General features: G+C 45.3%; 3 protein-coding genes and 2 pseudogenes across 3 annotated transcripts; 1 reads left to right on the top strand and 4 right to left on the bottom strand.

Moving 5' to 3' along the window:
• Window positions 1-8,917: 8,917 nt before the first annotated feature.
• Window positions 8,918-10,187, bottom strand: LOC136500182 (BTB/POZ and MATH domain-containing protein 1-like). The gene is made up of 2 exons (XM_066495561.1): window positions 10,160-10,187; window positions 8,918-9,684 (listed from the first exon to the last, which is right to left on the bottom strand). The coding sequence occupies exons 1-2, from the start codon at window positions 10,185-10,187 to the stop codon at window positions 8,918-8,920; spliced, it is 795 nt and encodes a 264-aa protein (XP_066351658.1).
• Window positions 10,188-16,184: 5,997 nt separating this feature from the next.
• Window positions 16,185-18,035, bottom strand: LOC136501329 (BTB/POZ and MATH domain-containing protein 1-like; annotated as a pseudogene).
• Window positions 18,036-25,198: 7,163 nt separating this feature from the next.
• LOC136500181 (BTB/POZ and MATH domain-containing protein 1-like) lies at window positions 25,199-47,124 on the bottom strand (annotated as a pseudogene).
• A 4,406-nt stretch (window positions 47,125-51,530) lies between these two features.
• LOC136500180 (type II inositol polyphosphate 5-phosphatase 15-like) lies at window positions 51,531-55,002 on the top strand. Its single transcript, XM_066495559.1, has 9 exons — window positions 51,531-51,566; window positions 51,633-51,757; window positions 51,885-51,969; window positions 52,441-52,594; window positions 52,691-52,728; window positions 52,823-53,090; window positions 53,229-53,352; window positions 53,495-53,855; window positions 54,613-55,002. Exons 1-9 carry the CDS (start codon window positions 51,531-51,533, stop codon window positions 55,000-55,002), a joined length of 1,581 nt encoding a protein of 526 aa, XP_066351656.1.
• Window positions 55,003-58,284: 3,282 nt separating this feature from the next.
• Window positions 58,285-61,168, bottom strand: LOC136500628 (cytochrome b561 and DOMON domain-containing protein At4g12980-like). The gene is made up of 3 exons (XM_066496027.1): window positions 60,417-61,168; window positions 58,892-59,146; window positions 58,285-58,779 (listed from the first exon to the last, which is right to left on the bottom strand). The coding sequence occupies exons 1-3, from the start codon at window positions 61,038-61,040 to the stop codon at window positions 58,477-58,479; spliced, it is 1,182 nt and encodes a 393-aa protein (XP_066352124.1). The 5' UTR covers window positions 61,041-61,168; the 3' UTR covers window positions 58,285-58,476.
• Between the last annotated feature and the right edge of the window lie 10,611 nt (window positions 61,169-71,779).

Below are 71,779 nucleotides of genomic sequence, written 5' to 3'. Positions count from 1 at the left end.
AAAATACTGTAGTGATAGTTATTTTTTCTTTTTTTTGTTATATGAGAGTGTGTGTGTATATATATATACACCAAGTGATCGCCTGACTTCTCCAAACTCGGTCGCAACAAATCTCCTCGCCCAGTCTTCTTCAACGTACTAACTTCCACCATATAAGAAGCAATGGCGCCTTCACAAATGAATCTCGCTGCCGTCCTCCTAGTCGTCGTCGTCCTCCTACAACCCATCGTCATGGCAGCTCGTGGTATGTACGCGTGCAAATGCATGAACTACATGTTGCAAGTGGTGATGTCATTTGATTAATCTTCTGCTAAAAGTTGTTTGATCGCCTTCGACATTTGTTGCATAAATGTCCATGCCTGGATCTGAACCATGCAGAGTCGGCGTCCGTCGGGGAACCTGCCAGCGGCTGGCACTTGAGCGGCAATTATGAAGGGGTATGCATTTTTTTCATAGATGACCACACCTGCAATAGTGTATGCATACACGAAAGCAGCGACAACGATCAAGGCTATTGTGACCTTTTCCAATGCTGGTGCCACGGCAGATGCACCTCTGAGACCGAGGCTGTTGCTAGCGCTCCGATCTGGCAATGATACAGTGATCCCCGCCTGTGATTCCTATCCTTCCTGGCCCTCGTCTAATAATAATATATAACATTATATACTCGGTGTACCTACCGGCTGCATACTTATGTTCTGTCGTGGACTTGCGGGTCAAAATGAATTTATATTTTCTTGTACAAATATTGTTTACCATCAAAATTGGCATGTCAGAAAAAAACGGAGCACCTCTCCAAATGCAGATTGGATTTCTCCATTGCATAACTCATGTCGAGCCATCAAAATGCATATATAGATTGCTAATTATGAAACCTGTACCAAGGGGAAAACCGGATATTCCGGTTTTTATTTTTAGAATCAGATCTGAGCCTATTCTGAGCGCATCTCTTGATGTATTTGAATTCTTCACGAGGCAAGACCTTCCAAACCTAAAAGTACTAAGGGCCACGGTCGATTGAGGGTATCCAATCAATCAAAATCACATCTACATTATCATTTTACCTTCTCCTTTGCTCTACTCTCCCAAACCCTAAATTTTTAGCGGTGATCTCTAACAGAAGGGACAGTAGTGTCATTTAGGTCACTGGAAAACGAACACAGGCCCATACAAGGAACTTTCAAGTTTTTAGGGCCACGAACGAATTGAGTGACTTTCATAGGGCCTCACAGGTAATTTTCTCATTTCTTATTTCAAAATCTATAAACTTAGAACACATATTTGGAACACTAAACAACTTCAAATAAAAAAAATTTCAACTACAAATTTTTAGATTGAATTGAGAACTATAACTTTCATATACACCATGTCAATATCTGAGATTGTTGAAATTTTTTTTTCAAATTTTAAAATATGCACACTTACAACAATATTTTAGGACCCTAAACAGTTTCAATTCAAAAACTTTTCAACTACAAATTTATAGATCCTATCGAGGGCTATAATTTTAATATCGAGGTCAATGTTGAGACCCTAGAATAGGTAGTGCCAATTCTTGTTCTCCTGCTGCTGATGTTGCTGGATGTCGGTGAGGCGGTCTCCCACTTCTGCTTGCCACTAGGAGTGCTGGTGAAGCATGTTTTGGATGTTGTGCTGTGTCTCTTCTATGGTCATCAACCTGGTGGCGAGGCGGGCATGTTGCATCTCCTGGTCGTGGTAGCCCATAGGCCGATCATGATAGCCACGAGCAAAAAATAAAAATAAACAGACCGGGTTTAGAGCTGTTTGGACCTGGATTACACCCGAAGCTAAGTTCGTAGACCTAGAATTGGCATTTTAAAAATAGAGGGACCTTTCACTTGATACAGTGTCAATTCTAAATCAAGCAATTGATGGAATCAAAAGAGGGAACAAAAGTAAGTGAGAAATTACTTTTCATTCGGAATTCTTTATTCATTTGAGTGGCACCCTTGCCAAGTTGAAGAACCGCCCGTGAATTTTCCTCCTCTCCATGTGTAGATACAAGCCACTATCCAAGAGGCCGCAGATCCTAAAATCCGTTTTCCTTCCTCTGAATCTAAAATATAAGCTACTTACACTACGTAAAATATGAGTTGTAGGGGTGATCAATGGGTATTTGTAGGGGCGGTTAGGCCAGCCGCCCCTACCAAAGGGTGGCTACAAATATGATTTGTAGGTGGCTACAAATCAATTTTCAGAAATCACGAAAAAAGGGGCATAAAAATAGCAAATTTTTATTTTAATCCGAGGAGGTCCCCACCGGCAGCCACACCACCCACTCTATGGTTGTAGCATATTTTCAATATTGTGTCGGGCGGGATTCGAACACGCAATCTCTCTCTTGCGCGCAAACTCCTCTACCACTGCAACTCACGATCACTTGTATCTAAAATCCATTTCGGTTCCCCATATATTATACAAAACTGAGCATAAATTGACTGTTTGAGGCCCTAAACTAATTCAAATGAAAAAGTTGTCAACTATAAAGTTTTATAACTTTTGAGATCTACAACTTTTATTTTGATAGTTTCTCCATCCGAGGTCACTTATAAAATTTGAATTTCAAATTTGAGAAATTCAAACATAGTTTTTCATGACAAGATGATTTCAAATGAGAAAGTTATCAACTACAAAGTTTCATAACTTTTCAAGATCTACAACTTTCATTTTTACTGTTTCTCCATCCGATGTCGTTTAAAAAATTCAAATTTCAATTTTTTGAAAATTCAAACATAGTTTTCCCTGACAACATGATTTCAAATGAAAAAGTTATCAACTACAAAGTTTCGTAACTTTTCGAGATCTATAACTTTCATTTTGGTTGTTTCTCCATCCAAAGTCGTTTACAAAATTTAATTTTTAGTGTTTAATTTTTAATACTCGACGTCTATTTGTAGGGACGGTTCAATATTGAGCCACCCCTACAAATCCTATTTGTAGAGGCGGCTGGATATAGAGCCGCCCCTATAAATCGGGCCATCTGTAGGGGCGGCTGATAACACCGGCCACCCCTACAAATTCATTTGTAAGGGCGGCTCATTTGACAATCATTTGTAGAGGAGACTCAATATAGAACCGCCCCTACAAAGAAAGGGAGGCGTTGCCATAAATCATTTTTATAGTAGTGGTAGGATATATACTCCGTAGGTGTAACGGCCTGCTTGACCGCGACAGCCATGCATGCATGAGCGCCTGCTTTTGACGTAATCCATGTTCACAAGTCAACGAGCAGACGAATGCAGAGCCGGCTCTATATATATGCCAAGCCAAAAGGCAATCCGACCAAACGCTCAGACTTCAGAACCACAAAAGCACAGCGCCAAGCAATTCAGTATCAGGTTCACAGTATCCTGCGGTTGGCTGGTTCGTGAAGAAGTACTGCTGGCTGGTTTGTGTGAGAGAAAAATACTTTTCCGATTGAAAATTTACGATCATATACGACAAGCACAAGCCAAACGAACAGGCTGAATGTGGGAACTGGGAAATGGTTAAGAAGGTCGTTAGAAAACAGCTGAGGTAGATCTCATACATAACAAAATCGACCCTAATAAGGTCCGAAACAAAAAAAAAGTTGAGTCTGTCTACACCGTTATCGTTGGCCCCGTAGCATCAAATGGTAACCAGTTTTCAGAATGTTGTGCAAGGACACTGGACGCACCATGCACTAACCTAGCAACCAGTTTTCTACGCGCGCGTCTTAGCGTTCAACATTCCAATTTGAATTTTTTGAAAGAAAAAGAGAAGACAAATTCATGCATGCATGCATGCCAGCATGTCCCAGACGCGGAATCATCCGAATCCTACGTGCACATACAGGTACGACAGAAGCAACCTAGATACGGAGTAGTGTAGCACAGTGTCACGGAGAGTTGTCAGGACCGACGCCCAACCGGTTGTGCCCGATGGTCAACAGGAAGCATCGGCATCAAGCTCAGTTGGAGTACTCGACAGTAACGCGTTTGGGCTAGACTGGGTGAACGACAGTAACGCGTTAGTGTGTGAGTTGCTTTCTTATATGCTGAGTACTCTATCTGGAGAGGGCATGAATATTGTAAACAACTATTCCCCAAACTAAATACTAAGATTCGTCTTGCTACCGGCCCCTGCTTTGCTGCCTCCACTTTGCTCCGATTCTTTCACTAATAGAGAGTAGACATTCGGTTTAAAGCTTTAGTCCCGACCATTTTTGGGCCTGGGACTAAAGAAAGGATTAGTCCCGGTTGGAGCTACAAACCGAGACTAAAGTCCGCTGCCTAACGGCTAGAGACGCAGCTTTTACAGGAGGGGAGCAGGAGGGGACCTTTAGTCCCGGTTGGTGGCTCAAACCGGGACTAAAGGTCACCCTCAAGTCCCGGTTGGAGCTATCAGCTGTGACTAAACCTTTAATCCGGTTGTTGGCTCTAACCGGAACAGAATTGTACCTGTAGTCCGGGTTTATACGACAAACCGGGACTACATGTCCTGGGCTATATACTTTCTTCTTCCTCCTCCCCTAACCCGAGCCATTTCAAGCTCTTTGCCTACTCTTTGTTCTTGCTCGTGGAAGGAGTTTATGCTTGCGAGATTGGTGAAGACTTCATTCCTCCATCCATTCTTCAGTTCTAAAGGTTACCAACTTCATCCTCCAATGTTTCATCACTAGCATGGCTCATTTTTTTATCTAGAAATAGAGAAATCTGTAGTTTTTTAGATTGGGAATGATGGTGGATTTTATATATATATATATACCACTTGAGCTCGAAATCACTCGATAGTTTGAATATGAAGATGAAGGAAGCTTATAGTAGTTCATCAAAACTAGTATGCACCTTTTATTGCCTCATTTCATGGTCTAGAAATAGAGAATTTTTTTATTTTCTACATTGGGAATAATGGTGGATATTTTTTATTTATATGCCATTTGAGCTCAAAATCACTTGATAGTTTGCATATGTAGATGAAGGAATCTCATAGTAGCTCGTCAAAACTAGTATGCACCTTTCATTACCTCATTTCATGGTTTAGAAATAGAAAAATAAAAGGTTTTTTTAGTATATAGCTCATTTAGTTTCATGGTTCACAAAATGAGAAATTTATAATAGTTGATAAAATTGAGTATAGAGAGTCGTAGATGGCGACTGCTTCTGGATCCTCGGCCTCGCATGGGGTCCCTAAGCGACTGAGGCCGGACCTCCCTCTTATTGCATGCGGCAAGTGTGGGCAGAAGACTATGAGGGAGTACAGGGTGAAGAAGATGGGTCCCAACCAAGGACGCATCTTCTACACGTGTTCAGATCGCGAAGGGTGTAATTTTTTTATCACGTTTTGTAGCCATTTTTTGTGATGATTTTGATTAAAGTTCTTGATTTGTTGTTGTAATTTCAGTGGGATGACACCGGATCATGTGACGGTTGGTACTAGGAGAAAGAGTATGTTGAGCACGTCCAAAAATCTCTTGCAAAGGCGACTGAGGCGACTAATAAGAGTGCACCTTTGTATGATGAGACAGTGAACCAGCAGAAGAATGATCTATTGGTTTTAGTTGGAATTGATCGTGAAATCCTTATTCTGTTGAAGTGCATTATAGGTTCAGTTTGTTTAGTGCTATTTGGTAATAGCAATCAGGACTAAAGGTCCACTTTCAGTCCCGGTTGCTAGAACCGGGACTAAGGGGGTGTGGGGGGTATGACCTAGATACCCACGGCAGACCATATGGGCTGCACCCCCAGGGGTAGCCCAGCCCACAAGACGAAGCCTTGCGGAGCACGGTGCTGCTCGGCGCACCCCGCAAGATACCGAAAAAATATTCTGAAGATACTATGAGATCTGTTAGGATACGTATGATCCCATGATTCCTGTAATCTGTTATTACTTTCTGGTTATCTCCTAGATCTAACCGAGTTGTAACCCTACCCCCCCAGACTATATAAGGCGGGCAGGGACCCTCTCAAAACACACGCAATATCATATGATAGCTAATACAATCCAACAGACCACAGGAGTAGGGTATTACGTCGCGCTGATGGCCCGAACCTGTCTAACTCTTATGTCTCTGTTGCCTTCTTGTTCTCGATTACACGCATCTCTATCGATCAATCTACCTTCGTGGTATACCCCTCGAAGGTCTATCGATGATATTATATCGATAGTTGGCGCGCCAGGTAAGGGTGTGCATGCTGTTTCCATGTCGAATAAGATGGTACTTTTCGCAGGCTCTTCATCCCTCCCATAGCCTGGCCAGGTCTTCATGGTCGGATCGATCTCCTAGATCATCAATGCTGACGGAGTCAGAGAGCTCATCAAGCCGATGCGGATCGATACTGCGCCGATCACCCCAACACCTGCGACTGTAGATCCGATCTCAGAACCGCCTCCGAAGTCGTCTTCATCGACAATTCGCCGCCCGCTCCCCCGCTACCCGAGGAGGCAAATCAACAACGACGATCTGATCGCATCCATCGATCGGGTTGGCCAGAAGCTCACCGATTGCCTCTCCATCGTGGAATCGGCTCTGACCAGTCTGGTTCAGCGCCAACCACCCTCTGATTTAGATCTATCGGAGGCTGATCAGGAAACGCCAAGGGTTACGGCCATGCCCTTCGAGCTCTCCAGCGTCGCCGCCACCTACCAAGATGCCCTAAGGGGCAAATTCGCCGACTAGGTTATAGATATCCATCCTCTCGCTGACCAGATCGTCGACCAACCCTTGCCGACTGTTAACATGCTACACGTCGACCAACGCCCCGAAGCATCCTTCCAAACCATCGTGGAGGAAAATCCAGACTCCGAGTCCCAAGGCTCTACGGAGACTGTCGCCGAAACCACTGCCGTACAACCTCCTTTCTCTCCCTTCTGTGGAGGCAGAATTTTCAATGTCAGCGTCGACAGCCCCCCACGGGATGGGGAAACCGAGGAGGACTGCGCTACTCGCGTCAACAGGAACATCAACCGTGCGCAGCACCGAGCAAATGAGGCTACCCTTGTGCTAGCCGAGGCTGCTTGCAATGATCGGCTCGACTCGCAAGGAAGGCCACACCCACTCCAACGCAACCTCAACGACGAATTTGTTCATGTTGTCAGCCACAACGTCTACAAGACCCCAAGCGCCAACTTGACCGTGGCTGCCAATGAGCTCGTCCGGCTCCCGCAAACACCGGAGGTCGCCATTGTTGCCGCCATGTTTAAAGCCGTGCACTACCAGGTCAACGAGATCTGCCAGGATCAGAGACCTTCCTACTCGACGAGCTCGATTCGCCGATCCGCCACGCCAAGATCTAATCGCCGCCCCAGCCGAAGTCATTTTGCCGACCAGCACCACCACGATTGCTTGCTTCTTGTACAATGCTCGCTCAGCCTCATCTGATTATCCTTGTCCGTTTTCCTCGGCAGATCGGGTACGGTGGTGGATCCAAGCAACGCATGGTACTAGTACCATAGCATCCCCCGTCGTCAGTCCGTCAATACAAGCGCGCAAGCGCCCAGCAGGAAGCAGATGGATGGACCTCTCTGATCTGGCACCCACCAGTGGTCGGCGCTATCGATCGTTGCAAACTTGCAAACAGGCAAAGACAATCCGCCTGACGACGACGCTGATGCATATACCGTCGAGCCTGACCGCGCCTGCTGATGCCAATTGCCAAACCCGCGCGCGCACGGCGACCGGGTATACGTACACGTCGAGGCCGCCCATGGAGGATCCCATCCTGTCCGCGCCCGAATCAGATTATTCTCCTAGTGTTGCCGCCCGAGTTGGACTATACTCCGTACTACTCTATATATTCACCTGTCATTTGCTGCATCATCATGATCGATTCTCTCGCTCCGTCCTTCATCTTCTCTTGGGAGGAAGACCAGGGGACAGGGACACCGTGCAGCATCGAGAGCAGGCATCGCCGTTAACTCTATATAATTTTTAGAATTGCTTTCTTCCAGCACTCTTAGCAGCTGATCCGATGGATCTGATGTTGGGTAGTGATATTTTTTTTGTTTTTTTTTTTGTTAAGAGTATATATATGCTCACTCTTAGTCAAGTGTTTTCCAGACTTCTCCACACTCGATCGCAACAAATCTGCTCGCTCAGTCTTCTTCAACGTACTGACTTCCACCATATAAGAAGCAATGGCGCCTTCACGGATGAATCTCTCTGCCGTCCTCCTAGTCGTCGTCCTCCTACTACCCGTCATCATGGCAGCTCGTGGTATGTATGCGTGCACATGCATAAACTACATGTTGCAAGCGGCGATGTCATTTGGTTAATCTTTTGCTAAAAGTTGTTTGATGCGCCTTCGACATTTGTTGCATAAATGTCCGTGCCTGGATCTGAACCATGCAGAGTCGGCGTCCTCCTGCGCCGAACACCTGAGCGGCAATTATGAAGGGGTATGCATTGGATTGATAGACGACGACACCTGCAATAGTGTATGCATAGGCGAACGCAGCGACAACTTTCAAGGCTTCTGTAACCTTTTACAATGTTGGTGCAAAGGCAGATGCACCTCTAAGACTGAAGCTATTGCTAGCGCTCCCATCCGGCAATGATACAGTGATCCTCGCCTGAACAATAATACGATCCTTTCTAGCCCTCGTCTAATAATAATATATAACATTTATATACTCGGTGTACCTACCGGCTACTACCTTATGTTGTGTCGTGGACTTGCGGGATATAGATGAAAATCAGTTTTATGATATACATGTAGTGTATTCCAGAGTGCTTGTAATATGATGGTGTACCCAGCTATAATTAGTCTAATATAATTCTTCTTTCGTCTCAAATAAATAAGTTAATTAATCAAAACTAGTCTTCCACTCTTCCACCAATAGAGAGGCGTTTACCTAGCTACTAAGTTTTTTTTTTTCTGAAATTTCTCCTCTGCCAATCCTTATTATAGAGGTTGTGATGATACATAGGAAATGCCTAAGTATCGAAAAGTAAAGCTTCGAGTTGTGCAACCAAAAAGTTGAGCATAATCATGCTCACTTTAACTACGCTAGAGTCAAAGTATTTCGATCCCTTCTTCTCCTGTAAAACACGCTCGTCTTTCTCCTCACTGCGCGCTTTGATCTCATCAACGAGTGACGAGAAGCTCTGAATCAGCTGTAGGTACCCCTCCGTCAAGACCACCTTCTTGAAGTTCTTGTCGTCGACGAAGAACTCGAGGAACTTGTTCTTCAGCTCCGAGCAGCCGTGCACCTCGGCGCAGATCAGGATGGCACCGACCTTGTCCACCGACAGCATGTCACGCAGCCTCTGCGCATACACGACCTTGAGCATGTCCACCGAGTAGCGGTCCGCCGCGGCGAGCAGCTCCAGGAAGAAGTCCTCTGACGGCGAGCGCTCGCCGTCGACCTCCGCGGGCAGCGTGTCGGTGTACATGAACCGCAGCATGGCACCGAACGTCTCGGGCTCGATGTCGCGCAGCGTGACGGTGGGCGTGGTGGCCTCCGCCATAGAGTCGAGCAGACCCGCCCTGAGCACGGGCGATCGCGCCGCGAGCACGGCTCGGTGCGCACGGAACGTCTCGCCGCCGACTGCGAACGCGACGTCCGAGCCGTCGCCGCTCTCCAGCAGGTGGCCGAGGCTGGTCGCGACGTCGGGCGGCGGCGGACCGGTCGCCGGGGTGGCGTCGTGCAGGACGATGACCCCGCACACGAACGTCACACGGCCGTCGGGCGACGACGACTCTGTTAGTTTGAATAAGTTTAGACTTTCATCTTTATGTAATCTCGTTGGAACATTTGTTTTACATTTCCAGTAGTTTGTAATAGGCGTAGAACTGCAGGTGGACTGGAGCTGTGCCTAAGTCCACGCTGCGGCCGCCAAGTGTATCGCCCCTGCCACGACGTCGTGCTGCGCATGCCCACGGTTCACTGATCCGAAAATGGTGGATCATGGAGCGGGTCGTGTGGCGGGGTGGCCAGGCTTCAAGCCTATGTAAATCAATGAAAAAGTCCGAGAAAAGCTGCGGCAGTTGGCAGCGCCATTCGTGTTTTTCTGTGTCCAGTTCTCGCGTGCGTTCACGGAGGTTCTAGTCGCCGCGCTCACCGCGCTCATCCGAGCCGTCGCCGCGTCGTCGCCGAGGCAGCTCGCCGGAGCTCGGCCCCAACATCTGGTATCGGAGCCGCCGGTTGATGCACTATGGTGGGTCGATAAGCCCACCGCGTGAGCCCACGAAGAAGAAGTACATCGTTCCCCGCCGCCAGCCGAAGAAGGAGATGGGCGACAGTCAGAACTCCGGCGCCAACCGCGTCAAGGAGAGTTCGTTGATCTAGCCAATGTTGACTCGCTCGAACTACATGGAGTGGGCAATGTTGATGCAGATCAACTATGAGGCGCTCGAGATTTGGGATGTGATTGATCCCGGTACCAATCCGAAGCGCGCTCACGATCGCCAGGCCATGGGCGCCCTGATGAGATCCGTTCCCAACGAGATGTGGGGGACACTGGGCGCCAAGAAGACGGTGAAGGAGGCGTGGGAGACGGTGAAGTCCATGAGGGTGGGAGCAGATCGCGTGAAGGAGATCAGCGTCCAGAAACTCCTCCGCGAATTCGAGAATATCAAGTTCAAGGAGGGAGAAGCAGTGGAGGACTTCGGCATGCGCATCACCAACCTCGTCGCCACTCTGAAATCACTCGGTGAGAACATTGACGATTCCCGTGTTGTCAAGAAATTTCTTCGTGTACTCCCGTCCCGGTTCAATCAAGTAGCAGTGTCAATAGAAATTATCTGTGACATGAAAGAGTTGTCTGTGGAAGAACTTGTGGGACGGTTGCGTGCAGCTGAGGATAGAATTGGTGACAAAGTCGATCAGCTTGCTGACAAGATAGGGAAGTTGTTGCTCACAGAGGAGGAATGGCTAGAGAGGCACAAGAATCAGAATCGATCTCAGTCATCGGGATCATCATTCAAGAAGGAATGGAGTGGAGGGAGCAGTTCTGGCAAGGGCAAGGCCGTGGCCAGGCAGGAGCCATCCAAGGGTAGTGTCAAGCTCACCTCTGAAGGCACACCACGCCGGAAGGGTAGATGCCGGAATTGTGGCATTTACGGTCATTGGGCAGAAGATTGTAAGCGCCCAAAGAAACAAAGAAAAGAGGAGAAGAAGGAGGAGGCAAACCTGGCCAGAGCTGATGTTGAAGGGGGCACACTGCTCCTAGCAACAGTCTATGATATCAGTCCAAGGCAGCCTCAAGTAGTTCATCTCCAGGAGAAGAAGGTAGTTCCTGTTGAATGTGAGGATGATGTGTGGCATCTTGACACAGGAGCTAGCAATCACATGACAGGCATGATATCTGTACTGTCAAACATTGATCAGACAGTACATGGATCTGTCAGGTTTGGTGATGGATCCACAGTTAGTATAGAGGGTATTGGCTCCATGGTCATGACAGGGAAAAATGGAGAGCATAAAGTACTGACAAATGTCTACTATATTCCAAAGTTGCAGAGTAACATTATCAGCCTTGGGCAATTGGAAGAAGCAGGCTGCAAAGTGGTGCTAGAAGATGGTTGGTTGCAGATTTTTGACAGAGTTGATCAGGGGAGGAAAAGAATTGTAAACACCCCAAGAACCAGCAACAGACTATACAAACTGTAGATCAAGCCAACTACTCCGGTAAGCATGATGCTAAGTGTAACTGACACAGCATGGCTGTGGCATTCAAGGTTGGGTCATCTGAACTTCAAGGCTCTCAGGGAGTTGGGAAGAAAAGACATGGTGAAGGGAATACCAGTGGTGGAGCAAGTCTGTGAGGGATGCACCTTAGGGAAACAACATAGAGCACCATTCCCAAGGGCATCATCTTATAGGGCTCAGAAAGGTTTGGAACTGTTTCACACAGATCTTTGTGGACAGATCACTCCTACAACACTAGGTGGTAAGGCCTATTTCATGTTAGTGGTGGATGACCATAGTAGATATATGTGGATTGAATTACTCAGATCTAAAGATGAGGCTTTGGCATGTCTGAAGAAAGTGAAAGCAAGAGCTGAAAATGAGAAGGAAGGCAAGCTGAAAGCTGTCAGAACAGATCAAGGTGGAGAGTTCAACTCAAAGCAATTCACTGTTTTCTGCAATGAGTTTGGGATCAAACATTACACCACAACTCCATATACACCCCAGCAGAATGGAGAGTGGAGAGGAGGAATCAGACTGTGGTGGAGATGGCAAGATGCATGTTGAAGAGCAGAGCTATACCATCTCAGTTTCAGGGGGAAGCAGTCACCACAACAGTGTATGTCCTAAATAGATCTCCTACCAAGAGTCTAGAAGGAGTCACTCCTTATGAAGCATGGCATGGCAAGAAACCCAGGGTTGATCATCTAAGAGTATTTGGGTGTGTTGGGCATGTGAAGAACAATGGCCCTGGTGTGAAAAAGTTAAGTGACAGATCTGTCAAGATGGTATGTTGGGATATGCAGAAGGCACAAAAGGTTACAAGATGTATGATCCTATGGCCAAGAGGGTTCACCTCAGTTGAGATGTAATATTTGAAGAAAATAGAGGCTGGGACTGGAACACAGACAGTGACATTCAGAACAGGCCTGAATTTTTTATTACTGAAACTGAAAGTACTGTAGAAGAACCGACAACAGGCACTGAATCAAACAGCTTTTAGGCTGGGGCAACAGAACCTGCATCTCCACCATCTGACCAGCTAATTCCAGCATTTGGGAGCCCTCAAAACTCAAATCCACATGTTGGATCAAGCTCTCATGGACCCCATGGACATGGTGTTCAGTGGGTCACACCACCAGAAGGACACAACCCTACAGAAGAAGATGAGCTAACACCAAGGTTCAGAACTCTGTCAAACTTGTTTGATACAACAGAAGAAGTTCAGAACTATGAATATAGTGGTTTATGTCTTCTTGCTGCTGATGAGCCAGCCACAGTGGAAGAAGCTCTTGGGGAGGAGTGTTGGAAGGCTGCTATGGAAGCTGAAATGCAATCCATAGAAGAAAACAAGACCTGGATGCTCACTGATTTACCCAAAAATCAAAAGGCCATTGGGCTGAAATGGGTATTCAAGGTTAAAAGAGATCCAGAGGGAAGAATCATCAAACACAAAGCAAGGCTTGTTGCAAAAGGCTATGCACAGAAAGAGGGGGTGGATTATGAAGAAGTGTTTGCACCTGTGGCTAGAATGGAAACAGTCAAAGTGCTGTTGGCATTAGCAGCACATGGCAATTGGGAGATTCACCACATTGATGTAAAATCAGCTTTCCTGAATGGAACACTCCATGAAGAAGTTTATGTCAAGCAACCTCCTGGGTTTGTTGACAAGAATTGTGCAAGCAAAGTTCTGAAACTCAACAAGGCCCTGTATGGTTTGAAACAGGCCCCCAGGGCTTGGAATGCCAAGCTCAATCAAGAACTGATCAGTTTGGGTTTTGTGAGAAGTAAGGTGGAGCATGCTGTTTATAAAAGAGGTGAAAATGACTCTCTGCTGTTAGTTGGAGTGTATGTTGATGACTTGATCATTTGTGGTCCCAACAGTAAGAACATTACTGCATTCAAGGAGCAAATGAAAAGGCTGTTCAGCATGAGTGATCTTGGTCTACTCAGTTACTACCTGGGACTGGAAGTAAATCAGGAAGGCCCAACAATAACCATCTGTCAAAGTGCCTATGCAAAGAAGATTGTTGAGCAGTGCCAGATGACAGGATGTAATCCAGTTGACACTCCCATGGAACAGCGTGTCAGACCTATGACAGCAAAACCTGGAACTGAAAGGAATGTGACTCAGTACAGGAGCATTATTGGAAGCTTGAGATATCTTGTCAACTCAAGACCTGACATAGCTTTTGCAGTGGGGGTTACAAGCAGGTTTATGGAGGCACCAGACAAGGAGCATTGGGCCATGGTGAAGAGAATTGTCAGGTACATTGCTGGGACAATTCACCTTGGACTCACATACAAGAAGAATGACAGTTCAGACTTGTCCTTGCTGGGTTTTACAGACAATGATCACTCAGGTGACTTAGTTCATCGAAGAAGTACATCTGGAGTGGTCTTCTACATTGGCTCCAATCTAGTGACCTGGACCTCACAGAAACAGAAGGTGGTGACCTTATCTTCATGTGAGGCAGAATATGTTGCAGCTGCAGCAGGAGCATGTCAGGGTGTGTGGCTGTGTATGCTTCTGACAGATCTCACTGGAACAGAGATTCAGAAGTTCAGATTACTTGTTGATAACATGTCAGCTATTGAGTTGAGCAAGAACCCTGTACATCATGATAGGAGCAAGCACATTGACACACGTTTCCACTTCATCAGGGAATGTGTTGAAAATGGTGTGGGCAGTGTGGAGCATGTTCGGACTGAAGATCAGCTGGCAGATATCCTGACGAAGACATTGGGAAGGGTCAGATTTGTCGAGCTCAGATCAAGGCTGGGAATGGTTCGAGTCCAACAAGATTAAGGGGGTGAATTGTTAGTTTGAATAAGTTTAGACTTTCATCTTTATGTAATCTCGTTGGAACATTTGTTTTACATTTCCAGTAGTTTGTAATAGGCGTAGAACTGCAGGTGGATTGGAGCTGTGCCTAAGTCCACGCTACGGCCGCCAAGTGTATCGCCCCCGCCACGACGTCGTGCTGCGCATGCCCACGGTTCACTGATCCGAAAATAGTGGATCGTGGAGCGGGTCGTGTGGCGGGGTGGCCAGGCTTCAAGCCTATGTAAATCAATGAAAAAGTCCGAGAAAAGCTGCGGCAGTTGGCAGCGCCATTCGTGTTTTTCTGTGTCCAGTTCTTGCGTGCGTTCACGGAGGTTCTAGTCGCCGCGCTCACCGCGCTCATCCGAGCCGTCGCCGCGTCGTCGCCGGGGCAGCTCGCCGGAGCTCGGCCCCAACAGACTCGAGCTCCAGGTCCCTCCACCTCGCGAAGTGGATCCACCCCCACGCGCTGAAGCCCTCCAGCGGGTACACGTGCACGCACCGGTTCTGGTGCACCGGCGACGCCGCGCCGTCGCCATGCAGGAGGAAGGCGTCGAAGACGGCCGTCACGTTGGTGGCTGACTGGGTGACGAGCTCCAGGAACAGTGACAGGTAGTCGCCCCTGTCGTCTTTGTTATTGCCTCGCGGGTAGCACCTGATCCGCCAGAGGTAGCCGCCGGCGGAGAAGTTTTGGGAGTAGATGACGTCGCCGAAGGGGAGGTTCTTGGCTTGCGAGTAGTCGAGCTTGAGCTCGAGAAATCCGGAGCCCAACATCTTTTTGCCAAATTTGCGTACGCAGCATTGGGTTTGTTGCACGAAGAGAATATATATTACTCCAACCTGGGATCCAACTTCCCGTGAACGACGTTTCGGATTTAGAACCTGTTGGATGTGATGAACTCGGAGTCTCTCTCGGACGCCGCCGAGGAGCAGCGTTCTGAACACCGGCGCGGTGACCACGGCCCGGTGCGCGCGGAACGTCTCGGCGCCGACCGGGAACGCTGCCAAAACACCATCCCTGCAATCTGCATGCATACGCCTCAGCACAAACAGCATTGTGCACAGCGCCCAATCTTCCTCTCTCTCTCTCTCTCTCTGTTTTTTTTTTTTTTTTTTGCTCTTGAATTGTAATGGAAAAAAAACTCCTCTTCATTTTCAGAACTTCAACAGGTGGTGGACGCCATTTTTTAGGGGCACTTACATTCCTTTTCTTATGTTCTGATCTGAGCCGATGGAATTCAGAGATTAAAGAACTCACTTTGTGACCAATCTCATCGCAAGATTTCATTTTTTTTCTCCAGGATTAGCCTTGTTATATATAACTTACAACCCACCTAGAGCAGAATATCACAACTTGTAGTCTTACAGATCAATAAGTTGCAACTGAATCTGTTCTACATCCAGTAATCACCGGCACTTTTTCACCAATGATATTCATTCTGATTGGAAGACTATTTTGTGCCAACGCCCACAAAAATCGTTTGATTTTCGGCCCACGCGCACAAGTGTCACATCGACACTAATCAAGAACTAATACGTGATGCAAAGTGGATCCCGTTTCCGACAATCTTCTTGTATGTAGTGTACAGTTTGGTATGTAGAGGCCTCAAAACGCTTGGAATTCACAAAATGTAGATGCAGAGAATTCGGATGCCTGCCACCACTCCAGCAGCATGCAAGAATCTTCCACATCTTGCATCATTTTGACGTAGTCATTCTACAGCTTTACAGAATATATATAAGATGCATTTTTTATTTCATGCTATGATTCGGGGGGATACAAGAAAAAGTATAGAAAGATAAACTGTTTTGGGAATGAAGAGCGACAACTCCAGATATCAAAATAATATAGCATGATTTATAATTTTGTGTGTCACGAAGCACTGAAATTAAGTAATAGAAATACTTCATGCACTTCGCATAATACTGGCGATGACACAAATTCGAGCACTCCTTCGGCATAACATAGAGATAGATGTTTGTTCATGAATCATCATCATTCATCTACGGCTGGACTAGCCTTGCTCTGATCTCCTCGATAACTGACGGGAAGCCCTGTATCAGGCGCGAGTAGCCCTCTGTCAACACCGCGCTCTTGAAATTCTTGTCCACCACAATAAGTCGATGCACCTCTTCTTCAGCTCTGGACAGTTGTGCATCTCAGCGCAGACCAACGTCGCCGCCACGGTCTCCGGCGACACACAGTCCCATAGCTTCTGCGCGCACATGAGCTTCAGCCTGTCCAGCTGGTACATGTCTGCCGCCGCAAGCAAGTGCTGGAGCAAGTCCGTGGCTGAAGAGCCCTCGAGATGTTTGACGAGGTCTGTGTCCGTGGGCACTGTGTCGGTGTACATGAACCGCAGCAGGATTCGGAAAACCTCCGGCTGGACGTCGTGCAGCGTGATGCTGTCCGTCTGGGCGTCCGCCATGGAACCGAAGAGCTGCGCCTTGAAGACCGGCGAGCGAGCGGCGAGGATGACCCGGTGCACGCAGAACGTCTCGCCGCCAACCGAGAAGGAGACGTCTGAGCCGTCGGTGCACTGCAGCAGGTGTCCGAGATGGTCGCCCAAGTCTGTGGGAGGCACAGGCACACGGTCGTTGCTCTTGAGATCTATGATTCCACATACAAATGTCACGCAGCCATCGACGAGGTAACAACCCAGCTCGAGCTCGCTGCGCTTCATGAACTTCTGCAACCCAATTACAGTTCCACCATTGGAGCCAACACTATGGATCTCGCTTGACCATTTTGCATGGGACAACGATGGTGCCCCGTCTCTTCCCATTGGAAAGGCTTGGAAGACTGCCTTCACGCCGTGTCTGGATTTGCTCGTGGTCGAGGTCACTGCGCAAAGGGAGAGGTACTCGCCATTGTCAAGAACCCCACGCGGGAAGCAAACTATCGTCCAGGTACGCCCTCCGGCCAATAATCTGCTATCGACGATGGATTTGCCGATGGGAAAGTTCTTGGTGGCTGAGTAATCGAGTTTGAACTCAATGAAACTGGTGCCCAACATACTGGCGAAGACAGTGGCGGAGCCAGTATTTTAATCTTGGGTATTTCCACTTCTACAGAAAAAAAAAACAATCCTCAAATCAGTAATACTTCAATAGCACTGTAAATCAGTAAATTCTCAACAAATATTTTGCTTTACTTTTTTGTTGCAAATTGCAGCTGCATAAATAACAGAAAAGTGAACAGCTCACCTTGTAAATCAATAAATCCTCAGCCAGAAGCCTAGAATCGCTAACCTGCCGAGTGCCGACCTGGAGGCTGGAGCCCTGGGCTCGGCTGGCCGCCGCCCCAGCCCGAGAAGCCGCCGGCCACCCCCCACCACCTGGCCGCTGGCCCGACTCCTACCGCACCGCGCCGCCGCCCCTCGGCCCTGCTGCTGCTGGCTGCAGCTGTTGCTACCTCTTGCAGCTTGCCGCGCGCGGCGCAGCCCGCTGCTCACCGCCGCCGCGCCGCCTAGGCCCTAGGGTTAGGGGGAACGGAGTCGGTGGCGGGGTCGCTGTCGTGAGGGGGTGGTGAGGGGGCAGGACGCCGGGCCAGCAAGGTGTGGCCGGGTGGAGACGTGGAGTGGCTGAGTGGGCTAGTGGGCCGGACTGCGAGGGTTGGAGTCTGGAAGACAAGCCGAAAGGCCTTTCTTTTTGTTTGCTTTGGGCTACACAATGAGTACATTATTTTACAATATGCGCTATTCTAAATCCCAAGTGTAGAATATTCTACGCCAAAACAAAATTTAGCGTAGTCACGTGTCAGCAGTATTTAGTATTTCGTGGTACTGACACATACTACTAAGAGAAGGCCACCTACCGAACGCGATTCAGTAATATTCAGTATTTAGTGGTCAGTTTTAGGTACTAGGTGTAAAATAGCATTTTCGGATTATATGTATATAAGTATACATACCTTCATATCTAATATTAAAAAGGTCAAATTTTGGGCCACCATAATTTCCGTCCAGCCCTGTCAGCTCGTGTCCGTCGTGTCCTTATCCGTCTAGGAGTGAGAAAGAAAATATAGAAAGGCATACGACGTTCCTGACGTAAACATACTATAGATCGTGGTTCCTTAGGAAAAATGTTTAAATTCGGGTGGGCCCACCCGAATTTGAATATTTTTCCTGAGGAACCACCAGGAGTTGGGCCGGCTTCGTTATGGGCTGAACCAAGCCTGTACAAGCCTTTTTTTTTCTTTTCTTTCGTTTTTCTCTTTTTCTATAAAAACAGAGGTCTTACAAAATTAACCAAAAATAGTAGAAAAAACAGAAAAATATCAAACCAGTTTTGTTAGCTTCATAAAAATGTGATCTATCAGATGTCATGAATCTTGTTAGGTTGTGCTTTGTCTATATGTGTGGTAAATCATCCTTGCATATATTACATGCATATAGATTCGCCGATGACCGAGAACGTAGCAGAGGTAGACCCAGAATGCGCGGAGGTGACCAAGGAGTACGAGGAGGATGTCCTCGTCGTCGGTTTTCTCAAAGCCTTCACTAACTTTTCGTTCTCCGGTTCCTGCCCAAGATTTATGGTTGATAAGAGCCCTATGCAAAACCCCTACTATTATGTTTGTTTACGCATTAAGTTTTGAGGAGAAAGATTTATACCATCGGGTGTAGTTTCAATTAGAAATAAAATTTATTTTTATTAAAATATGGATTAGTCTATGGTACAACTAATTATTTCATGAACTAAAATCTTGGGTAGATTATTGTCTAATGAAATCTAAATAAATGTATTTATGTAATTCTTGACGAGGGCTGTCGTGTGAAAAAATCAAGAGATGTCTCCCGTCATAATCATTGGTGGACAGAATAATCCTTGACACATTGATAGAAATGTTACGGAGGTTGATAAGATGCGTCAAAAAAGTTACGAAGGTCGATATTGAGTCATAGAAACACATGGGTAGTATGAAAATTAAAGTTATAATATATTTATATCTAAATAATTATGCGCTTTGCAACGGAAAGAAAAATATACCGAGATGTATTTTAATTCGATACATGTTTAATAGGATATTGTTATTTATTGTCAACATTAACTTATATTATGGATGTGATGGTCATCATAAAAATAAATTATAAAAGCATAAAACATAAGTAGATATGTACCATTCACGTTATCGTTTTGCATAAATATTTAATAGTTTTTTCTCCTGTTGCAACATAATGGCATATTTTGCTAGTATATACATAAGTGTACCAAAATAGTTGGGTATTCTGAGAAATACTAAGGAATACTCTTGATCTGCCGCTGGACGAAGAGATACTCCTATGGACTATGGTGCCGGATACACCTTAGGTGTGAGATGATATGTTGGAGAATCTAATGAGTTTCAACATGTGTGTTTATGTACACGATGGTGTAAAAAGAGGTCCACCAGTTTTCTAATGCCAATGAATTTTTCACTCACGGTTCACAAGGAACATGCGCCACTAGGGTAACATATGTGGATCTGGGTTACGAATCGTCCATGTTAATGGATTTACACTGACGGTTGTGTAACGAAAACTGTTAGTGTAAATGTACTATTTACACTGGTGATTTGCTTAAATGAATCGCTAGTGTCTTTGTTTTACACTGGCGGTTTACTTAATTAACCGCCTATAGAAAATCGTAATAAATATGGCTTCTTGTACACCAACGCCGCGCAGGGGGAAGGCGTCGAAGACGGCCATCACGTTGGTGGCTGACTGGGTGACGAGCTCTAGGAACAGTCGCCCCTATCGTCTTTATTATTGCCTCGCGGGTAGCACCTGATCCGCCAGAGGTAGCAGCCGGTGGAGAAGTTTTGGGAGTAGATGACGTCGCCGATGGGGAGGTTCTTGGCTTGCGAGAAGTCGAGCTTGAGCTCGAGAAATCCAGAGCCCAACATCTTGTTGCCAAAATTTACGTACGCAGGATTGGGGTTGTTGCACGAAGGTACTCCTACTTAGGTTGTCTCCAACAGGAGACCCATTGCGGAAACCAAACTTAAAATGGGTCTCCAACATAATACATATGGCCTCCAACAGAGTACCTATATAAAAGACCCATTTTGGATGCCAGGAGAGGCATAACCCATATCTGAGTATCCTCTCTCCTAGAGACCCATTTGTAGAAAGGGTTGTCTTTTGGGTCTTGTTGTTGGAGAAGATCAAAAATAGATATTGAACCCTTTGCCTGTAGCGCTACCCAAAGAACGAATAGGTCTTGTATTTTGGGTCACGGTTGTTGGAGACAGTCTTAGGATCAAAGTGCCTATGAATGTTTCAGAGTTGGAACCTGTTGCATGTGATGAACTTGAAGTCTCTCGGACGCCCTTTCTGAAAACACCGTCGAGGAGCTACGTTCGTGATCATGTTGAATGTGATGCAAACTATGTTTGATGATTGACTAAAAGGGAGAACTACGGTGACAAGATGGAACAGTTTCTGAAGAGGTGCTTCTACCAGTCTGGGCAATACAACAACTAGCTGAGTTCGTCATTTTTACATTCCAAAAAAAGCTCCCCGACCCTGGAGCACCCCAACGGGCAACTCGGGGGGGTGACCCGCCGGCACCACCAGACCCCCACCTCCCTTACCTCCTCCGGCCGCCGTTGCCACTGCTCTCCAGCGGTTGCCAGCGGCGGCCCACGGCCGTGCTAAAAAATGAGCCTCCAACCGTAGTCTTGCCGCCCTCCTCCCCTTGTCACCCCTCGTATCCTCCTAACCATCGGTGGCTGCTGTCAGAGGGAGTGCGGCACTGCCGCTCTACTAATTTGCAACAGGGGTCTACTCCCCCTTAGCATCAGGTACGTCAACAGAAATTAGTGCAGCAACAACTTGAGGAACCACCACTTCAATGACTTTATCTTCTTGTGGTTTAATATCACCAATAGCCAATTGCTTGATTGCTTCACATGGTGGATCCTCCTTTCCTACAATACTTGAATCAACTTGCTCTACTTGAGAGCCGTTACATTCATCAAATGTCACATCTACCGCAACCTTAACTCTCCTGGAGGTTTTGTTGAAGATACGGTAGGCATGCTCATTTGATCCATAACCAAGAAGAAAACATTCATCAACTTTAGGTGCAAACTTAAAGATTTTGAGTTTCTTGTTAAGTATGAAACACTTACACCCAAACACTCTAAAGTAAGACACCTTAGGTATGTTACCGGTTAGAAGCTCATATGAAGTTTTCTTCAACTTTTTGTGTAGGTAGAGGCGGTTGATGGCACGACAAGCAGTGTTGACGGCGTCACACCAAAAGATATCCAGTGTCTTGTACTCACCTAGCGTTGTCCTTGCCATGTTAATGAGTGCGTGATTCTTTCTCTCTACTACACCATTTTATTGAGGGGTGTATGGAGTTGAAAACTAATGCTTGATGCCCTCTTCATCAAGAAACTTCTCAACTTGGGTGTTTTCTTGAATTCGGTCCCATTGTCGCTTCTCATTTTCTTGATGGGGAGACCGAACTCCTTTTGAGCTCTTCTAACAAAAGTCTTCACTTTGTCTCTAACTTGACACTTATCAAACAAGAAAAATACCCAAGTAAAACAAGAATAATCATCAACAATAACAAGACCATATTTGTTACCCCCAATACTTAGGTAGGCGACCGATCCAAAGAGATCCATGTGTATGAGCTCCAATGGTTGCGTCGTGGTCATGATGCTCTTTGGTGGGTGAGGTACGCCAACTTATTTTCCGGCTTGACAAGCGCTACATATTCTATCTTTCTCAAAGTGAACATTTATTAGTTCAAGAATATGTTCATCTTTTAGAAGTTTGGCCAAGTTCCTCATCCCAACATAGGCTAGTTGGCGATGCCAAAGTCAACCCATGCTAGATTTTGCCACTAAACAAGTCTCAAGCTTAGCTTTACTTTTGTTGAAATCAACTAAGTAAAGCTTTTTCTTTAATTGATCCATAAAGACAATAGAGGAATCCTTCCTTCTAAAGACTTCAACACCCTTATCCGAAAAGAGACAATTATAGTCCATCTTACACAATTGAGAAACAGACAATAAATTGTAACTCAACGAATCAACATGTAATACATTTGTAATTGAATGCTCAAAGGTTATAGCAACATTACCGAGACCAATCACATCCCCCTTTGAATTATCTTCAAAGACAATATTTTCATTTGAGTACGTCATCGGGGAATATGATGAGAACATACTCATTTCTCTAGTCGTATGATTTGTACATCCACTATCAAGCACCTACCTTGATCCACCAGAGGAGTATGCCTACAAAACAGATTTAGTTGCTTGATTTAGGTCTCCAATTTGACTTGGGGCCTTGCATATTAGTCATAAGAAATTTAGGAACCCAAATATAAGTATTCCTATATATGTTGGTTCCTTTCCAATATATTTAGCAACCACTTTTCCACTGCTGTTGTTCCTTAAAATAAAACATAAAGTCAAGCTTTGTCGAGGTGGTTGAAACTTTGGTTGATAGGCATACTTGTTCATAGTGTCCCACACTGATTCATTTGGCTTCTGCTGAACCTGTTTCTGCTGGGACACCTTCTTCTTGGGCTTAGTTTGATAAGAAGCTGAGTTGGTAGCCTTCCCATTTTTGTGGGGAGTGGCACAGCCGGCCTTCACTGCGGCACTGCCACTGTCTGTGCAGGCTGATCTATACCAACTCTTTTCTTCCTCTCAAACTTAACACACTCATAGCCATTTATGATCTTTCTTCCATTTATTTTGGCTCCTGCAGTGTGCCCAAGCCCATACTGGGCACTGTTCACGCACTGTAGCCAGAGCCTCAGGAACTGTAAAAACGAGCTCCACCGTCTTCGTGAACAGTGCCCAGTAGAGAGAAAAACAGCTTCAATGAACAGTGCTGCTACAGTATAGGAGAGAGAAAAATGGCTTCATGAACAGTACCAGTGTCGATGGAAGCCGGAGCCGTCGGAGCCGAAACAAACGAGTCCAAACTGAGAACGCGCACAAGTCCTGGAGCCCGACCGCAGCAAGGAGCAGGCGTTGATCACGCTCGATCTCGTCGTCGCTGTTGAGATCCCCACACACGGCGCCGCCAGGGGAGGCACTGGTTGCGGGGGCAGCGCCAGCGGCTCGTCGTCGTCTGTGGGATCCGGTGACTGCGGCGGGGGCGGCGTCGGTACAGACGCTCAAGTGCTCGCGCCTCGTGTGGATGCTACAGCTACGCAAGTGCTTCGTCCATGCCATGACACACCTCCGCATCACCGACGCGGCACCCACGGCCTCTCCGACGCAGTGGGGGTACTCGGGCGTGTTGGGTGCGCGCCCCTTCGACGCGTGTGGGCCGTGGAGCCGGCGCGGCTGCACTGCAGCGCGGGGCGAGGACGGTGCGTTCTTGTGCCCCGGCTTCGACGCCCGGGCGCACGGCGCCGGCTGGTGCCAGGTGCGTGTCTGGCTGTGCGAGTTCTGCGAGCACGGCCCCGCCGCCATCACCTGCCACGCCGACGCCGCCTGCGACGCTGACATCCACTCGGCTAACCCGCTTGCGCTCCGCCACGTGCGCCTCCCCGTCGCGCCATGTTAGACTTGTATATGTTAGATTTGGTAATATCAGGATATGTTAGACTTGGTTATATTTGTCTGGAAAAATTTTATGTCTCACGTCATATTTATTCACAGTTATGATTTTCCCTTCTCACTCTGTATTTAGGGCCTGTTTGGCATAGCTCATAATAGCTTCATGAGCTGTTGTGAGCTGTTTTTTTTTTGTCAAACACTTATTTCCAAAACAGCTTTATGGGTGAAGCTGTTTTTCTCCTCCTCTCACAAAGATATAAGTTGGGAGGAAGCTGAAAAAGTAGCTTATCTCAGTTTCATCTTCCATACTATAGTCATTCCATTTATTGTTCAATCATGTGAAGCTGTTTTGCCAAACGCTTGTTCCAAAATAACTCAGCTTCAACAAAAAAAAAAAGTTGCTCATGAAGCTATTTTGCAAAAAAAACAGCTTATATGGTGAAGCTTAGCTGTACCAAACGGGGCCTTAATCAGTCAATGCTTTTTAAGTGGGACAAGTTAAAATGGGTTGTATTTATTTAAGATGTTCTTGTCCACATAAAGTTTGGAATTTTTTTGAAGCATATTTTTATTTATAAGACTTTTTATGAAAACAAAGACAAGTTTTTGGAACAAGAATCAGCCAAAATAAGTTTTGACATATTTCATTCAGTGGCACGCATAGAAACTGAATTTTGCTGCACTCCATTGGGAACGAAGGGTATAAACATCTTTGTACACTAGACATAACTTTTGTTTGACCTGCTATTTGATGGTAGTGGCGCTCACAGAACGTACATTTTTTTTATGGTATTCATATCCCAATCAATTTTTCAGTGGCTTGCCTAGCGAATTATTTAGTGGCACATACGGATTTCTCTCTTATTTCTTTGAAGGAGGTCGCTCAAGAAGATCAGTTAATGTCTCTTATATCTCTTTTTGCATGAGTGCTTATCAATTTATCAGGCTGCTCAGCTGCACTTTTTCAGATATCTACTTTACTCTACGGTATTTGCAGCATACGTGGATGCACAGCGCTGCAAATAGTGCAGCCGAGCAGGCTGTATAATTTTCTGTGTCACGAAGCATTGAAATTAAATTAAGTAGATATATATACTTCATATGCACTTCACATAAATAATGGCGATGACAGAAAGTCAGAATTCGAGCACTCCTTTGGCAGCACAATATAACATAGAGATAGATGTTTGCAGTTTGCCAGTTTGCTCATGAATCATCATCATTCATCTATGCATATAGCCCTATACTAGCCTTGCTCTGATCTCCTCGATTACTGACGGGAAGCCCTGCATGAGGCGCAAGTATCCCTCCGTCAACACCGTGCTTGAAGTTCTTCTCCACCACAAAGAAATCGATCTTCAGCTCCGGGCAGTTGTGCGTCTCCGCGCAGCCCAACATCTCTGCCACGGCCTCCGCCGACACACTCTCCCATAACTTCTGCGCACACATGAGCTTCAGCCTGTCCAGCTGGTACATGTCCGCCGCCGCAAGCATATGCTTGAGCAAGTCCGTGAGCGTGGCCGAAGAGCCCTGGAGATCTTTGATGAGCTCTCTGTCCGTGGGCAGTGCGTCGGTGTACAGAAACGCAGCAGGATTCGAAAAGCCGCCGGCTCGACGCCGTGCAGCGTGATGCGGTCCATCTTGGCGTCCGCCATGGAACCCAAGAGCTGCGCCTTGAACACCGGCGAGCGGGCGGCGAGGATGGCCCGGTGCGCGCGGAACGTCTCGCTGCCGATGGAGAAGGAGACGTCCGAGCCGCTGCCGCCGCCGTCGGTGGAGTGCAGCAGAGGTGGCCGAGATGGTGCCCCAAGTCTGAGGGTGGCACATGTATACGGTCGTTGCCGTTGAGATCTATGATTTCGCATACGAATGTCACGCAGCCATCGACGACGTAGCAACCGAACTCGAGGTCGCTTCGCTTCATTAACTGATGCCACCCTATCCATGTGAAATCGCTGCCAGTAGATATATACCTCGCTTGAAGATTTTGTATGGGCCAATGACGGTGCCCCGTCTCTTCCTACCAAAAAGGCATGAAAGCCCGTGTTCACGACGTTTTTGGATTTGGTAAATGCCACGATGGAGATGTCGTCGCCATTGTTGGTCGTCGCATGGGGGTAGCAAGCTACACTTATGGTCCACCAGGTGCATCCTCCGGTGATTATTGTTACAAATATCTTTCAACAGGTGATCTCAACCACCTCGTTAGGGTCTTCTTGTACGTGGGAAGTTCCCCCGCAAGACCACATGCAAACCGAAAAATCCCCATAGCGATGGGACGTGCGTCGTGGTAACTTGACGGGAGAGTTTCCTCCCCGTAACCTCTCCCTCACATTGTGTATAAATATCACCTATGATCAATAGAATAAATAACTGGTTCATTTGCCATTCCTCTTCGCCTTTTCTTCCCAGGCGGCAGCTCCTCCTGGTGGATGGCTTATCTTGCATTTTTCATTCTCTGCAGTTTTTATTACTCTCATAGAACTTTATTTACTGCTTTATTACATCAGTTTAGTTAGTCTAATTACTCACTGTTTTAGACACCTGATGTAGCCTTGCATTGTAAATATTTCCCCTTTACCGTGCATTGTAAATATAAATTCCGTACATGTTCAATGTGTTTTGCTCATTACAATTCCCTATAATATGTACTATGCAAAATGTTATGGTTGATTTTCTCTCACTCCTTTGGAACTTGATTCACTCGGTGTGACCTTTGTTTATTATCAAATTGACAAACACAAGGTAGTACCATATACTACAGTGGGATTTACTCCTCAAAGTGCTCTTCCAATTTGACTATCAACATACAAGGAATGCATCTTGATGTGAAACAATTAATTAAATTAAACAAGATCTACACCTTCATGGTGACTTCCTTAGTTCCACAAGTAGAGAAAAATCCCTTTATCTAATTCAAGTTTACCTTGATTCTTCGCATTTCACAATTAATTATTACAACCATGCCTTTGATTTTTAATTAAGTCTATGGCAACACACATGTAGGAACAATGGCCAGCCGAGAGTTTGAGGCACTCGCTCTCGATGGACACAACTTCCCTACATGGGCGAAGATCTCAAAGTGAGTTTGTCGTTGCGCGGAATGTATCAGGCAATCGAAGCTCCCCAACAGGGTGTAGCTCCATTGGCTGTACATCTGAAGGACAATGCCTTATTTATCATAAGGAACCACATCCATCCAGATCTCAAAGCTGAGTATTAGATGGAGGAGGACCCACGTGCTCTTTGGCTTGCTCTACAACAACGGTATGAACAGCAGAAGGCAGTCCTCCTACTAGAGGCTACCCATGAGTGGAACCACCTCCGCATACAAGATTTGAAAACTGTTGGAGAGTTCAACCATGCTGTGCATAAACTCAGTGCCAAACTGAAGTTTTGTGAAAAGGAACCTAGTGATGCGGAGAAAATTGAGAAGACACTGTCTACCATGCTTCCCGCACACATGATCCTTCAACAAGAATATTGTTAGAGGGGTTTCACTATTTATTCTGAGCTGATTTAAACAATGCTTTAGGCAGAAAGACACAATGAGCTCCTAATTTGAAATTCCAATCAAGGCCCTGTTGGCGCCAAGCCTTTGCCAGAGGTACATGCAACCACTTAGAAGAAAACACAAAAGAGTACTACTAATAATAGCAATCTCTCGTGGCACGCAAGAGACACCGTAAGCCTCGCGGTGCTAAGGGAAAGGACAATTCTAAGTCGAACAAAGACAAGTCTAACACTTGTGCAAAGTGTGGTTGCTACAACCACCTAACTCAGAAATGTCGCACCCCAAAGCACTTAGTGGATTTGTACTTGAATTCTGTGGGACGTCGACGCTCCAACCAAGGATGCTCCAACCAAGGTGGACAACAGTCTGAAGCACACTTCGATGCACTGGCAGCCCTAGGGTGCTCTAACTTTGCCCCAGCGGATCCAAGCAACACCAAGGCTCCTCCTCCACCCGGTGGCAACACAGACGACGTAGACAACATGATCATCAAATACACTTCTGAAGATCTGTTTGGAGACTGCGCTTATTAGGCTCCTAGTCTTTTGAGATTCCTAATTTTCATTATGACCAATGCGTTGTAATAGTTATTGTCCTTTGTTTTATGTCATCTCGCACATTTGATATTTCCTTGTATTAAGCACATTCAATATCTATATGTGATGTAAATATTCTATATTTATTTGTTGAGAATTTCATTTTAGTTCTCTATTTATATATAGATTGTACGGGAGTCAACCCGATGGAGGAGGAAATGTGCCTAGTGGACAGTGGTACTACTAACTCTATACTCAAGGAAATCAAATATTTCTAAACACTTATAAAGAATAAAGGAAATGTTTTAACAATCGCTGGACGCGATGCTGTAATAGTAGACTCTGGACGGGCCACTATTATGCTCCCTATGGGTACATCGATAACAATCAAGGATGCACTCTTGTATCCCGATTCAACTCGGACACTATTGAGTGATGGGGACGGGGTTCCTGATCTTCCGTCAGGTTCAAGTTAACTATCGATTTTGGCGAAAAGCGACACACCGATTCGGCTTCAGATCAAAAGACCCGAACCCTACAACCTTAGCACCATGTCTTCTCTGGTTATCAACCGTGTCACAATCCGATTGATCTCGCCAAGAAGGCTAATCCCTACTGCGAATCGAAGAACACAAGCAAGAACAAGATAAAATGCAACTCAATTGAAGTGACAATTTACAAATGTATGATTAAGATCTCAACGTGGGGTTTTACAAACCGATAACGGCGACTGTTCAAAGATAGATTAATCTACAGCAAAACCCCCAAACCCTAACGTAGGAGGCGGCTACTGAATATATAGACTAAGGGGCATGCAAGCACTCTTATTCACATCCCTAAGGAGCCCCGCCTTGTTACAAGGCCCAAACGGCCTAAAAGACGGCGACGCAGCGCCTTGATAGATTTTGGGTGTCAACTTGTTTCGACGATCCCTGTTGATCAAAAATGATTTTTGATGCGTGACCACTTCCATTGGTTGCCTTATCAAATTATCTTTCCAACTATATGTGGATCGTAAAAAACGGAGTCCGTATGCGACTTTGGCGTCCATTTTACTACACGCTGCTCCTGCAACCCGAGATGGACTCGAACTTCACTTGGATTGGGCCTCCCACTTGGCTTGGATGCCCTTGCTTGCCTCCTAAGGTGGTGGCCAAGGGGGAGGACGTCCAAGGGCTTCCTTTATGTGTTCTCCATCTCCTTGGGGCATGCTCCAACTTGGGCTAGGGTCCCAAGGGCTCCAATAAAGCATTGTTGTGTCACCGATGAACTGGAAGTTTAACTTTGATGGACTTACACTTTGAGACATATTTGTACCTACAAGCAAATAATGACATGGACATGTGGAACCAAGTGAATTGTACCAAAAATTAGTATGCAAATGTAGGAACGAGCTCACCTTATAATCAATGGTCATATCTGATGGTGTCATATCCTCATCATCCTCCCCTTCTCGACAACAAATCATCCTCAGTTTGAGCTTTGTTGGAGGGCAGGTTGTAGGTAGTAGCTAGCATTGCTCCTCTTATTGAAATTTAACATGTTTCTTTATAATAAAACTTGGGAATCTCGACATGACATGATTATATCTATTGCAGCCCTCTAATTGATCATATTGTTGCACAATAAAAGGAGATTTCAGATTTGAACAAATATAAACTCGGTGTACCATATACTCCCCATTACAATTATATTTGCTAATAAAGTGATATGTGCATCTAGACAACCATGGCAATTCGGTGCATAAAAATTTATCCCTCAAACTACTTAGGGCACACAGAGTATCAAACTCAATATAACTCAAAGTATTTAAAGAAGACAATAATTTTAGTTCATCTCTTTTAGTAGCAATTGGAAGCAAATGTTTATTTTTAACACAAGTATTTGGTTCTAGAACAAAAGCATCATGCTCATTGACTAGTTGTGGCATAGGTATAAGAAAAGCATTGTCACACAACTCTTCTTTATCACTAGCATTATTAGAACAATTATTTTGTGACAAAGGCAATTCAAATTTAGTGTGCACTAAATGTTGCTCTATTATAGCATCAGTGGTGGATAAATTTAACACATCATCACTAATTTCAACAATATTAGATTTTATAGCAAACATAAAAGAACCTTTCAATTCAGATACTTGCTTATTTTCATATTTAACATCTAATTCTTTCTTTTCATTAGCAGCTCCATCTCCATTATTTTGTACAATTTTAGTATGGTTTAAAGTTTTACCAGACTCCAAAGTGGGTGTGGGAGGTGATGGCGGTGGTGAAGATGCTATTGCAGGGGCGGAAGCAGCCACTCATCTTCTTATCGCTGTCTCAGATTTAACATCTAATTCTTTCTTTCCATTAGCAGCTCCATCTCCATTAGTTTGTACAACTTTAGCATGGTTTAAAGTTTTACCAGACTCCAAAGTGGGTGTGGGAGGTGATGGTGGTGGTGAAGATGTTGTTGCAGGGGCGGAAGCGGCCACTCACCTTCTTATCGTTGTCTCGACCTTCGTAAATGCTTGCTCCACCATTACAAAAACCTAGTTGAGGTTGTTGTCAATATTGGTCCGGTTCCTTTGCTGACAACCCTGCAATTATTTTTCTGCTAGCATAGCAAGCTAGAACAAACAGGTGATAGTACAAATTTTTTTATGATAAACAATATCCTGTATTTCATGCCTCAAACCACCATAAAAGCGAACAATTTTATCTTCCATGTCCTCTACTATTCCACAACATATTATGCACTTTTGAAACTCTTCATAATATTCTTAGACAGACATATCTCCCTGCTCTAAATGCTGCAATTTCTTGTGTAAATTACGTTTATAAGAAGGAGGAATAAATCTGTCACGCATTGCTTCTTTTAGTATATCCCATGAATGAGGCTGTAAATGCATATTGCCTAGTTCTCGCCATCAGAATTAAGCAAAATCTTTAAATTCACTAGTGACGTGTTTAACTCTATATATCTTAGGAACTAGGTGTAAATTAAACTCTTGTTCTACAGCCATCTCCCAATCAAAATATTTTTCATAATCATCAAATCCAGAATAGGATGGTATGGTCAATTTACCTCTCATACATTGATGATTATGGTCTATATGTGATGGCAAATTGTTCTTTATTTGGCCCATCCTTGCCACCATCTGCTCCGTGATTTCCTACAATTCACTCTTAACATAAACTCGTTGTTTGATATTGTTAGGAATCAAAATAAAAGCCCTATCAAGTATTTATGGGTTAGTGGAATCACACTCTCACATTTATTACCAAGCTCTTACAAGTGTTCTTACCAAAGCAAGACAGTGGACGGTACAACCGGCGGCTGATTCATGATATACCTGTGAGGATGTGGCACCAAGATTGTAAGATCTTTTTCTATACCGATCTAAAGTATATGTAGAGCTTGGGAGGCACAATATGGTAGCAAGGAATAGCAATAATTTAATTTAGAAATTGCAAGATTGAAAAGTAGTCTCAAGCTAGTCTATGTCGTCGGCCTAAACTCGTCATGGATCTAGTTCAAGCAAGCAACAAAACAACTCAGAACAAGGACTCAATGGATGTAAGCACTTCTGAATTCTTTTTTTTTCACTTTTTTCCTTTCCTTCTTTCTTTTTTTTGTTGGTGCGGCCCTTTCTTTCTTTTTCTTGTTTTAGCACCCCTTTGCCTTTTGAACTTTGTTTTTATCTTTTTTTTAGAAAGTGCCGCAAAATTAATTCTCAACCTGGTAACTGTGGAGACGTACTTGCTGTAAAGAATCCCTAGCTATGCTCATTATAAATTGCCTCCTCGGTTCTTTAATCGAAGTACTAGAAAATTGGAGCCTTGGACGTTGTGGTAATTGAATGCAGGACTCTTACCAAGTGCTAGTTTCAAAGATTAAACAATAATATGCATATATGAAGCTTTGGCTAACAGGACGAACTGAGGCTGTGTTTAGTTCACGAAATAAAAATTTTTGGATGTCACATCGGATGTTTCGGAGATGTCGAAAGGGGTTTTCGGATACTAATAAAAAAACTAATTACATAGCTCGGCTGAAAACTACGAGACGAATTTATTAAGCCTAATTAATCCATCATTAGCGCATGTTAGTTACTGTAGCACTTATGGCTAATCATGGACTAATTAGTCTTAAAACATTCGTCTCGCGATTTCCAACAAAACTGTATAGTTGGTTTTTTCGTCTATATTTAATACTCCATGCATGTATCGCAAGATTCGATGTGATAGTTTGGGATGAAAATTTTTAGGAACTAAACCAGGCCTGACTAAAAAATGACTAGCAGTACACAGCTAAGACTCAACAACTCTGCTTCTTGTCGGACTTGGTAAACTTCCTTTTTTTCAAACAAAGAACAGAGCCAACACCGACAACAGAGATAGCAAAGCCGAAGCTCTATTCCACGGTAGCACTAAATTTGTTTGCCCAAAATTATGTTGACCAGCAAAAACAAAACATGAACTAGAAAAATAGGACACAAACAAGATCTAGACACAGTGAACACGATGACACACGAGGGACGACTGTTCAATAAAGCAAGCTGAAATTAAAAATATTGCAATGGCATAACAGGTGCTGGGACTAGGGAAAAACAATGACGAACGAAAATATTTTTGTGGGGCAATTTTCTGGATTTATAGGACGAAGGCAAAACCAACTAAACTGGGGTAAATAAGAACTTGACGGTATACCTGAGGCTCTGATACCACTTGATAGGGGCGGGGTTCCCAATCTTACGTCAGATTCAAGTTAACTATCGATTTTGGCGGAAAGCGACATACCGATCCGGCTTCAGATCAAAAGACCCGAACCCTACAACCTTATCACCATGTCTCCTCTGGTTATCAACCGTGTCACAATCCAGTTGACCTCGCCAAGAAGGCTAATTCCTGCTACGAATCAAAGAACACAAGCAATAATAAGATAAAATGCAACTCAATTGAAGTGATAATTTACAGATGTATGATTAAGATCTCAATGTGGGGTTCACAAATCGATAACTACGACTGTTCAAAGACAGATTAATCTAAAGCAAAACCCTCAAACCCTAACATAGGCGGCGACTACTGAATATATAGCCTAAGGGGCGTGCAAGCACTCTTATTCACGTCCCTAAGGAGCCCTAGCTTGTTACAAGGCCCAAACGGCCCAAAAGACGGCGACGCAGTGCCTTGATAGATGCTGGATGTTAACTTGTTTCAACGATTCCTATTGATTGGAAAGGAATTTTGATGTGCGACCGCTTCCATTGGTTGCCTTATCAAATTATCGTTCCAACTATATGTGGATCATCGAAAATGGAGTATGTATGTGACTTTGGCATCTGTTTTACTACACACTGCTCCTGGAGCCCGAGATAAACTCGAACTTGACTTGGATTGGGCCTTCAACTTGGTTTGGACGCCCTTGCTTTCCTCCTAAGGTGGTGGCCAAGGGAGAGGACGTCCAAGGGCTTCCTTTATGTATTCTCCATCTCCTTGGGGCATGCTCCAACTTGGGCCAGGGTCCCAAGGGTGAATAACAAGCCCATGATGACGACGTAGCTCTCGGCAGAAATAGCGACAACATGTCTTGATGATTTGGTGGCCTTGCCGATGTGATATTGAGATGGGACCAGATCTATTTGAAAGCTTATCAAACAAGCTTTCGATCAAGTGTTCATTGACCATAATTGCACTCTGGATGGATGAGTTATGACCTTTCCAATAAAGCATTGTTGGGTCGCCGATGAACTGAAAGTTCAACTTTGATGGACTTGCAATTTGAGACACATTTGTACCTATAAGCAAATAATTACATGGACATGTGGAACCAAGTGAATTGTACTAAAAATCAGTATGCAAATGTAGGAACGAGCTCATCTTATAATCAATGGTCATATCTGATGGTGTCATGTCCTCATCATCCTCCCCTTCTTGACAACAAATCGTCCTCAGTTTGAGCTTTGTTGGAGAGTAGGTTGTAGGTAGTAGCCAACATTGCTTCCCTTATTGAAATTTAACCTATTTCTTTATAACAAAACTTGGGAATATCGACATGACATGATTATATCTATTGCAGCCCTCTGATTGATGTCATGTCCTCATCATTGAGTTATAGAGATATCTAGAAAAATGGGTTCCATATTGAAACTCGTGATGAAAATAATGAGGAGTAATGGATATGGCAATGGAGACACTTGAAAAAGTTCCCCCACTTTCGTCTGAATTGTACTATACGTATATTAAACCCGTACAACATATTGCATACAAAGTAATTTTCCAGAATGTCAATGCATTCCAAACTTGGCATGATCGCCTTGGTCACCCTGGCATAGGGACGATGAGGAAAATTATAAGCAATTATGTTTGTCACACTCTAAGTGATGCCAAATTTCCCCAATCTTTGGATTTTACGTGCACCGCATGTGCCACTGGTAAATTAATTTTGAGGCCCTCTTACCTCAAAATTCGAGCCGAACCGCTCAAGTTCCTTGAACGCATTCAAGGAGACATATGTGGTCTCATTCAACCTTTGTCTAGACCATTGAAAGGTCCTTATTTGGTTTTGATAATTGAGTGACAACCTAGGTGCACTAATTGTGTTTGATGTGAGATACATAGGAAATTAGTCTATAGGTACATGCGTGTGAGCAACAAATGTTATGGTGGTGAAAATGGCTCGGAGATGTTGCAAAGCTCACACATGTGATGAAGGAGCTCATTGTATATGAGACATGACATGGAGTCATGTGACTAAGGTGGAGAAGATCAAGACAAGGTTTGGCTTGATGGACCAGTTGCTAGCGTGAAGGGCAAGTTGGAGGCTTTGGAGCGATGGACCGTGTGGTGGTGAAGCTTGAGCAAAGACTTGGCACCGATGGACCGATGCAATGGTGAAGAGCAAGTGAGATCAAGATTGATGAACCAATAAGGTCACATGATGATTTGAAGTGGATCATATCATTGTTGATCATGTTGGTGCATGTGTTGCATCGACATTGGAGGAGATGGAATGGAATGCGCAAAGCAAAGGTATAATCTATAGGACATTTCATTTCACTAGTCATAGGTGTGTAGAGAAGTTTATGACCAGATTTAGGATAGATGGCCATACTATTAAGAAGGGCAAACTTGTTTGCATATCAGTCATCTAGTGCCACTTGAGCGATCTAACTTTGCGATGTTGCTAGGATCGAGTGGCATGGTAAGTTGAGTGACTAATCCTTTGAAAAATATTTGTAAAAATGCTAACACACTTGCACTTGGTGGTGTACACTTGGTGGTGTTGGCATATTTGCAAAGGAGAACAAGTTGGAGTTGTGGTGGATCAACTTAGAGAAGAGAAAAAGGTTTTTCGGTGTACTCCGAACTATAGGATGGTCCTTAGATTGCAATGCTGTTTTGATCCATTGTGATTTGCAACAAGTATGCATGTGGGATGTGTAGACCTCTGAGTAAGCTTTCCAAAATGTCTAAGATCATCGAAATCGGAGTTCGGAGCTAAGAGTTATAGTTGTTTTAGCGTTGAAAGGTCTGTGACCAGACTCTGCAACCTGTGCATCCGGTCAGCACCTGCGAGTCCGATCACAGAGTCTGGTCAGTATTTTTAACATGTCCAGGAGCAATCGGACGCACGGAGAGTCCGATCAATGATGACCTGATGCGTCAGATCATCAAAAGAGATCTCTAGAACCTCTCTAGAAGTGACCGGACGCTAATAGAGTCGAGTCCGGTCATAGGATAAAGGTGAGTCCGGTCAGTTGTGCAGAAATGCGTTGGTAACTAGACTCGGCCTCGGTGCGTCCGGTCATTGGACCTAGGAGCGTCCGGTCAAGAGTATGCACGCGTGGGAGCTAGCCGTTGAAGCCCTACAGTCGGCTTCGAAAGAAGGGGACACGCGGCGTCATCCTAGCGACCGAACTCTGTGACCTGCGTGTCCGGTCGTTATGACCTGCGAGTCCGATCAGTTCAAAAAGTGTCTAGTGAAGGGGTACAATGGCTCTATTTTCTTGGGGGCTATAAAGTCAAGCATTGGTCGGCCTTGGGCTGGTGGCTGAGCACTCTTGAGCCTTGGTGGCTTGTGTAGGTGTGCTTGGGAGCCCTCTAACTCACTTGAGCTTGATAGTGTTCATCCGATCGAGTGAGTGAGCGATTCTAGTGTGATTGCATCGTGAGGTTGCATCAAGTTGCAAGCCGGTGGTGCTTGTTACTCTTGGAGGTTACCACCTTGTAGATGGCTTAGTGGTGGTCTCCGTTGAAGCACACAAAGAAGATTATGCGGTGCTCCAGAGAAGTGATTGTGAGGGGGATTGTGCTCACCCCATGGGAGCCGCGAAGAGCAACTCTAGTAGAGCGAGACGCGAAGGGCAACAAGTGGTCCGGCCGGGTCAAGTGCTAGAGCTTGTGGTCAGCACTCCGCGTGGAAGAGTGTGACTTGTGGGTCACCACTAGGAAGAGGACCGATGGCAACCTTAGAGCTTGTCTCAATGGGGCTAGCGTATTGGCAAGCACGTAAACCTCAGGATAAAAATCATTGTGTCATCCTTGTATCCCCATTGGTTTTCATCCTCGTTACACAAGCTTGTATTTACTTCATTTACAGTGTGCTTGTGTAGTTGCTCTTGTAATAGTTAACTTGTATAGTTTGCTAGTTATCTTTTTACTTGTGTAGCATAGAAGTAGCTCCCTTGCGTGACTAATTCGGTTTGACTAACCTTGTTAGTCACATTGCTTAGTTTGTGTAGCTAAGAAATTTGCGCTCTATAATTTGGCTTGTGTAGCCTTATTATTGAGCATTGCTAGTGAGCTTAGGTGGCTTTGTGCATTTGCTTACTAGCATGTGTAGGAGCTCTCTTATTGCTTGAAGTACTAGTAGCATAGGTTTGTGTGACCTTGCTTCTAGAATTGGTTAGGTGAGCTCTAACTAGCCCAGCATATTTGTTGCCTAATTTGGATCTCTATAAGGTGCTTGTGAACTTCAATAGAGAGGTGTAGTCTTGGCTAGTCCGATTATTTTAATTTCACATTTGTTTTGGTTAGCCGACACGATTAAATTTAGAAAGGACTATTAACCCCCCTCTAGTCCACCATCTCGACCCTACAACCGTTCAGGTACTTCATGGTTCTAATAGACGCATCCACATGATGGTCTCATGTGTGCCTTCTTTCCACATGGAACCACACTATCAAACTTAAAGTGCAACATCCTAAACATCAAATCCAGTCAATTCGAATGGATAATGCCACTAAATTTTCTCTCGTGCCTTCAATGATTATTGCATGACCTTAGGAATTCAAGTTCAGCACTCGGTCCCATATGTCCATACTCAAAACGGGTTGGTCGAATCTCTCATCAAGAGAATTAAAATTATTGCAAGACCATTACTATAGAATTGCAATCTACCAACCTCATGTTGGGGTCATGCAGTCTTACACGCTGCGACTTGATTCAATTGCGTCCAACTACATACGATGCAACCTCGCCATTGCAACTAGTACCTAGAAATCCCCCAAGCATTTCTCATCTACGAAAGTTCAGTTGCGCTACATATGTACCGATCTCGCCACCGTAGCATGCAACTATGGGCCCTCATAGGAAATTAGGGATCTATGTGGGATATCAATCTCTGTCGATCATAAAATACCTGGAGCCCACCATAGGGGACCTATTCACGGCCTGGTACACTGATTGTATCTTCAATGAAGATCATTTCCCGGTATTAGGGGGAGAATTCAACAACCACAAATAATGCCACGAAATCAACTGGGATTCCACAGACATCTCAAACTATGATCCATGTACTTCAGAGACTGAACTCCAAGTTCAGAAAATCATTAATTTGCAACACATTGCAAATAATACGCTAGATGCATTTACTAATTATAGGGGTGTCACAAAATCCTATAATCCTATGAGAAATACGCCAGAAAGAGTAGAGGTACCAAATAAAACTACTCAACTCCCAAGTAAGAGGGGGAGAAGTATGGCTATTTCCATGGATGCAGCTTCTAGCAAGCAAAGGAAAAAGAAGAACAAATCATCCAACCCAGTAAATGCAACTCAACCCCAAGTTGAGGAACACCCTGTGGAGGTTCAACCTTCATATCCCACATCAACATTGCACTCAATTACTAATGTTGGGACATTGGAATGCCCTGATTCAACCATTTTGGGAAATGATGATGCTTCAGAAAGGCTACATGAAATTTCCATCAATTATTTCGAGTCTAGAGAATCATATGACCGAAAGACTGCAATTGTCGATATTTATTTCTCCTCAATGATTGTTGAACTCCTCTAGAATGATCTAGATCCTAAGACCATGGTAGAGTGCAAAAAGCGCTCGGACTGGAATCAATGGAAGGATGCAATCCAAGCAGAAATATCCTCGCTCTCTAAAAGGAAGGTATTCTCTCAAGCAATACCTACACCTCCAAGAGTCTTCCCTGTGGGACTCAAATGGGTTTTCATCTGGAAATGGAATGAGAACAATGAGGTGGTGAGATACAAAGCGAGGCTTGTAGCACAAGGGTTCACGCAGAGACCCAGCATTGATTTTAATGAGACATATTCTCCAGTTATGAGTGGAATAACATTCCAATATCTTATATCTCTGGCTGTACAAAATCGTCTATCTATGTAGTTGATGGACGTAGTGACTGCATATCTTTATGGGTCACTTGATTCGGACATATATATGAAGGTTTCTGATGGAATCTCTATACCGAATCAAAACGCAAGTCGCAACATGTATTGTGTAAAGTTTCAAAAGTCACTCTATGGCTTAAAGCAGTCGGGAAGGATGTGGTAGAACCGACTTAGTGAATACCTTCTGCAGAAGGGATACACTAACAATGATGATTGTCCATGTGTCTTCATCAAAAAGTCCCAAATGGGATTTTGCATTATATCTATGTATGTTGATGATTTAAATATTATTGGCAACAAACAAGATATTGATGAGGCATGCAATCATCTTAAGACGGAGTTCAAGTTGAAGGATTTGGGTCACACCAAATTTTGCTTAGGCCTACAGCTTGAGCACCTTCTGATTGGAATTTTTGTGCATCAATCTGCCTATATCCAGAAAGTATTGGAGAAACTCAATATGGACAAATCATATCCCTCCCAAACCCCGATTATTGTTCGGTCTTTAGAAATGGAGACCGACCAATTTAGACCATAGGATGAGGGGGAGGGAATTCTGGGACCTCATGTTCCATATCTTAGTGCCATTGGAGCAATAATCATTATATGCTATATCTTTCTCCTTATTTTTCCACTGGGTTTTAAGGAGTTTTTAATGGCATATCTACCTGTATTCTTCCTCGTTTTTATCCTGCAGGAGTTTTTGGAGGAACAATACCATTCATTGATCTCAAGGACGGATTCGATCAAGGGGGGAGTGTTACAAATATCTTTCAACGGGTGATCTCAACTGCCTCCTTAGGATTCCTCTCCGTCAAACTCCTACCGCACAGTCTTCTCGTATGTGGGAAGTTCCCCCGCATGACCGCATGCAAACGGGAAACTCCCCACAGCCACGAGACATGCGTTGTCGTGACTTGACGGGAGAGTTTCCTCCCCGTAACCTCTCCCTCACACTATGTATAAATATCACCTATGATCAATGGAATAAATAACTGGTTCATTTGCCATTCCCCTTGTCTCTGTTTACTTTACTCGCAATTCTACTCTCAACAATTATGTCTTTGCCGATGACGGGCAGGTTCTTGGTGCCTAAGTAATCGAGTTTGAACTTGAACTCAATGTAACTGGTGTCCATCATCATATTTGGCACGAGATGTGAGGGGCTGTTATACTTTTGGTATATGTGAACGGTTATATATACTAGCAAATAAACACGTGTGACACGCACGTGTTTTTGGAAACTATTTGAAATGCAATGGAAATGCTAATTGAATTATCAATATACAATAAAGGTAGATGGCAAGTGCTTGATCTATTTGATCGGGTCATGTAGAACAAGGTTCAAATTGTTTGTTTGTTAGGATGCCTACGTTGCATATATCGCTGCACTTTGATTTGACACCTTTTTAAATGGCTCACCCCTATATTATTCTATTTCCATACTTCTGTGGATCCATCCTCATATAGTTGGAGAATCCCCATCCTTGTATGGTTGGATAACCCGTCATAGTCTCACTTGTGGTACCGAAGGATCAAGGAGGTCAGAGAAGAGAGCACTTATCTTGGAGTGAGCTTACTACTTTTATGTTTTCAGCAGTTATCCTTTCCATACTTGGCTAGTATTAATTTATTTAGCATGTCCATCTAAACATAACTGTTTTTTGCTCCATAAACAGCGTAACTTTTTTCCTTTTTGGCCTCATAAGGGGCAGTTCGGGGGGGGGGGGGGGGGGGGGGGGAGCAGCTCGGGAGGGGTGCGCCGGCGGCCTAGGCGGGGGCCGCACCGGCGAGCAGCCCGTTGCTACCGCGAGCGGGGGTGCACGGCTCGGGCGGGGCAACGCCGCGAGCAGCTCGTGAGGGAGCGGCGGCGAGCGTCTCGTTGCTGCCCGAGCGAGGGCGCATCGTATGGAGCGGGCTGAGCGATGTGGGGCAAGCGGTTAAGGATAAGCAACGAGCGAGTGGAGGAGAGCGAGCCACGTCCAGAGGTAAAGTGAAGGGTCGGACGCCCGACATATATCATTACCGACAAAACATTGACTCGATATGTTTTTTTTTGGGTACCCAGTGAAATAGACAAAATTTCGTATTACTAAAATTTGTTTGCGAAAGCTATGTTGTATCCGTCTATTTCAACACTGAATTTTTAAAAGCCACCAAGCTGGGGAAAAAACTAAATCAATCTTATTCTTGTTTTAGTTACATAGTATAACAAGCCGACAAATCTTTGAGATTGACAAAATTACCATAGGCTCGACGGAAACATCGTCTACCGTTGAAATCACAATGTCGTTAAATCATACAATATTCGCTTCCACGGGGAGTCGAATTGAACTCAAGACCTAAGATGCAACCAAGGCTCTTCTAACTATTATGCTACATGCCCTTTCGTAAACTAAACCAATCTCGATGAATTAGACTGCTTTTAATAAGGTTTATTTTGACAGGGATCCAGATTCTCGTATAAACGTTCCGGATCCAGATTCTTCAAAAAAAATGTTTCTTGCAAAAAAACAAATTCACTTATTGGAACCGTTTGGTTGACTTAACTGATTCGGATTCCATGTGTTATCCATCCGTCAGCAGGCCCCACTCCATCTTCCTCGCACACCTATAGTCCGTAACAGGGAGGCGTTCCCTCGCACCTGCGCCGCCGGGGAGGAGCTCCCTCGTCCGCGCTCGCACCCCCGCAGCTAGGGAGGAGCTCCCTCGCCTGCGCGTCCACACGAGGGAGGAGCTCCCTCGTAGCTTCACCCGTGCCACCAGGAGTCCCATGTGCAAGGAGGAGTCTGTGGGACGTCGCTCGAGGACGACCTCCTGAGTTGGAAAGGAGGAGGAAGACTGAGTAGACGGAAGGCGAAACAGAACTGGTGAAACCAAGCAATCGCGGTTTCGTGTTCCTACGAAGGAAGTGCAAAACGGTTCCAATCCGATTCTTAGCTTTAGTATCCCGTTTGGAACCATTTCTCTTGATTCTCCCTAGAAACCGAAACGTTTCTCTAAACCAAATGGCACCTAAGAAGAAAATACTCCATCGTTTCAAAATGTTATGCGGATTTTGTAAAAAAATAATATTTTACAAACTTTGACCGGACATTATTCAAATTATATATAAGTTAAGGATATAAAACTTGCATTAAGCGACTTTGTATTCGATGGGCCTCTATGAAATAATATTGATTATATAGTACATAACAATATTATAAGAAATTAAGAATAAAAATATATATTGTATAACTTTTTCTGATTAAATATGGTTGTTATTTTAGTACAGATGGAGTATATAATAGTAAACACCTAAACTCACCTCAACAAGGATTTGTTGTTCCCAAATGGCATCGACATACATCAATAATTAGGCCTTGTTCGCTTGTCTTATAATCCGTACTTGTCATCTTGTTTTTTCACAACAAATCAGCTGGAACAATGTTTTGGCTTTTTTTCAGCGAAGGAACGAGGCCTTAATCTCAACCAACTAAGCTTGGCTTAGCTTCCTATTCCAAAGTTAAAAGTCAATGCTCTAAGCATACGCAGTTCTAAGGACATGCCCAACCTACTAGATGGTTTCTATGTTTACTAATCAGGGTGTTAACTAAGAAAAATGATGATGTGGCATTAGAACTAAAGAAGAGATAGGATAAAGTGTTTTCATAAATAAGGAACTATGGGCTTATTTGGGACTGCTCCAACTCTGTTCCATAAACTCTATTGTGGAGCAGCTCTACAAAAAACCTACAAATTCGGGAGCACTTATGTGCTCTCAACTCTATCTTTTTTCTTGAAGCAGAGTTTGCGGAGCTACACCTATTTTGCAAACAAAACGTCAAATGGAGCTAAAAAACGTGGAGCAGAAGAGTTCCAAACAAGCCCTAGATCTACGAGAGAACCAAGATATATGAAGAGAAGTGATGGGTAGATGATGGAGAGAGAAGACATATGACTAAATAAAAAAATACTATTGAAAAAACTATACCTTGAAATTATACTATATATGTAGTATCTATATGATTTGCATGTATAGAAATTACCTCATAATTCTGGATGGAGACTACTCTAAGGAAGTTTCTTATATACTCTGAAGAAATATTGCATAAGAAATTAATAGACAACTGAAGCCCACGAAGGAGGAATATTGCACAAAACAAGAAACGGCCCATGTACAAAGCACGCACGCAAAAAGGTCAAGAAGACCGGGGATGAAGTAGGCCAACTCGCAAGAATCATGTAGCCGCATCTAATTTTTTTAACACTTTTTTTAAACTAATTTTAAATCTAACACCGTTTTATTTTTTTTTTCCCAAAACTAACACTTTTGGCCACGCCTATTTCCCTGGCGCAGCGAAACGTCTGTGCCGCTCCATGCATGATGACGCAGTGAGAGGGATGACGTGACGACGACCGGGGCACTGACCGGTGATGTGGCAGAGTCTGCCGCGCCACCGATCTTGGCGCGGCAGTGACGCGCTCTGATCGGTGGCGTGGCAGAGTTGGCTAAAGGCCCACGGCTCAGTCCCGCCTACCTGCCGCGCTCTGATCGGTGGCGTGGCAGAGTTGGCTAAAGGCCCACGGCTCAGTCCCACCTGCCTACCGTGCCTGGCCGCCTGTCCGCCGCGCCTTCGCGCCCACCGCGTCTGCCCATCGCCCCACCTGCCCGCCACTCCCAAGTGCTGTCGGCGCCCGGCCCTCTGTTTTCGCCTCTGTCCCTCCCTCCCCTTCTATTCCCTGGCCGTCTTCCTCCCTCCTCGGCCTCGTTCAAGGTAATGACCCACTTTTTATTTTTGTTTGAATGGTGGATTGAAATATTATGAATGGGAGTTAAGATTAGGAGAAAAATTATGTTTGGGAACTATGGGCTATGGTTTGGAGGAAGATATTAGTTTGATTTTGTCGATGTTAAGGTTAATTATTTAGTTAGTAGTATGTTTACCATGTATATTTTTGTTGCTATAAGTGTTGGTTATATTATTTGAGTTGCAATACAAATGATTATATTTTACACTAATTTGCGTTGTTTTGAATAATGTTTAATTTGAACCGTTTTATTAGATGGAAGACATATTTCGGGAGCAGTTGTCGTAAAAATGGTGTCGTCCTAGAGAATTGTATCCCTACGATTCTAGCAAAGATGCCCCGTCCCTCCTGACCTCCCTGTCCCTAACTATGATTGTGGTTGTTCGGCCAACGTGTTTCAGTCAAGACATCCGAACACAGGGCTCGTTGCTTCTACCCATGCAATCGTTTTAATGTAAGTAATTGTTTCCGTATATTTTTTTCTTGATTTGTATTACTAGGTTACTAATATTTTGTTGGAATTTTGTTGTGTAGGCCCATGAGAGATGTTTTTTCTCTTAGTGGATCGACGGTGCAGACAAGTTTGACCCCACGTACCTCCTTTTCGACGATTGGTGGAGAGGACGACATACACGAGAGCACTTCGAGCGGTGGGTTCCACCTCCCCCTAACCCCCCTCCAATGATGACTAAGGAGAAGCACTTAGCTATAGTTAGACGACTCAAGGAACCTCCTCTGTGCGATTGCGGAGATCGAGCTATGATAAACCATAAGAGTACGTTGGAGTTTGTGTGTCCAAACAAGCATGAAGTAAGTGCAAAGTGTATGTGTTGAAATGTTGAGCTATATGTGTTCATGTACTAAAGTCGCCTTATTTAGGTGTTTTCAATGGCGAAGTGTCATTTCAAGGAGTAGCTGTATGGTCCTAAGAACCAACGGCCGAAAGAACCGCCAAAGGTTAAGGAAAAGAAGAAAGAAAGGGTAATTTACAAAGCACCTCATGATGTAGACTAGGCCCGATCTTCCAAAAGGTATGATAGCGTCGATTGGTGGAGACTCGACGTTCACGATCTAGGCTTCGAACCAAAACTGATTCGGACCCCCACAACTGTTACACCACTGCTCTGTTGGTTATCAACCACGCGAACGCGATTGACCTCGCCAAGAAGGCTTTCCTGCAAGCGAATCGAGAACACAAGCAAGAACGGGATGAACGCAATTTGAAATTGCAAATAAATATGAGGCTTATGATAACGAGGAGTTCAAGTCTTTATTCAAAAGGACTAATCGCCACAGGCGAACAAGATCAAGAACTGGAATCCTAATTCACAGCAAGCGGCCTTGGCGGCGACAGTTGCAGCAAAACAACGTCTGTTTCACGAGGAAATCAAGAACTAAATAAAACCCAAACCCTAAAGAGAGCGACGGCTGGTATTTATAGAGTCTTGGATGTTACCCCCCCTGGACGCGCCCCCTAGTGAGCCCAAACATGATACACGGTCCAACAGACCAAAAGACGGTGTCGTAGCATCCTAATAGATTCTGGACGCTGACTTGTTTTGATGATTCCCATTGATTCCGAAGGGCTTTTGATGTAAGACCAATTGGGTTGGATTCCTTATTTAATTAGCTTTCCGTCCATATGTGGATCATCAAAAATGGAGTCCAGATGCGTCCTAGGTGACCAGTTTAAGGCAGACTGGTCCTGAAATCCGAGATGGGCTCGAACTTCAGTTGGACTGGGCTTCCACCATAAAAAGATGAATTGGACGCCCATGTTGGACCTCCTCTTTTCCTTGGCTTGTATGCGATGAAGTAGTGATGTCCTCATCATCCTTCCTTTCTTGAATTGAAGTCGTCCTCGACTGAAGTAGATTATCTCCTCCATTGGATGACAACAACGATGGTTCCGGAAGAAGACGTTCATCTTGGCGCCCCATCCTTCGCAAAGGCGGCTGCCATGGTGGCTTCCCTATTGGGAATTCATCCTCCTTTTCCTGCAAAAGGTTAGTACCAACAAGAGACATAGCATTAGGAATAGGACCAAGTGGATATATAGATGATGTACAAGTTAGAGCATAACATTGTTCATCATGAACAGCAAGAACATATTTTAGAGCAAATAAAACTTCTTTCATGTTACTTAAAGGTTCATTTAATGGTTTGCTAGAGTCGTTATCAAGGCATTTCTTTTTCTTTTTAGCAAGTTCCTTTTCATATTGCACAATTTCAGCAGGTGTTAAAGGAAGTAAAGCAATGGTCTTTCCTTTAAACATAAAAGTATATCTATTTTGCCTACCATGGTTTACAACATTATTATCATATTGTCAAGGACGACCTAACAAAAGTGAACAAGCTTGCATAGGCATGACATCAAAATCAGTATAATCATGGTATGACCCGATAAAAAATTGCACACAAGCAGATTGTGTTACCTTTGCCTTACCACTATTGTTGAACCGCTGAATATGGTACGAATGTGGAAGAGCACGTGTAGATAAACTAAGAGTCTTGACAAGCTCAGAACTTACCAAGTTATTGCTGCTCCCTCCATCAATTATAGTACGAACACTGAAATTATTGACAATGAGGAACATTTAAAACAAATTATGGCGTTGTAGCTTGTCTACTGGCTTAACTTGTGTACTTAAAACACGCTGAACAAGGATTAATTTATAGTCTGCAGTGCATGCCACACTATCAATTACCTTATCATGATCGTCAGCACTATCCGCAAATTTATCTGCATAAAGATCAGTTGCAAGTGCAAATTCATTCTCTTCATCACTAGCACTAGCATACCCGCCATCATCAGTAGCAATATATGCGCATTTGCTGGGGAATTCTTTAGCAATATGTCATATGCCCTTGTAGTGGTGGCACACAACTTTAGAAGAGCTGCTAGAGGAAGGCGTAGCAGATCTACTAGAAGGAGGTGTGATAGGAGAACTCTTCTTTACAGGCGCTGGTGGTGTCTGCACATTAGAAAATTTACTCACCTCGGTTGGACGTGAAGGAATGGATGGAGTCGCAGATGGAGTTGTGGATCGCCTAGGTTGTCGTCCCTGTACTTCCCTTTCAGCTTTAATAGCATAATGATATAATTAGAAAAATCTAGTCCATTCTTTATAGTCAAGAACATCCTGTATTTCATGATGCAAACCTCCAAAAAATCTAGAACGCTTATCCGTATCATCCTCTTGTATGTTACTACGTGCTAGACCAATTAAAAGCTCATGATAATATTTCTCAATAGTTTTACTACCTTAATTTAAACATTGCAGTTTTAATCGTAGATAACGCTGATAGTATAGAGGAGGAAATCTCGATTTCATTCGTCGTTTAAGTATAGTCCAGGTTTGAGGTATTTGAACATCAGCATTAGCATTATTGTAAATATCATTCCACCAGAAAAGAGCAAAACTAGTAAACTCACTAGTAGCAAGTCTAACTCTATATTCTTTAGGTACTTGATGGGAGCTAAATTTTTTATCTACAGCCATCTCCCAATCTAAATATGCTTCAGGATCAGCAGAACCAGAAAAAGGAGGTATCTTAAACTTGGTTTTAGAGAAAGAATCATTATTACCTTGGTTGTTACCTCCCATACCACGTCGGTTAAAGTCCAACCGATTACGGTTACGTGTATCCTCAGCACGTCGTTGAGCTTCGGCTTCAGCCTCCACATTGCCATCGTCCTCCTTAGAGAGATCATCATCATCATCTTCAGGACGTGGTTCAGGATGTCGTTGTTCAACATCTTCAATCCTCTTGGCCAAATTGGTGATTTGTTGAAGGATCTCATTGAACTTGTCATCAAGAACGGTACGAAGCTCATTCTTAGAAACACAGTCATTGAAATCTATAGGTGCGTCCTCGTTTCCTTAGCCGCTGCCTCGAGCTTTTCCTAACATGGTTAGTAGAAAGGAAAAGACAACATAAATAGTATTATCCCTACCAACTACTTAGGTTGTGGACAAGAAAAGATAAGACACTCAACTCTCAAGCGTCTTACCATAGTCTTAAAAGTGTTCTTACCAAAGCAACAGACGGTGCAATCGATCGGTGACTGTGATATCGTTGTAGCTTGAGTGTAACAGTTGCAAGACGAACCTGTACTTGGTTAAAAGAAAGTGGAGCTTAGACAGGCACAATATAGTAGCAAGGAATACCAAAATTCGCAACTGAATAGCAAAGCTGAATAAGTATCACAAGTATTTGTCTTAGTTGCTGGCCTACTCACGTTCTAAGTACCAGATGTATCAAGTGATGTGAACAGCAAAAATATGATTAGGAACAAGTTAGAAATCAGCACACGTAAACACAGCTCAAATGGCGCTTTCTATGTGCTCCTCTAGATATTGTTCCTCTTTTGTTCCTTTTTTTTTACTTTTTAGGCTGTCGTTGTTTTTTTGAGAAATTTTGACTTTTTCATTTAATTTTTTTGATATTTTTTTCACTTAGGAGCACAAAAGAAGTAACCACAGAAAATATGAGCTTAAACAAGAGAAAGACGTGGCCTATGGAATTTCCAGAAGACATGCTCGAAATCGATAAAAACCTTATGACCACAAAAAGAGGATCTTGTGACCACTTTTTGACCAAAATAAAAATCTCCGACCTTGACAAAGCGAGGATGGACGGATCCGAAATTTTTTTCTGATCGATTTTGATATATGGAACGTCGAAATCCGAGTTCGTATGCGAAAACTAGACCAGTTTTACGAACGTACTCCGAATTAGAGAACAAAATGGAAACAATGCGCGCAAAATTAGCCACGGCAGCAAGGATTTGATGGAAACAGTGAAGACAAGTGTAACAAAAAAAGATGGCGTGGACTAGGGTTTGATGGATACAAAGAAAACTCAACAAGACTTAGAGATGTTCACGGATTATGATAAAAAAACAAAGGGGAAAACACAAACTAGACTAAAAATGATATAAAACCAGCAACCAGAACTTGACCTAGGACACAAACTTAACAACGCGAAACAGAGACGAAATTGCACGGTACAACAAGGCAATAGGATAGGAAATATGTGGCGGTGTATATTTTTTTTGCTTTTTGTGGACTATAGGTAATACAAAAACAGTAACAATCTAAAGGGGAAACAAAGTTATATCTAACGGGTAACAAGGTCTCTGATACCACTTGATGTAGACTAGGCCTAATCTTCCAAAATGTATGATAGCGTCGATTGGTGGAGACTCGACATTCACGATCTAGGCTTCGAACCAAGATTAATTCGGACCCCCGCAACCGTTACACCACTGCTCCATTGGTTATCAACCACGCGAACACGATTGACCTCGCCGAGAAGGCTTTCCTGCAAGCGAATCGAGAACACAAGCAAGAATAGGATAAACGAAATCTAAAATTGCAAATAAATATGAGGCTTATGATAACGAGGAGTTCAAGTCTTTATTCGAAAGGACTAATCGCCACAGGCGAACAAGATCAAGAACTGGGGCCCTGATTCACAGCAAGCGGCTTTGGCGGCGACAGTTGCAGCAAAACGACGTCTGTTTCACGAGGAAATCAAGAACTAAACAAAACACAAACCCTAAAGAGAGCGACGGCTGGTATTTATAGAGTCTTGGACGTCACCCCCCTGGACGCGCCCCCTAATGGGCCCAAACACGATACACGGTCCAACGGACCAAAAGACGGTGTCGCAGCACCCTGACAGATTCTGGATGCTGACATGTTTTGACGATTCCCATTGATTCCGAAGGGCTTTTTGACGTGAGACCAATTGGGTTGGCTTCCTTATCCAATTAGCTTTCCGTCCATATGTGGATCATCGAAAACGGAGTCCGGGTGTGTCTTGGGTGACCAGTTTAAGGCAGACTGGTCCTGGAACCCGAGATGGGCTCGAACTTCAGTTGGACTGGTCCTCTTGCGTCGCTGTGGCGGGCTGGGCTGGCGCACTGGACCCTACAAAATGGGTTGAGGCAATGGTTGTGAGATCCCTTTTAGGAACTGTGACACCGCCGCTGCAGTGTGCGTTGTGCTCTGGCCAGCGTCGTCGTGTACCTCCGGGCTGATGGTGTGACAGGCGCTGGTCTGGCCCGGGTCCTGCAGGTGGAGTCCATCTGTCATGCGTTGACTGCGCGAGCAGTTGGTGGGCGTTCCGCAGGCGCAGCGTCTGGAGTAGACGAGCCCCGGGCGGAAGCGCACCACCTGGGTGCTTCTAGCCGGCTGTGCATGCTTCCGATGCGGGGGGAGGACACATGGCCGCCTGGAGTAGACTCGCCCCTTGCGGAAGTGACACACCGCAGCGAGGCGTGATCGCTGCGGTGTCACATTGTCGTGGTCGCTGACGGGAGGACCCTGCAGATCATTCATGCAAGAGAGAATCGCAGCGGTCGTCAGCGTCTCCGAAGATGAGTCACTCGGTGGTGCGGACATGGACGGCGCTGCGGCATCAGGTGTGGCGTTCAGCTTCCAGGGCGGTGAAGTTGAGAGCGAAGGAATGAAAAGTTGTTCATTGAAATGACTTTGATTAGCACGCACCTTGGGAGGGCTTGGTGATGGGTGATGGTTGTTGTCGCCGCCGTGGAAGTCAGGCGACTTGCAGCGTAGGCGCGGTGACGGGGACATGGAGAGCGTCGTTGTGGTCCTTGGCTCTGAGCGCGCGTGCCTGTGCGGCCTCCGGTGTTGCGTCCGTTCCCTGCTGCATCCCCTGGTTCGGCGCTGAACATCTCCCGGGCGACCGGAGTCAGCGGGCTTGGTGAATAGGTGTCGAGTCCGCGTGTCTGCCCCACGACCAGCAGCGTCACCTGGGGCAGAATGGCTGGCGCCATGGCCAGCATTGTTGCTCGGGGAAGAAAGGCGGTCGCCATGGCCAGGAGCGACGTCGTGTAGAGGGCGACGACGACCCCCGTGTTCGGGGCTCCGGTGCCGACGTCCACCATGCCTCGACTCCGATCGCTCCCGCTCATGGTCCTTGGGCGCCCACGATAGGCTACAGGCAAGGCGCGAGTACCAGTTGTCGCCCTGGCGCTCCCGGCGTCCACGACGGTCGTCGTCATCGTCGCGGTGGCCGCCGCGGAAGTCGGCAGGTGGAGGGTCGTGGCGGTCGCGCGGCGTCCTTTCACCATCGACGACCCCGTAGTCCCACGTGTACACGCGGGGAGCAGCAGCCCGTCCATCTCTACCCGGAGGATCCTCCACTAGATCGAGGTGCACCAGCACCCTGAAGGTGAGGCCCCGGTGGCCGCGCGCGGGCTGCGCGCTGTGGGACTCTGCTTTCCTACAGGACAATGTGAGCCAGGTTACCTTCGGAATGTCGGACGGATTGTGTGTCCAGGCCCAGACACAGAGTGCCCTGGTGTCGGTGCGGTCCAGCGACGCCTTCTCGACGTAGTCGAGATCGCCGGCCCTTGCGATAGCCCTCTTGGCGATGCTCTCATTCCAGGCGTGAAGGGGGATGCCCTCGAGGCACAGGCGAACTCGGAACTTGAGGTCGCAGACGTCGCCGTGCGTTACCAGCTGCCACGGCCTCGTGTGGATGTCGAGGTTGCGATAGGGGAAGGTCCCCTGCGCCACCGCCTCGTCGCGGTGGTGGCGGTGCCTGAAGTCGATGAAGAAGTCCTCAGGGGCATGCCTGACGACGGTGACATCCTCCGGGCGAACTAGAAACTGGTGGCAGATGGCCCTCTTGATGACCTCCGGCTCCACCACCGGCCGGTCCCCCCCCCCCCCCCCCCCCCCCCACCCACCCACCCACCCACCCAGCCATACCACCATGCCTTTACTGTGCCAAAATGCAATGTAAAATGTAAATACACCCTAATTCTTGTACTGTGTCTCCACCTTGTTACCATTTGCTCTCCATCCCGAGTCAAAGTTTTCAATGTTGTAGCTTATAGGAAGGGATATCCTCTGACTCCTGTTCACAATTAACGGATTCTTCTATTACTTAAAACTTGGGAAGTTAATGTATTTTGTTCTCGTATTAATTATAGATCCATTTTTAGAAAGTATCCATTTTACCCCTGATAACTGAAAGGGAGGGAACACTAATAAGTTTATATTTTCCCTACTCATTACTGTATTCTGATCTTTCTCTTGCTGCTTTCAGTTTAATCCAGAAATGTCAACATCACCAGCTATCGTCACCTACTATTTTGTGCTCTTTTGATTATTGTTCGATAAGGTGATTATTTGATTCAATATATCTGTCTTATGGCCTTAGGTAGGGCTTGAGGGCAGTGCCAATGGGCAGTGGTGGATAGACAGTATTGGCAAAACACTTGATGAGGGGATATCCTTCCACAGAGTTGGTTCAAGGCAGTTGGCAGGATTACTTATTGCTGCATGGTACTGACTAATCATGAATCATTCTTAATAACACATTGTAAATTTCTGTTCACATGGTTATTACAGTTTGCGCTTAAATACTTTTCTCATCTCATATTTCCACATTCTACGTCATGATTATCTGAAGGGAAAGTGATGACCTTAAGCCACATGTTGGTGATGTTGATGCTGCTGCAGTACCATATGGCTTTAGGCGTGCTATTGGCAACAAGGTAAGCGATTGTCAAGGCAACTTCACTTTCTTGTTTCTGATGAAGGTACCAGGTACCATGTGTCTGATCTGTGTCTTACCACTAGGCATCCCCTAGCTCTCTTCTGCACAATATAAAATAAAAGAAAATGTTTGCAGAAAAAGGAAAAGAGAAACTGGCAATCTGCATGGTATTTATTAGAGTTAATGCATAAATGCAAATATAGAATCTGTAAACTTATTAAAATGTGCTGTTCTTTTTGTGGCTGTACCATGAAGAAGCAATGTGTCCGCCTGTGTTAGAACAAAAGAATTCTACTGACGGCTAAGTTTGAAAGGTTCTAACTTCAGTAATCCGCAGATAAACTCTTGAAACTATATATTTGAATTCAATAGTTGATAATTAGCTTTTTCATGCCTGTCAAAGTTGTGCTCCAAATTTCCTTTGCCATTCCACACTATAACTATAAATGACAGCTGATGCTTCTTTCAGGGTGGTGTCGGATTAAGAATAAGAGTCTTTGATCGCAGGATATGTTTTGTAAACAATCATTTTGCTGCACATCAAGAAAATGTTAGCCGACGTAATGCTGATTTCGACCACATTTATCGGACAATGACTTTCAACAAACCTCATGGATCTACAGGTATGTTGTTGTCAAATGCGTCTTGGAAGTACTATTGTTTACTAACATTGCTATACATGACACCTATAACACATTTTCTTTGTTGTTGTACTACAGCTTCTGCTACATCGGTCCAATTGCATAAAGCAGTGAGTGTATGTGATCATCAAACTGTGTTCACAACAATAATTGGCTAGTTTTCCTCCTGGGAATGATATTGTTTATGTGTGCATACTGTAATAATGGCAGGCTAATGAAAATCAAGCCGATGAAGGTAGGCCTGAGCTGGCAGAAGCTGATATGGTTGTCTTTCTTGGTGATTTCAATTACCGACTTAATGGCATCACCTATGATGAAGCAAGGGATATGGTCTCTCAGAGGAGCTTTGATTGGCTTAGGGAAAGGGATCAACTTCGAGCGGAAATGAAGGCAGGAAATGTGTTTCAAGGAATGCGTGAAGGTCCAATCAAATTTCCTCCGACCTACAAATTCCAAAGACACCAATTGGGTCTCTCAGGTACTGTATTTGATGCTTATAGTACTTGCCTGTTATATATGTCCATCTTTTGTTACATGGACAGTTCCAATTCATTTTTTCATGGTTTATTCGTACCACCTGCTTTAGATATGAGTTTGTTCCATCATCTCCATGCAGGGTATGATTCAGGCGAGAAGAAGAGAATACCTGCTTGGTGCGATAGAATACTATATCGAGATAGCCGTTCAGTATCAATAGCTGAATGCTCATTAGAGTGTCCTGTTGTTGCTGCAATTACAGCGTAAGATTTCACAGAGCCAAGCGTTTTTGTATTTTGATCATTTTTTGGTGTGTTGAGGAAGAGAACTACTGGAGTTATGTGATCCTTCTTTTGTATAACTATTCCCTGCAGAATTAATTTGTTGTTTTTTGCTCTTTGATAGGTACGAAGCTTGCATGGATGTCATAGATAGTGATCATAAACCTGTGAGATGTACATTTAGCGTTGATATTGCAAGAGTAGATGAGCTGATAAGAAGGCAAGAGTTTGGAAAAATAATCGAATCTAACAAAAAAGTATGCTCTTTGCTTCGAGAGTTGCATTTTGTTCCAGACACTATCGTAAGCACAAACAACATTATATTGGAAAATCAAGAAGATGTTATCCTTCAAATAACTAATAATAGTGAAACTAGTAAGGCTGCTTTTGAAATCCTGTGTGAAGGCCAATCAATCAGAAAGCAAGATGGAACTAAATCTGAGCTGCTCCTAAGGGCATCCTTTGGCTTTCCACTTTGGCTTGAGGTAGAGTTACTCTTTTTTTAATCTATATGTACACTGCTATTGTTCTTTTTTGTATACTTTGTCGCCCTATTAGATCTCATTTGCTATATCATACTTACTACTTAGATATTGTATGCCATAGCTTCAGCTGAATGGCATTTTGGCAGGAACCCCTATAGTTGAAGCCTATATTAGGTTCCCACAACATTTTGCTTGCAGGGTGCTTGTCCTGCTTTCATGAGAAAGTAAAACATAGTTCATAGCTCTTCCAGATGGATAATGTGACCCCCTTATTCGTTGGGTGTGTTCTGATCATAATTTTGCTTGTAGGAAATTATCGTGTTCATTTGTCATTTAGTTCCAAACGCCGAGCGTAGGTTTTTTGAAACAAAAATGCCAAGCATAGTTAATGTAGCTGTTCTGTATGCTAGAAACATAAAACTTGGAGAACCGTGGAACTTGTTTTCCACTTGTGTGACATATTTTTCTAGCAGATACTCTCTTTGGGAACTATTTCTTTCTGGTTTCCTAATTGTGAGAAGCAAAATCTGATCAATCGCAAATTATAATGACTTGTACCAAAACTGTTAATCAATTATCAAGATGCTGAATTTGGTTCTATCGGTAGCTTTTTATATAGCCGTTTTGCAGAGATATATTATTGGGCAAAGACATACGAACTTATGACAAGTCTGTAATCAGTCATTCCATATTCTTTGTATTGCATACTTCAAGGATTCCCCCCTTTTCTGTATTTATACTCTGCAATGTTAAATAGGTCCAACCATCAATCGGTCTCATCGAACCAGGAGAAACAATGGAAGTTGCTGTGCATCATGAAGACTTCTTCACACAAGAAGAATTTGTCGACGGAGTACAGCAAAACTGGTCGTGTGAAGCCACCAGAGATCTGGAGGTTGTTCTTTCGGTGAATGTCACAGGCAGCTCCTCGACTGAGGCCGTCACACACAGGATCACTGTCCGGCATTGCTGCCCGGTGCCTTCAGCTCCCCCGCCCGTTAACCCACACTCTATTACTGAATCACCAAGTGATGCTGAGTCAGGTTCCAAGAATAACCAGTTGAATCACTTGCTACGTTCTGATTTTGCAAAATTTGGCAGCTCAGAGGTGCATGACTTGTGCGGTGTGCGAAAGCGAAGCTTGTAAAAGCGAGTTTAGTTTCTTTTTGCTTGGTGTTGTAGTTCTCCTGTCCGAGTGTTTAGCCGGTGGAGTCTTAGATTTCTTGCCTAAGCTGGGGGAAAAGTGGCTCTGCTCTTCATCCTGTTCTGTACATATGCGTCCCTGATCTCTCACGTCTCACCGTTCTTTGCATATCAAATCAAAAAGGGGGAAAAAAGGGAGAAAGAAGAGGGTGTGCAGTTGTTGCAATTACCTGTAGTTAAAATTTTAAGTTAACCTTTTTTACCTTCTTAAGTAGTAGATGTGGCATTGAAATCATGTTGTTAGAGGGTGGATTATATAATTGTACAAAGGAGGTTGTGAGTTTGAAGTACTGACTGATCAATAGTCTGTATAGTTTACTTCATTGATTGAATCACGGTAGAGTGGTTTGTACACAAAGGCAATACATGTGACTTACAGGACATTCTCTTTGATTAATGAGACTGTAATCTTTTGTACAGAACCTATAACAACAATGTTCTATTTTCTTCTTTTCCCCATCCCACAATGCCCAATTGCAGCTCAAGCTCACCAAATACTACTGGCTTTCGGTTCAGAATGTTGGGAACCTGAAAGCACCATCTATGATGTCTGCTATACCTGTCAAGTTGCATCGAGTTGGATGATGCTTTGCTCCTACTGCACACACCTCAGTTGAGATACAGCTCAACGAGAACTGAAGCTGCTCCTATAACAACGCCAGACTGCTTTTTTTATTATTTATTTATTTTTCAGCGATAGCGTTCAATCCTTCATCATGAGTTTGTCGATGCTTGGTAGTCACTTCAACTGAACTTTGTCAGGCACTACACTTCAGCTCCCCCCTTTGACCTGTAAATTGCTTCAGAGTTGGTCTGCAAACTGGATTTACAAATCCTTCCACCCACCAACGCACCAACTGAAGATGACCGACCACACGAATGCTAGCGCGTTTGAGGTGGATAGAAGTTGAGCCAAGTGCAAGCGAAACAAACTTTTCAACTCCCCATTGAATGATGATGGCCTGGTGGGTCATGCTCACACACCCAAAATATTCAGCAGTTTTGACAACCAAACAGCTTAGGTTTGAAGTTTGAACCTGACAAGTTGACAGGTGATGGAGGCTAACATAGAATAGGAGAGGAGTAGGAGAGGTCCTGGTGTGCACTGTGCAGTGCAGTTAGGTTGGGTCAAAACTGGTACACTGAACAGTCCAAGCCCAGTGATGATTTGGTCATGATTTGGTGTGAGCCGGTCGGTACAGCTGCATCTCGTTTATTAGAGTACTGATGATGATAGTTGGGTTTGGCCAAGCTCACTGACCTCGCCTCCAATGATCAGGCATTTAGGTTGTGGATCCACTGCTGGTGAAAAGTTTTGGAATTTGGAAAAGGTTTGAGTTGGCAGGAGATTGCAAGGGTCCAGGGAGGTTCCTACCATCTGGAAAGCGAGACTTGTGGAACTACTTGTTTGCACGTCATGATAAATGTACAGGTTTATCATCTTGTTTAGTTTAACTATCTCCCTCTAAACGTAAAGTTAAGTTTATACATGTAACAAAGTACTGTTTGAACTACCGGTCTACATTAGCATGTGTAATGAAAAGGTGATCATTCATTAAAAAAAAGAGCAATGATGCGAACAGAACGACCCTGTCGAGACACGAGTACAGGTAGCGCTGATTGCACCCATTTCAGCTGCTCGCAATGTTTAGGACAGAGTCGCAGGTCGGCAGGACTGTGTTTCTTTTCTCATTCTAGCTCCGGCATTGGACGGCCAAGTGTTGCCTCCGTGCATGCATGATCTACCGACCTAATCGAAGCATCACGCTATCGGCATGAAAAAGGCTTCCATTCATTGCATCAGTTGGTCGGTGAGATATACAGTAGCTTAGCCTGTACGGCCAACAAAAGCCCAACCCTGCCGGCCGGCCCGCCGCCGCCGAGGCAGAAGAGGAAGAAGACAGCGATGGATCGCGTCGTCGTGGCATGGCGTGGTCCTCCATGCACGCTTCCCCGTTCCAGCAGCAAGGTCAAGGAAAGGAGCCCCCTTTTTTTCTGGTGCCGGCCGGTGCGCGCGGCGCGCATGAGCCGAGCCAACAAACGGGTGAGCGCCAGCCGCGGCGCCCGGCTGCTCGCCGTGCGTGGCCGTGGCCGTGCGGTGCCAGCTCCCGCGCCACCGCTACGGGGACGGGGCCAAGCGCGACGCCGGCTGGTGCGAGCGAATCCGCACCAGGCGTGTCCCCGTGGGGCTGCTGCTGCTCACGCGCCTTTCGCCTTTGCGCTAGTCACACGCGTCTCGTGGGTTTTTCTGGTCGGGGGCGTTTTTCCTGCGCGCGCATCGGCCTCACCACGCCTTTTTCCACCACCATGGAAAAAGTTGCAGACGGACTCGCACTAGATCGCCGAGCGCCACAAACTTTTGCTCCAGTTCTCACTGCTGAGGTGAAGTGGTGAACCCAGTGAGCCACACGCTACTACTCTTCTTCTTGGAGAGTCACTCTCGTGCATGTGTATGCACCGATGGATTCGCGTAAACGCATAACCTGATAGCGAAAACTGGGACAGCTGAGCATATCGCGCATTTGCAGCAAGGGAAGGGCAGCGGATCGCACGGGGACGTGTTGACACTTTGCATTATGTTTTGTCTGGCATTCTAGAAGAAGTACGACGATGCTGTTTCTTGTCCTAAACAACAAACCATCGCCAGTCGCCACGCTGAACCAAAGTGAGATCTCCCTGGGGCCTGGCCTCACTTTTTTACCTCCACTGGATTGGATAGCAGAAAAATGCACAAAATTTATTAGCAAGCAAGCAGTACACTGGTAGACGTTTTCTAGCTGTCTCACTTTCTAGAAGAGTCATGCTTCCACTAGTGGTGCTTGTTTATCCTCTTCTCATCTCAGGGCCTGTTTAGTTACCCTCCAAAATGTCAAATTTTTCAAGATTCTCCGTCACATCGAATCTTTAGACGCATGCATGAAGCATTAAATATAAATAAAAAATAAAACTAATTACACAGTTTAGACGAAATCCACGAGACGAATCTTTTAAGCCTAATTAGATTATGATTGGATACTAATTGTCAAATAACAACGAAAATGCTACAGTGTCGTTTTGCTAAAATTTTCGGCAACTAAACTGGGCCCAGCTTCACCAACCAGCCACTGAGTACACCTCATCTCATCAGCCTTCTTTTGCAAGAGATAAAGAAGCAAATAGCATGATCCCAGAACACAAGTGCATGATCAGCTCAGCATTCACGAACAGAACAAAAAGAAGAAGGAAAAAAAGCCAAAGACCAATGCCACCGGTATCACTCACTCATCTCCAGTATAATAATTGTGCAGTATACACACATCTATCATACAAAAAAAACAGAGAGAGACACCAAAGCATCATAAGGCCTAACCCGCCTACATCTGCACACCAACACAACACTGAAGATTACATACAGTCGGAGGACCTGACTATGACCGAGTTACATAGATAGCGGCAAGCGGCCGCCGTTGGAGGCGCCGTTGTAGGTCTTGCTGTCCTCTTTCCTCCGCTTCAAAACAATGCCCCATGTGACGACCTCCAGGATCACGGCGATGGCGCCCAGGATGGCGATCGCGATGATGTAGCCCGTCTTCCACTTCTGCTCCACGTCCAGGATCGACATGCCCTTGAAGATGTTGACGATGCCCAGTATGATGATGGTGTAACCGACCGAGTGGTGGTAGATGTTCCAGTACAGCCGGTACTTGTGGTCCTTCTTCGGTCTCAAGAAGAGCGCAAAGATCTAGTACATTGGGAGGGGGAAAAAGATCAGCTGGGGGTTTAGGTTTTTCATTCATCAGCTGGGTAAAAGAGCGTCATGAGAAGGATGTATGTATGATATTGCTATGTAGTACCTGCAGAGTACCAAGAGCGAATACTGTGATCCCAATGTTCCTGTGAAGCGAATAGGTGATTCCCTTGGACAGGTTTCCAAGATGAATTCCAGTTGCCCAGCCGGAGACTCCGACGCCATACCCGATCAGCTGGCAAGCTACGTGGAGGTAGAACCATGCTGGATCAGCGGATTTGAATGTCTTGAGGTACCTTGCGAAAATGGCACCCATCGGCAACAGAAGACCCCAGCTCACAGCATTCAGGATTCCATGAGTCTACATAAAGAACAGGACAAATGAGAATGATTTGATGAAATCAGAAAACACTGGACAGTACGCCCAAAGCAAAATCAGAAGTAACAGCTGTTAGGTGCTAAATGACAATACTAGCATTTTTAATGGAAACGGAGACACTATTTTCTTCGAAGGCTTCATCAGTTGTAACAACTCACAAAGCAAACTGGAGTAAGATGGTAACAGCTGTTAGGTGGTAAATGAGTCTACTGAAAGAATGGGACAAATGAGAATGACTTGATGAAATCAGAACATACTAGACGGTACACCCAAAGCAAACTGGAGTAAGATGGTAACAGCCGTTAGGTGCTAAATGGCAGTAATAGCATTTTTAATGGAAACGGAGACAATATATTTTCTTTGAAGACTTCATCAGTTGTCACAAACTCACAAGGCACCTACCAGGATACCTAGGCACTAGTACACTACTAGTATGACAGCAAGAATTATACTGTGAAATAAAAATATGCCAGCTGATTATCTTGACTGCATCGAATTGCCCTGATAGGTCAGAATAGCATGTTAGCCGCATATGCCTTTGTTCTTCAGAATCCAGAATACATGTAAATGCAAAAAACCGAGGCATTTAGCCACCAAAAAATGGTCAAATCCAAGCTGAACTGCTTATAAGTCCAACAAGGAAGGATGAAAATTGCGCCCCCTACACACCAAAATTCCAAGTGTACGGATAAGGAAGAGGGAAACTGGTGTAACTGCCACGCCTAATAAACAGTGTCAACAAACGCTGCCTGCCGTACGGACTAATACAGTTGATTAGCAGCTCTGAATCAATTCAACGCACCAGGACAAATTAGTTGAGACTATCGTAGAACACTTCACGAATTTTCTTTTCTCAGCTATACATACATTCGAAGCCTGGAATTTTAAAAGGAGTTCTTACCACTACATCAACATGCTGTTCATCGAAGAAGAAAAAAATCATGCGACAAACTTAATCTGTGTGGCTTGCTTTGTTTCAGAGAGAGGAATTATCTTTTCCGTTGCAGTAACGCTTGACGTAAATACAGTACTAAACTCATTCGCAAAAACAAACGTAAAACAGAAGAGCTCTTCTGATAAAAAGGTGATTTTTTTTTACTGAAAATTGAGTCAGGAATCGAATACTAGCAGAGTTGTGTTGTGAATGGGATCAAATTGACTTTGAAATTTTGCACCAGCGCAGGATAAGAATCGAAGAAACGAACAAATGGCTTATATAACACGAACAGACAAAGGGGGAGGAGCAACTCACATTCTTCTTCCTGAGGATGCTGCCGCCTCCGCTGGCGGCGGTGGTGGCCCCGGTAAGGAGGTTGAGCGTCCCCTTGGCGTTCATGCTGTCGCTGCCGGGCTTGGTGTCGTGCGGCCCGATCCCACCGGAGTAGGGGCCCACCTGCCAGACCTGGTTCACCTCGGCGCCCGTGCCGTTCTGCAGCTTGAGGGTTCCGAACACCTGGACGCGGCCGTCGGCGCCGACCTCGGCGGCGAGGTCGGACGTCTGGTAGTTGGGGAGAGGGCCCGGGTTGCCGAGCGAGTACCCGGAGATGCTGTAGGTCTGCACCTCGTACCCACCGCCGCCGGTCTTGGGGACGGCCACCAGCGCCTGCGTGCCGTCCATGCTCTGCGCCTTGGGGTTGAGCCCCCACGCGACCCACCCGCCGGAGGACGGCGGGGAGGCTACGAACGCCACGGAGAGGGAGGAGGCGGCGGCGTCGTAGGACCAGTGCAGCGACGCGCCGAGGCGGGGCAGGTCCGCGCACGCCGCGAACAAGCGGTTGCCCGAGAACTTCTCCGCCGCGCAGGCGGCCGCCGCGTGGGCGGCCGGCGCGAACGCCGCCGCGGCGAGGAGGGCGAGGAGGAGCCGCGGGAAGGACATGGCCGCGGCCGCGCGGGGTCGGGGTTCTTGCGGGCGGGGCAGCGGCGGCACGGCAGGCAAGGAGGGGGAAAGGAGAAGCGCAGAAAAGGCTGCGGATTTTGGGTTCCGGAGTTGGATGGAGCTCGGAATGATGCTGCAGCGAGTGGTGCGGGTGGGTAGGGGGCGCGGTTAATAAGGAGGAGGGCACGAGGGCGGAGAGGACGGTGGACACGTGGTGGCCTGCGATTGGGCCCTGATTCACGTGGTCGTGGTCGTAGGGCCAGAGACCGGTACTTTTTCAAGCCGACAGTTTTTCGGCAGGACATGACTTTTTGGGAAATGTTTTACACGTTCCTTATTTTTTACAGCGATTGCATTTGGACATGTCTGATTAGTTGTGCAGTTGTAAGCGCAAGTTTACGCCATTGTCATGCATTGACTGTCTCAAGCTTACCTCTTTAATCCGTAGTTATTTAGTAGTAGTAACTTACTAAACATAGATCGAATCAATTGGCATCCTAAACTAATGATTCATTCCATTATCGGTGTTTGGTACGAATGTAGGAGTACGATTGTTAAGAGGGGATGGCAACTGAGTATGTTTGGATGCTCGACACGACGACGACGACGACGACGGAGCAGTGCCGTGCCCATGGCATGCGATGGCATGGCACGCAGGCAGGAATAAATTGGTGCCAGAACGACGCACGTTAGCCAGGTCAATGGTTACGCGTTGCTGCAGGTCTTCGTCATGGGCAGGGCTGCGGTGAATGCAGACGGAGACCAACAGGCCAACAGGCCAAGAGCCCAAGACGGCGAGACCTCACAGGTCACGCCAAGCGTTCCCACGCGCTGACTCGAACTAGATCTGCTTTGCTGTGTCATGAATGGACATTTGGATTTGACTGATCTGTCTTCATCAGATTGTTCTGAGCTTTGTTGAAGCCTCTCCCTTTCTCAAGAAAGATGTAGCTTGTCTGCAATTAAAATAGAATCGAAAGGTCCTGAAGTGGAACGAAATAGGTGTGTAACTCAATCTCATGGCTTTTCTTTTGTCAAAATGTGCCATAACATGTAACTGTTTATTGTGGCATGGTTTTCTAACTTTCTGGTCTTTTTTTCCCTGAATAAAGAGAGTTGACGATCGCTCTTTCATGGATATGGATATGCACTCATCTCACAACTGCTCTTTTATGAATATGCACTGTTCTCATGTTTTTGAATGAATATGAACCAACCTCATACCTTGTGGTCTGCTTTTCTACTCTGTACAGAGAGAGCTTGATGGCTAATTTTGTACCTCATGTTGGCATGGAATTTAGGACTTCAGATGAAGCTTGGGCATTTTGGCTGAGCTATGGTAGACAGAAAGGCTTTGAGGTTAGGAAAAAGTATACAAACAAAAGACCTTCTGATGGCAAGATTACATCATATAAATTTGTTTGTGCAAATGAGGGGTTGCCAAATAAAAGAGATCATTTAACAAAGTGCTCTCGAGCTGAAACTAGAACCGATTGTTAAGTCCACATGAATCTTAAAATTGTCCGAAAGAAGGAAACTTTGATAGTGTTTGACTTAGTTTTGGAACACAATCATGCACTACACCTGCCAGCAACCTTGCACCTAATGGCGTCACAAAGGAAAATTTCAGATTTACAAGCTTTTGAAATTGAAACAACAGATGATGCGGGAATTGGACCAAAAGCTGCACATGAGTTGGCTAGTCGTCAAGTTGGTGGTCCACTCAATCTTAGCTACACCCTTTGTGATCACAAGAATTATTTGCGTACCAAGCGCCAACGAGAGATAGCATACGGTTAAGCAAGTGGCATGCTCAAATATTTTCATGACAAAATTGCTGAGAACCCGTCGTTCCAATATGCACTGCAAATGGATTGTGAAGAACAAATAACAAACATATTCTGCCTGAGGCTAGAGCATTCCTTCTCCCACTATGTTTTGTGTTTCCTGAATGTGGGCCGCATCGAGTATATGGGCCGACGCAAAATTTGGACGGCTTCTGTCATTATTTGTTGCGTGTCGTCCGATGGCCGTGTTAGCAGTGGAATCTCTTGCTCAAGAAGAAGAACCGAATTCGATTGGAAATGTGATATACTGAATGTAATTGAAGGAAGTAACAGAAAAGTGTTTAACCGAGAAGTACTTGAACAGTAATGAACTCGTTACATTCCAGTCCGATCCCCTCGCCCTCTCATACGCTAGTCTTATACTAACATGTCTAAGCACTCCATTCTGGGTCAGACAGCTTGACGTTGAGCCGGTGCTCGCGGACGGGCCGGGCCTGCTCATTCGTGGGAGGTTCATCATCTTGTATTCCCGGAACCATAGAAGAAGTGCTGACAATCCTGCCTCCTTTGGAACCGGCATGACCCCAGGCCGGAGCCCTTGGAAAGCGCTGCTTCAAGTGCTCCAGTGGCTCCCAGGTAGCCAGCGACAGTGGGATTTGGGACCACTGCACAAGGACCTCCTCCACATGTGAAGCACCCGAAGTCCAGCGGCGATCTAGTATCTGCTGAGGCAACTGAAATTGGGCAAGCTCATCAGGAAGAGCATCAGACACTGGCAGCTTACCATGAGAAACTTTGAGTTGTGATACATGGAAGACTAGATGGATGGATGCAGAAGAAGGAAGGGCAGCTTATAAGTTGCTGCACCAATACGCTCTAGGATTTGGTACGGGCCAAAGAACCAAAAGGCGAGCTTCTGATTAGCATGACGGGTGAGTGAAGACTGCACATAAGGCTGAACCTTCAAGAAGACCCAATCACCAGCTGCAAAAGAACGTTCAGAACGTTGCTTATCGGCCTAGTGCTTCATGCGTGTTTGAGTCCGGTTGAGGTGTTGCTGAACCAAGGATGTCATCAGAGCTCGGTCATCAAGCCAAGAATTCAGATCAGCAACAGGTGTGGCAGTAGGAGGATGAAGGCCAAAGTGCCGGGGAGGAAAACCATACAGAACTTCGAATGGAGATCGACCCAAGGAGGAATGGTGAGAAGAATTGTACCAGAACTCCACGAGGGCGATCCATTGAGTCCACTTGGAAGGACAGGCGTGGGCGAAGCAGCGGAGGTAGGTTTCAAGACACTGATTAACACGCTCCGTCTAACCGTCCGTCTGTGGGTGATAAGCGAAACTCATACGCAAGGTGGTGCCCGCAATGCTGAAAAGAGTCTTCCAAAAGGCACTTGTAAAAATGCGGTCACGATCAGATATGATGGCTAGCGGCATTCCATGAAGCCGATAGATATGATCCCTGAAGAGGCGAGCCACCATAGCTGCTATGAATGGATGACGCAAAGGAATAAAATGAGCAAACTTCGAGAGCTTGTCAACCACCACCAGGAGTGCATTGGCTGAGCCGGAAGGTGGAAGCCCTTCTACAAAATCCATGCTGATGACTTCCCAGGTAGCCAAAGGAATAGGGAGGGGCTGAAGTAATCCTGGAGAACGAGAATGGTCAGGCTTGGCGTGCTGACAGATATCACAAGCTCAGATAAAATGTGTTGTGGTTGCATGCATGCTAGGCCAAAAGAAGAGCTGTCTCAACTTCTGATAAGTAACTGGTATGCCGGAGTGACCGCCGAGTGGACTGGAATGCAGAGCTTGGAGCACTTGATTCTAGAGTTGCTCACTATGGGCCAGCCAGATTCGACCTTTGTAATGGATAACTCCATTGCTGAGCGAATAATGTGGCAATGCAGCCGGATTAACGGTCAGCTGAGACAAAATCTCTTGAGCCAGTGGGCTTGTAGAATAAGAGCTGGCCACATCGGACAACCACTGTGGTGAAGAAGAAGAGACTGCCATGTAGACTTCCTTAGTATCTCGGTGTGACAAGGCATCAGTGGCGGTGTTATTGGAACCCCTTTTATACACAATCTTGTAACTCAAGCCTAGCAATTTGGTAAAAACTTTCTGTTGCCAAACTGTATGAAGACACTGCTCATTGAGATGGGTGAGACTGCGGTGGTCAATGTGGATGAAGAATTCACCTTGGATGAGATAGTGATGCCAATGCTCAACCACCAGGAGGATTGCTAGGTACTCCTTCTCATAAGCGGATAGCCCACGGTTACGAGGGCATAAGGTCTTACTGATGAAGGCAATGGGATGCCCATCTTGGTGAAGCACGGCGCCAATACCAACTCCACTAGCGTCGGTATCAATGTGAAAAGGCCATTAAAAGTCAGGAAGAGCCAGGACTGGAGTAGTGCTCAAGGCAGATTGAAGAGCAGTAAAAGCCTCCTGCTAGGAAGATGTCCAAACAAAGGGTGCATCCTTCTTGAGAAGCTCAGTCAAAGGTTGTGCAATGATGCCAAAATGCTGGATGAATTTGTGGTAGTAACCCGCCAGGCCCAAGAATCCGCGATGGGCATGAACCGTTATAGGTCTTGGTCAGTCCTTAATAGCCTGCACTTTGGAAGGGTCTATAGCGACGCCATCGGCACTGAGCACATGCCCGAGATAGGCGACTGATCATTGAGCAAAGGAGCACTTAGATAATTTTAGTTTCCAGGAATCTCTACGAAGCCAAGACAGCACCTGGGAAAGATGAGTGATGTGCTCGGCCAGAGTGTGGCTATAAATTAAGATATCATAAAAAAACGAGGACAAATTTGCACAACATAGGAGCTAGTGTGCAATTCATCGCCCCTTGAAAGGTGCCTGGTGCCCCAGTCAATCCAAAAGCCATAACACGGAACTCATAGTGCCCCAAGTGGGTCTGGAATGTTGTCTTATGTTTGTCTCCAGGTTGTAGCAAAATCTGGTGAAAGCCGGCTCTCAGATCAAGTTTGGTGAACCAACTGGCATGAGTCAATTCGTCCAAGAGCTGATCAATGACAGGAACCGAATACTTAGACTTAACTGTCATAGAGTTTAATTTCTGGAAATCAACGCAGAACCGGTACGAGAGATCTTTCTTCTTCACTAAGAGGACTGGGGAAGAGAACATGCTGCTACTTGGTTGAATAAGCCCTTGAGATAGCATATCATGGACTTGGCGTTCAATCTCATCCTTAAGTGCTGGAGGGTAACGATAAGGATGGATGTAGAATGGTTGGGAACCAGGAAGAAGTGGAATTAAATGGTTGCAGGGGTGAGAAGGTGGCAAGGAGTCTGGGGCATAAAACAAGTCAGTGAACTCATCAAGGAGGGATTGTATAGTAGGAGGAAGACCAGCAGATGAGAAAGTGTCAGTTGTGCTGTCCATACTGCAGACTTGTAAGAGCAACTGACTCGGGGCATCCACGGACTCGCCTTGCAAAAGAATAGTGCTGCCCTCATAAGGTATGATCAGGCGTTTAAGTTGCCAGTGGACCTGCATAGGACTGAATGATTCTAACCAATCCATCTCAATGATCATATCAAATGCAGTTAGTGGAAGGACTCGAAGGTCAGAGGTGAAAGCAACTTGGCCGATAGACCACGGAACAATTAAAGTGTGAGTGAGCTTAGTGACCTCCTTCTTGAGGTTCTCATTCTCAACCACTAGTGAGGCATCACAAGTGAGATCATCACTACTAGATGAGGTAGAAGTGGAAGTGCTACAAAAAGGGTTAGTAGTAGCAACAATGATAGGCATAGATAGTGATGTATCAATTAAATCACAAGTTAAACCTACATTGCAAGTTTCAACATGCTTCTTTTTATTTTGCTCATCAATCAAAGAGGAATGAGCCTTTTCAAGTTTTTTGTGAGCTTTGCCAAGCTTCTCATTGGCTTCTTCTAGCCTCTCATGAGATGCATTGAGCTCATCAAAGGTTTGCTTAAGGGCTTTTAGTTCCTTACGCAAGCTCTTGCATTTCCTTCTCTTGATATCAAAGTGTTCTTTAGCATCTTCTAGCATGCCAATTAATTCATCCTTAGTAGGTTCATCATCATCACTATCACTATCACTATCATTTTCATTTTCATGTTCATTATCATTAACATGTTCTTCATCACTTTCATCATCACAAGATTGTACCTTAGTGGCCTTAGTCATAAAGCATGATGAAGATTCAAAGAGAGAAGGCTTCTCATTGATAGCAATGCTTGTAAGAACCTTCTTGGTGGTCTTGTGATCATCACTATCATCATCATCATCACTTGAGGAAGCATCACTATCCCAAGTGACTACATATGAACCACCCTTCTTCTTCTTGAAGGCCATCTTGTTCTTCTTCTCTTTCTTTTCCTTCTTGTCCTTCTTCTTATTCTTCTTGTTGTCATCATCATTGTCACTATTGTATGGGCATTGAGCAACAAGATGATCTTTGCTTCCACACTTGAAGCACCTTCTTGATTCTTCTTTGTTCTTGGATGAAGACTTTTTTCTTCTAGCACGGTAGCCCTTCTTCGCCATGAACTTGCCAAATCTCTTGACAAATAGAGCCATCTTCTCATTATCATCATCATCCCAAGATTCATCTTCTTTACTTGATGTTTCTTACTTTGCTTTGCCCTTGGATGATGTGGCTTTGAATGCCACGCTCTTCTTCTTCTCATCATTCTTCTCATCTTTCTTCTCCTTCTTTTCTTCCTTCTCATCATTATCTCTATATGTATCATTGGTCATTATATCTCTCAACACTTGGTTTGGTGTTATGGTGTCCAAACCGCTTCTTACTAGAATGGTAGCCAATGTACCAAATCTTGAAGGTAAGCATCTCAAGAACTTGTGGGAGAAGTCCTTATCCTTCACTTCTTCTCCAAGTGCTTTGAGATCATTGATAAGCACTTGAAGCCTATGGAATATCTCCGGCACATTCTCATCATCCTTCGTCTTGAAGCTTGTAAACTTTTCTTTGAGAATGTAAGCCTTTGCACCCTTCACGGCTTGAGTGCCCTTAAATGACTCTTCCAACTTCTTCCATACCTCATGAGCCATCTCAATATTTTTGACTCGCTCAAATGTTCTTTCATCAATTGCATCATAAATAGCACTTACAGCAATGTCATTATTTTGGAGAAGTACTTCTTCGGACGTGGTGGGATTTTCTGGATCTTCAATCTCAATTTTTGTTTCTACCACCTTCCTATTGATTGACTTGATATAAGTTGTCATCTTAGCCTTCCAATAGGGATAGTTAGAGCCATCAAATTGGGGTGGCTTCTTGGTGTTGTTGATTTGAGCCATTTTAACACCGAAGGTTGTTAAGCCTCAAATAACGGTGACCTCGGCTCTGATACCACTTGAAAGGTCCTAATAGCTAGAGGGGGTGAATAGCCTAATAAAATTTCTACAACAACACTTAACAAAATAGTTAGACAATTATGAGGCGAAGCAAGTGTTGCGCTAGCCTACTCAAAGTGCAAGCCACCTACCACAATTCTAGTTAGATAGTGTCGATTCACACAAGAGCTATGACACTACTCTATATTAGTGTGCTCTCAGAGGCTAACTAAAGAGCCACACCAACCAACCAACCAAGCTCTCACAACTAGCTACACTAAAGAGCTTGTCAACTAGTTTGCGATAATGTAAAGAGAGTGATCAAGAAGATTATACCGCCGTGAAGATGAATGAACCAATCAATCACAAAGATGAATAACAATAAAGACCAATCATCTCGGAATCAAAGATGAACACAATGATTTTTTTACCGAGGTTCACTTGCTTGCCGGCAAGCTAGTCCTTGTTGTGGCAATTCACTCACTTGGAGGTTCACGCGCTAATTGGCTTCACACACCAAACCCTCAATAGGGTGCCGCACAACCAACACAAGATGAGGATCACACAAGCCACGAGCAATCCACTAGAGTACCTTTTGGCGCTCCGCCGGGAAATGGTCAAGAACCCCTCACAATCACCACGATCGGAGCCGGAGACAATCACCACCCTCCGCTCAACGATCCTCGCTGCTCCAAGTCGTCTAGGTGGCGGCAACCACCAAGAGTAACAAGCGAAATCCACAGCAAAATACGAACACCAAGTGCCTCTAGATGTAAACACTCAAGCAATGCCCTTGGATTCACTCCCAATCTCACTATGATGATGAATCAATGATGAAAATGAGTGGGAGGGCTTTGGCTAAGCTCACAAGGTAGCTATGTCAATGAAAATGGTCAAAGATATGAGCTACAGCCGGCCATGGGGCTTAAATAGAAGCCCCATCGAAATAGAGTCGTTGTACCCCTTTACTGAGCATAACACGAGCTGACCGGGCGCTGTGGTCCAACTAACCAGACGCTGCTCCTCAGCATCCAGTCGCCCGATGGCGGCCACGTGTCTCCTGCATTCAACAGTGAATGTTTGATCTCAACGATCGAAATGTTAACCGGACGGTCCGACAGAGCTGAACGGATGCTGGACCCTCAGTGTCCGGTTGTTTACAGTAAGGGTCCAAAACATGTTTTTGCCGACCGGACGCATCCGGTCATGCTTGACCGGACACAGCCCAGCGTTCGGTGCTTAACCCTAATTACTGTGCCGACCGACAACGCGACCGGACGCAGCCCTTCAGCGTCCGGTCGCAGAGTGACCCAGCGTCCGATCAGTTGACCGACGCTAGCGTCATTGCGACCAATTCTATTTCACCTCTAACTTCTTTACCCTTGCTCAAATGTGCCAACCACCAAGTGTATCACCTTGTGCACATATGTTAGTATATTTTCATAAACATTTTCAAGGGTGTTAGCACTCCACTAGATCCTAAATGCATATGCAATGAGTTAGAGCATCTAGTGGCACCTTGATAACCGCATTCCGATACGAGTTCCTCCCCTCTTAATAGTACGGCTATCAAACCTAAATGTGATCACACTCTCTAAGTGTCTTGATCACCAAAATAAAATAGCTCCTACAAGTTATACCTTTGCCTTGAGCTTTTTATTTTTCTCTTTCTTCTTTTCAAGTTTAAGCCCTTGATTATCGACATGCCATCACCATTGTCATGCTATGATCTTCATTAGCTTCTCCACTAGAAGTGTGCTACCTATCTCATGATCACTTGATAAACTAGGTTAGCACTTAAGGTTTCATCAATTCACCAAAACCAAACTAGAGCTTTCAACAAGAATAATAGCTTTGAGCTCAGGGCGGAGCCCATCAACGAAGCGCATAGTATAAAAGAGTGGATCGGTAGTAGCAGAATAGGCTTTAAGCTGATCAACGAGTTTGGTAAAACGCTCAACATAATCGGTGACAGTAGAGGTTTGTTTAATTTGGAAGAGCTGGCGAATGAAGGCCTCATGTTGGTCACGGTCAAAGCGATCATGGAGAGATTGACAGAAGGTGGTCCATGTAGCGATGGCCGGTGTGTTATCGATGGACTCATACCAGCAAGCAGCATTGCCCTCCAAATACATGGAAGCAACGCTGACCCAGAGAGACGGATCAACGGCGTTCATATGAAAATATTTCTCGCAATTGGAACGCCAGAGACGGGGATTTTCACCGTTGAATTTGTTGAAGGGGAGTTTGGGATGGCGACCGGACGGATGATGAGGAAGATTGTTTGGGGGAAGGAGCTTGGAATAGTGGGGATGGAAATGGTGGACGAGGTGGAATTGTGAGCGAAGGTGGGGAACGATAATGAAGTGAAATAGGAGGACGCTGTAGGGCGGATGAATTAGGCAGAGGAGGAGGAGGATCGGGAGGCTTACCCATGACCGGGACATTCGTCCAGGTCATGACTGACCCAAACCCAACGTCCCGGTGAGACGATGCAGAGCCGTGCCCACTGGGTGATTCGACGGGCGCGCCGGCGAGCGCACGGGTGGACGTCGAGGAAGAAGGAATGGCGACGCTGGGCCACTGCGGCTGGGCGTCGAACACCTTGCGGTCAGGAGCCTGGGAGAGCTTCTTCACCTCGAGCTTCAGATCATCCACGAGGGCCTCGATCTCCGGGCGCCAGGTGCCGAGATCCGTGGTGGCGACCTCGAGGGCCGTGACGCGGTCAGAGCTGTCGGTGAGGAGTTTACCACCGCGGATAGCTTCCAGATCGGCGACCCGCTTGCCGATGTCGAAGGCGAGGTCGGAGCACGTGGACTCAAGGGCGTCGAAGCGCTTGTCGACGGCCGTGGCGCGGTCGGCGCGGGCGCGGTCGAGATCGGCGAACCGGCCCTTCCACTGCTCGTCATGGGCGTCGAATCGGCGATTGAAATCCTCCTTGGACTTCTGGATCTCGTCGAGGATGACCTTGAGTTGGGGATCCATGGCGCCCAGGGTACGACGGAATCTGGTGAAGTGGGTGTGGTGGATTTGGCGAGGTTCCAGCGCTTCCGGGTGCGGATCGAACTGGGAGATGGGGCAGGATCGAGGGAGGCGAAATCTGATACCAATTTGTTAGCAGTTGAAACTCTTGCTCAAGAAGAACCGAATTCGACTGGAAATATGATATACTGAATGTAATTGTAGGAAGCAACAGAAAAGTGTTTAACCGAGAAGTACTTGAACAGTAATGAACTCGTTACATTCCAGTCCGATCCTCTCGCCCTCTCATACGCTAGTCTTATATTAACATGTCTAAGCACTCCATTCTGGGCCGGACAGCCTGACGTTGGGCCGACGCTCGCGGACGGGCCGGGCCTGCTCATTCGTGGAAGGTTCATCGTCTTATATTCCCGGAACCATAGAAGAAGTGCTGACAGGCCGTCGAATGTCGCAGGAACGGTGCAATAACTTTGGACGTCCCTCTTACGTAGAGAGGAGTACGTTAGAAGATCTCGTTCCGCCCCATTGGCCATTGGTACGGTTCAGGACTTCAGGTCTCAGGTATCGTGGTTCGGAAAAACGCACTCGGCCGTGACGCAAC

Source organism: Miscanthus floridulus, chromosome 13 (genome assembly GCF_019320115.1).
Source record: "Miscanthus floridulus cultivar M001 chromosome 13, ASM1932011v1, whole genome shotgun sequence".
Lineage (NCBI taxonomy): Eukaryota > Viridiplantae > Streptophyta > Magnoliopsida > Poales > Poaceae > Miscanthus > Miscanthus floridulus.
This window is presented reverse-complemented; position numbering and strand designations above follow the sequence as displayed.

Excerpts from the sequence above, each read along its gene's own strand:
- LOC136500182 (XM_066495561.1), bottom strand. The coding sequence starts at position 10,187 with ATGTACTTCTTCTTCGTGGGCTCACGCG. Across the intron at positions 9,685-10,159 it reads CTTCTTCGTGGGCTCACGCG|AGTCGTCGTCGCCCGACGGC; the intron begins GTGGGCTTATCG and ends TCAAACTAACAG.
- LOC136500180 (XM_066495559.1), top strand. The coding sequence starts at position 51,531 with ATGTCAACATCACCAGCTATCGTCACCTACTATTTT. Across the intron at positions 51,567-51,632 it reads CTATCGTCACCTACTATTTT|GTAGGGCTTGAGGGCAGTGC; the intron begins GTGCTCTTTTGA and ends TTATGGCCTTAG. Across the intron at positions 52,595-52,690 it reads CAAACCTCATGGATCTACAG|CTTCTGCTACATCGGTCCAA; the intron begins GTATGTTGTTGT and ends GTTGTACTACAG.
- LOC136500628 (XM_066496027.1), bottom strand. The coding sequence starts at position 61,040 with ATGTCCTTCCCGCGGCTCCTCCTCGCCCTCCTCGCCGCGGCGGCGTTC. Across the intron at positions 59,147-60,416 it reads GCATCCTCAGGAAGAAGAAT|ACTCATGGAATCCTGAATGC; the intron begins GTGAGTTGCTCC and ends TTCTTTATGTAG. Across the intron at positions 58,780-58,891 it reads TCGCTCTTGGTACTCTGCAG|ATCTTTGCGCTCTTCTTGAG; the intron begins GTACTACATAGC and ends CCAATGTACTAG.